The 72,089-nt window shown below is 32.8% G+C and overlaps 5 protein-coding genes across 5 annotated transcripts; 3 read left to right on the top strand and 2 right to left on the bottom strand.

Moving 5' to 3' along the window:
* The first annotated feature begins 27,096 nt into the window (after positions 1-27,096).
* LOC120201769 lies at positions 27,097-29,683 on the top strand. The gene is made up of 3 exons (XM_039202307.1): positions 27,097-28,506; positions 28,661-28,790; positions 28,889-29,683. Exons 1-3 carry the CDS (start codon positions 27,148-27,150, stop codon positions 29,539-29,541), a joined length of 2,142 nt encoding a protein of 713 aa, XP_039058238.1. The 5' UTR covers positions 27,097-27,147; the 3' UTR covers positions 29,542-29,683.
* A 1,641-nt stretch (positions 29,684-31,324) lies between these two features.
* Positions 31,325-32,637, bottom strand: LOC120201837. Its single transcript, XM_039202371.1, has 3 exons — positions 32,403-32,637; positions 32,101-32,326; positions 31,325-31,734 (listed from the first exon to the last, which is right to left on the bottom strand). Exons 1-3 carry the CDS (start codon positions 32,592-32,594, stop codon positions 31,619-31,621), a joined length of 534 nt encoding a protein of 177 aa, XP_039058302.1. The 5' UTR covers positions 32,595-32,637; the 3' UTR covers positions 31,325-31,618.
* Positions 31,417-44,541, bottom strand: LOC120201836 (probable polygalacturonase). The gene is made up of 7 exons (XM_039202370.1): positions 44,368-44,541; positions 43,529-43,846; positions 43,332-43,452; positions 43,077-43,251; positions 42,911-42,981; positions 41,931-42,826; positions 31,417-31,428 (listed from the first exon to the last, which is right to left on the bottom strand). The coding sequence occupies exons 1-6, from the start codon at positions 44,371-44,373 to the stop codon at positions 42,159-42,161; spliced, it is 1,359 nt and encodes a 452-aa protein (XP_039058301.1). The 5' UTR covers positions 44,374-44,541; the 3' UTR covers positions 31,417-31,428; positions 41,931-42,158.
* On the top strand, positions 37,028-38,730 carry LOC120201838 (eukaryotic translation initiation factor 3 subunit J-like). Its single transcript, XM_039202372.1, has 4 exons — positions 37,028-37,224; positions 37,506-37,653; positions 37,738-37,877; positions 38,326-38,730. Exons 1-4 carry the CDS (start codon positions 37,028-37,030, stop codon positions 38,351-38,353), a joined length of 513 nt encoding a protein of 170 aa, XP_039058303.1. The 3' UTR covers positions 38,354-38,730.
* Positions 39,817-40,462, top strand: LOC120201839 (major allergen Pru ar 1-like). The gene is made up of 2 exons (XM_039202373.1): positions 39,817-40,072; positions 40,158-40,462. The coding sequence occupies exons 1-2, from the start codon at positions 39,892-39,894 to the stop codon at positions 40,454-40,456; spliced, it is 480 nt and encodes a 159-aa protein (XP_039058304.1). The 5' UTR covers positions 39,817-39,891; the 3' UTR covers positions 40,457-40,462.
* Positions 44,542-72,089: the final 27,548 nt, after the last annotated feature.

Raw genomic sequence — 72,089 nt, 5'->3', positions numbered from 1 at the left:
CACCGTAATTTTCAAGATGAACTCTTCATCTTCTTCCATGGTGGCCATGAGTTCATTTGGAGGTTTGGGAGGATTTGAGTTTCCAGGGCTTCCTCACATGGGTTTCATTAAATTATCTTATAGTTTAATTGTTGTTAAACAATCTTCGTTGTCATTTTCATGTTGGAATCATTTGGTGGTGAAAGAATGTTTCAAGAAAACCGCTAAAGAACAAAAGCTTGATAAGTTTGGTTCTTGAAGGATCTAGAAAAGTATTTAGATTGCTAGGAGTTAAGGTAACACACTCAAACTCTTCTTTACTTCTTATGTCATTTACATGAATTTGGCTTATTTGTATGAGGTGGAGAAGCATTAGGGACTTGGAGGCTTGATCTGTTCTTATGGACATTTTTTACTTATCTTGGTTTAAAAATGATGTACGATGATTCCTAATGATTTTTAAAAGTTTTAATAATCAACTTAGGCCTTAAAACAAGTGTTTGGAGTGAGTTTGTGAGTATTTTCCGAGTAAAACAATGTATTTATGGGTTATAGTATTGAAATTATATGAATAATATGGATATTGTTCATATTTCGAATGAAATTGAGCTATCTTATAAGGATAGTGCTAACACTGCGAAGGTTAGTATCGATACCACTCATTTGAAAATTACAAAGGGTGATTTCTAAGTCATTTTGAAGTTAAATTAGTATCGGTACTCGAAAGATTATCAATACTACATGTATGGTTTTGATACAAAGAGTGTTTTGGAAGACTTTTGAGGCTATTTTTGTATCGATACTCAAAGAGAGTATCGATACCCTAAGGTGGTTGTCGATTCTCATATAAAGGTATTGATGCCATCGAAGATGATTGTTTAATGGACTTCAAGATGTTGAATAGAGTCAAGAGTGAGGAGTTCAAAAATGATTTGGATAAATCAATTAACTTGAGTGTGAGAAATTACTAAAATACCCTTAAGAGTTGAAATTATTAAATTGTCCTTGCTGGTCTAAATGAATGAAATGGCCTATGCTAGTAAGAGTTAAGTTACAAAGTGAGTGAATAATGATATGAGACTCAAGTGAGAAGTCTAGAAATGTTGTAAATGTCTAATAACGAGAAGATAATTATATTCGATTAATAATACGAATAATTATTAATATAATAGTAAATAATATATGATGAGATGTTTAACTCTATGGCGAGAGCTTAATAATGACGACTCAATAATAGAAATTGTTGAGTTAATCGATCGACGAATCGACCAAGAGGGGCTGAATTGGCAATAAAATTTTCGGTGGAAGCTTTTGCAGAAAATTGAAAAAGATTGCACAACGATTTAGAGTGGTTCGACTTCTCAACCAAGTCTACGTCGACTACCTTAGCTATCCACACCAAGGATTTTCCACATATTCACTAATTTGTCTTTCTTTTGAGGACAAAGAGTAACCTTACAACTCCCTCAAGAATTATACTCCAAATTCTTGAGAACACTCTCTCCCAAAGAGAAAATTACAAATTTCGCAAACTTACAGAAAACCTCACAAGGCAAGATGTTTGCACAATTCTAGAATGAAGAAAGAACACTCAAGAATGAATACAATTGAGCACAAATGGTGTTCTTGAAATAAAAATGAATATTGAATGAAAATACGCTTGAAAATGCTCAAACGATAAATTCAAGGCATTCTCTTTGATTCTCTCTCAATTCTTGTTTCTTGTTATTGATCAATGGCTCCTGAACTTGTTTAAAGACACCTTGGATCACTTCTGAACGTTGGGGATCATTGATGAATTCAATAGAGTTGTTATGGTGTAATTATCATTTAAAAATTCTGTTAAGAGCGTGGGTGTATCGGTACACTCTCAAGGTGTATCGGTTTCAAATATTTGGATCGTTAGTTGACCTAGTGTATCGGTACACTAATTACATTCGATGTTTTCCTGAGCCAAGGGTGTATCAGTACATCAAGCAGTGTATCGATACACAAAATGCATTCGATGTTGGGGGTGTATCGATACATCAAATAGTGTATTGGTACCTCCCTTTATAAAAGTCATTTTTGGCTCGATTAAGGTTCGAAATACTTTGTCAAAATTGGTTCAAAAATATTTCCCAATACTTTGTCATAGATTGATAGATCAAGGGATGTGTTGAACCATGTTTTATAATGTTTTGATATAACAAATTAAGGCAAAATGTTTTTTTGACTTGATTGAATTTGTTCAAAGTTTTCAAAAATAATTCAAAGGCAATTAAACTAGAATTTGAGCACAAAACAGTTTTTCTGGATACGTAGTACCAATATTGTTCTTACAATATCAATATTGTTCATGTGGTACCAATACCAAAGGTAAGTGAAGTATCGATACTCTTTAGGTAGTATCGATACTACCAGTTGTTTTCCAAATTGCTCAAATTCCAAAATGCAAAATAGGTATCATATCCAAGGGGGTACTGATACTGCTTTACACAGTAGTATCGATACCATGAAGCATAGTATCGATACTGGTCAAGCCCAGCGGTGTTTAACGACTAGTTTATTTAAAAATTACAAAGGTAGTACCTGTAACATCCTCAATACCGGGTTAGTGACCAAATTGAAATATTTCAGAATTTGGTGATTAAAGTAGAATAATTGAATAGTTCAATTATTTATCTGGAAATATTTCTAGAAAGTTGTTAGTAATTATTAAAGGAATTAAAGGGCAAAATGGTCATTTGACAAGGAAAATTTTTATATTCCTTTTATAAGATAAGGGAACCACGTGGGAAATGAGAGAATTCTCCAAAGTTTTCTTTCTTCTTCTTCCTCCTCCCGTATCTCCATGCTCAAAGGTGAGTTTCTTTGTTTGTTGATTAATTATTGATTTGAAGGTTGGGTTATGATCATTAGATGATAATTAAGCTTAAGGAAAGCTTAATTTGTTCTAAAACAACAAGATGAAAGATATAAAAGAGATTAAAGAAAATGAGTTTTTAGATAAATTTATGGAAAAGAGTTAATAAGTAAAATTTGAAAAGGAATTTGACTTGTCATCACTAAGAATAAGATATTTATGAAGTTAGAAAGTATTAATAACAAAGTTGAAAGTTTAGTAAGATTCTTAATTTTAAGAATCATGATGAGATATGGAAGATAGAGATGGTTTATATGAATACAAGTTGGTTTAAGTAATGGTAGTTGAGTTTAATGACATAATAGGGGCTTAAAATAGAAGAATTGAAGGTAGAGTTTAGGATTTTCGGGTGTAAAATACAAATTCTGGGCAAAGTGTATTGATGCACATTCAATGTGTATTGATGCACTTTCAAATAAATGAATATCGAATGCAATTAGTGCATCAATGCATAAGGAGTGCATCAATACATCCTCTTAAGAATAAAACATCGAAGGTGAATTGTGTACCGATGCACAGGTAGTGCATCGATGCACACGTTAAGGAATGCATTGATACACTGTAGAGTGCATCGATGCATACCTTTATTAAAAGATGAAAATAGCTTTCTTTTAGCCTAAGAAATGATAGATTAGAATACATCAATTGGATACTGATATGTATCAATGTATGATTATATAGATATCGAGCACGAACAAGTTTCAGAACGATTATCAAGTTAAGATTCGATCGAAAGAGAGGAAAATCATAAAAGTGGATTGGAACGTAGTGAGGCCAAGGTGAGTACATACAAGTTAGTTTATGATGTTTAATGGAAATAAGACTTGCAACGAGTCTATTTCCTATATTAGAATGCATAAATTTATGATCATATGCATATGTTTGATTTGGGTATATGTGATATATATTATTGTATGTATTAAATGATTTGTGTGAATACATATAGTATGATAAGTTATAGGAATTAATATGAATGATATATATGATTACATGGGAATGTGAAATAGGTTATATGATAGGTGATCATACATGTTACATAGTAAATGTGATCAATTATAAGAATCAATATAATATATTTATATGACTACATGAGAAGGGTGATGAGTTAAATAAGATTATACTATAGAGTAATATGAGAATAATATATTAGTGAAGGGATTTGAGTATAAATGATGATGCCAAACTATAAGATAAGTGTTATAGAGAAGAAATATACTTAAAGAGAATTATGGTATAAGAGTTATGTAAAAAGAAATATACTTAAAGAGAATTATGGTATAGGAGTTATGTAAAATTTAACTAAATAAATAGATTAACTTATTATACAAATAATATTAGATATGTGATATAAATTATATGTTATGGTATAAATAATTATGAGAATAAATAGAAAAATGAGACAAGATAAGTATTTACTTATAGGATAATATGAGATTATATGAATATAGAGTATAACTTTATGAGGAATAATCGGGTGTTCTATTATTTAGGTATGGAAATGATCTATGTGTAAGTAAATTATGTGATTATGTGACTATGTGTGAAATGGAGTAAACTAGGTAATTAAAAGGTATGTGAATATAGGTATATAAAATAAGCCACATGACTATGAATTAGGTGAAATTAAGTGGTGAGAATTATATGACAGAAAGCTACCAGAGAATATGTTATGAGAATATATAAGAACAATTATAAGCTATGTGATATGTGAGTTTATGAAAATATTCTACGTGCAAGTGATCTACGTGTATGTGTGATTTATATGGAAATGAACTATTTGACTACGTGTGATCTTATAAAAATGTAATAATGAGACTATGTGTATATGTGAATGTGTGATAACATAAATATTAATGCCCATGTTATGTGTTATAAGAGATAGAAGTATAGTTGGCATGCCAAGAGTCGAGAGTCTACGCGTTCCTTCGGGATATATATGTATTCTTTGGAACATGTATGAAGTCTTTTGAGATACATATTTGGTCCTTAGCATATGTATATGATTCTTAAGGAATTTTCTACGTGGTCCTTAGGGACATTTTATATGGCACTTCGGTGCAATTCTACGCGGCACTTCAGTGCAATTCTACGTGGCACTTCGGTGCATTTATACGAGTTGTGGTGACAGAATTAGTGCACAACCTCTAGAGACTCACATATCAATAGTTCTCACATTTGTACATGGGCTAATCAAGAAATGATAACAAATATATAGTGATATGATAAATTTTATAGCAATGACATGATGAGGTATAGTATATGATTAAGAAGGTTAGGTATATGTGATATGTGATTAAATGATAAATGACTAATGATGATTTATATGCATGGATGTACTTCTTATTAGATAATCTGATATGATTTATATGTTGATGTCTGTATTGCTTGGTTAATTGAATAATATGTTGAGTAAGAAAAAAAATAGATATAAGAGGATATAATTATAAGATATAAATGATAATAATATTGATAGTGGAATAAGGTTAGAGATTTAAGATAATGTGTGATATGTATATGCGTATAGTATATTATATATAATGTTATACTGTTTTGATGTGTCATTATAAGATGATATGTTCATACATGTTTAAGCATTTAGAGTTTCCTTTATAAGTTTAATGCCTCACTAAGTCATATACTTAGCGTGTGATTGCTTCATACGTAGGTTACAGAAGCGAGAAGAGAAGCGAAGAAGAGTAAGACATGTCAGCATCTCCCTTACAAAATTTCAGATAAGAAAATAGATGATTTAAATGTGTTTGGTTATTTTGAATATAGTTGGCATTTACTAATTGATTGAGTTAAATATGCTCTGATCGATTTTGGTTATTGTGGTCAATTTATGTAAATAAACCGTTTTTACTTTAATGAAAGTTTTAAATTTTCTTTGAATTTTGTCAAGAGTCAAAGTTTGAAAAGTCAATATGACACCTCAGACTCGTATTCGGGTTGGGTATGGGACTGAGGGTGTTACATTTAATGGTATCAGAGCTAATGTTTAGCCGATTCTCGGCATAAACCGAAGTCCAAAGTGTCATAAAATGTGTACATGCCAACACATAGTGAAAAAATTCTGATCTGATAGTGTAAGGAGTATGTTGTCTTGCTAATAGAATAAGATTAGTTTAATATAGTAGAAATCTGATTATGAGATTTTTAAAGAAATTGAGGGATGAACCTGATGGTAGTAGCAATTCACTTGCCCTGGCCAGGCAGGAGGAAGAGCGGACACCTCAGGAAGTGCCTCATAAGATCAAAGACTGATTTCAGAAAGTTGAAATCATATTAGAATAGTGATAGAAAGTTTTAACAGGTTTGAACTAGAAAAGTGATATGAAGTATTCTTATTATTTCATGGATACGATAGAATATGGTGAACAAGTGTCACCATAATAAAGTTAAAAGATCTAAGGATTTGGTTAGAATTTGTAGAGAGTTCGAGAGTAAGTGCATCAGTGACAAGCGTATAAGATATATACAACAAGAGTTTATGAGTTTGAAATAAATGAATAGTATCGTGTATAAGCAAGAATGTAAATAGAATAAGGGTTTGTATTTTAGATAGAAAGAGTTAGCGTTGGCTAACCAGATTATGTGATGGAAAATATATAGAAATATAAAATTTTGAGATGTTGTCAGGATAAGACAACCAAAGATGAGGTGGATCAGGATACAGTTGTATATTTTGATCATAATAATGTGACATAGTGAAGAAGATGAGGATTCGTATGTTTGAGTAAAGCTAAGGATTGATAAGAAGAGTTTAAGAATGGGTACATCAGTGATCAGTTTATAAAACAAAGGAAGTTAGAATGTTGAGTTGGAACAACGAAAATTACATGGTGTATGAGAATAAATGTGGATTTGATAAGTTAAGTAAACTATCGTTGAGATAATTCCAACTGAAAGGAATGTATATGAATAGTTCGATTAAGGTTTATGTTTTAGATTGGAATAATTGGTGTTGACTAACATAATTATGTGATGATAAGAGTATTAAGTTAAAGGATTAGAAGATGTTGTCAGGGTAAATTAACTAAGTATGGTGTGAATTGAGACATGATTATGTATTTTGATCACAGAAATGTAAGGTAATGGAAGAGACAAGAGAATAGTAATGTATATGAATAAGAGTGTGGGTTGGATAAGTGAGTAAATTGCACTTGTTGGATTTCAACTGAGAAGATGAATATGAGTAGTCTGATTAGGGCTTATGCCCTAAATTGAAACATTGTTATTGATTAATTGTAATAGTATGGATAATAAAGTTATAAGATTTGAAGAAAAGATTAAGTTAAGTTAATCAATTATGATGTGGATTTGGATATGGTTTTGATCATATAGATATGATGTAGGCAAGGAAATAAGTATTTGTATGTTTAAAAAGGGGACTTTGAGGAAGGAAATACAAGTACAAGAAATGGTAAAGAATGAGGTTCTATATAAGTGAAGTGGATTATCAAAGTTATGAAGATGTGATAAAGATCGCTAATCATAGATGAGTATAAATGATAAGAAAAGAGTATGTAAACATTAAAGAAAAATATATGATATGTATAAGAAGATTTTGATTTTGAAGGAAAGAAAGAATAAAGGGATAGGAAAAGATTGTGTGTATAGTAATACAGACAAGGATTAAGAAATGAGCAAAAGCTTGATTTATGTACAAAGCAAATAGAGAATGATGGAAAAGATCAATTGATCCATAATATTGAGGAATAAGGATTTGGGGTTGATATCCATATAATGAATGATATTATATGGACTTATAAAGATGTGAACGTATATAAAGAATTGAGTATGGGAAAATGGTAAGTTTGCTAGTGGTAACAGGAAAGTTTAAGGGAAACAACATGAAAATATTAGAAGTCAGGATATTATAAAGGTATGCAGTGAAAATTCGAGGATGAATTTTCTTTAAAGGAGGGGAGATTTGTAACATCCTCAATACCGGGTTAGTGACCAAATTGAAATATTTCAGAATTTGGTGATTAAAGTAGAATAATTGAATAGTTCAATGATTTATCTGGAAATATTTCCAGAAAGTTGTTAGTAATTATTAAAGGAATTAAAGGGCAAAATGGTCATTTGATAAGGAAATTTTTTTATATTCCTTTTATAAGATAAGGGAACCACGTGGGAAAGGAGAGAATTCTCTAGAGTTTCTTTCTTCTTCTTCATCATCCTGTATCTCCAAGCTCAAAGGTGAGTTTATTTGCTTGTTGATTAATTATTGATTTTAAGGTTGGGTTATGATCATTAGATGATAATTAAGCTTAAGGAAAGTTTAATTTGTTCTAAAACAACAAGATGAAAGATATAAAAGAGATTAAAGAAAATGAGTTTTTAGATGAATTTCTGGAAAATAGTTAATAAGTGAAATTTGAGAAGGAATTTGACTTGTCATCACTAAGAATAAGAGATTTATGAAGTTAGAATGGATTAATAACAAAGTTGAAAGTTTAGTAAGATTCTTAATTTTAAGAATCATGATGAGATATGAAAGATAGAGATGGTTTATATGAATACAAGTTGGTTTAAATAATGGTAGTTGAGTTTAATGACATGATAGAGGCTTAAAATAGAAGAATTGAAGGAAGAGTTAAGGATTTTCGGGTGTAAAATACAAATTATGGGCAAAGTGTATCGATACACATTCAATGTGTATCGATGCATAAGGAGTGCATCGATGCATCCTCTTAAGAATAAAACATCGAAGGTGAATTATGTACTGATGCACAGGTAGTGCATCGATGCACACATTAAGGAATGAATCGATACACTATAGAGTGCATCGATGCATACCTTTATTAAAAGATGAAAATAGCTTTCTTTTAGCCTAAGAAATGATATATTAGAATACATCAATTGGATATTGATATGTATCAATGTATGATTATATAGATATCGAGCACGAACAAGTTCTGGAACGATTATCAAGTTAAGATTCGATCGAAAGAGAGGAAAATCATAAAAGTGGATTGGAACGTAGTGAGGCCAAGGTGAGTGCATACAAGTTAGTTTATTATGTTTAATAGAAATAAGACTTGCGACGAGTCTATTTCCTATATTAGAATGCATGAATTTATGATCATATGTGATAACTCCGTAAAAAGGACACATTTTGGGACCTTTTCACTGAAGTTATTGAATGTCTAAGAGCACATTTAGGACCATTTAGATGCATTTAGGAGCATATAGTTGCATGTGGTGGAATTATGTTTGCCGTGACATTTTAATTTGTCATCAGTGCTACCTTATAGGGAAGGTGTTTGTCTAATGATGTGCAGGATTTGAGAGCAAGGAAAAGAAAAAGGAAAATGCCGTGGCATAAGGAGACTGCTGAGCAGAATGAAAATACCGAGTTGGAATGGCATTTCAAGAGCACACAAAGTGAAAGAAGATATTTTCGAAGCCAGTTGTTCCCTATTTGCACGTGATCTCTGCCACGCCACCCTGTTGCAGATCTTGTCTGCTGCGGCAGGATCCTGTCGGGTGCCTAGATCAGTGTTGCCACGCCGCCCTACTGTAGATCTTGTCTGCTGCAGTAGGATCCTGTCGGGTGCTCAGTTAACCACCCAGGCTGGACCATTGCCAGCTGCCCAGCAGGATCACTGTCAGCTTTGCCTGATCATCACGTGAATCAAGCATGATTTGGGGTATCTTTGGAATTTTTACACAAACCTTTAGGGTTTTTCTCCCCCTATAAATATTTGATGAAGCCACAATGTTAAAAGACTTTAGTTTCAGCCACATTTAATCTTAAAAAGTTAGAGAGAGAAAGTCTCATCTTTCTCCGTCAATCCCACTTGCCGTGGCATTTTTCCTTGACTAGCAGAAGGGAGTGGCGTTCTGAGCATCCGAGAGGAGCTAGTCCGCTGGGAGCAGTCCTTGGTGGCCGAGGAAGGCATTTGGCAGTGCACGTTAAAGGCTTTCTCTCCTCCCCTTAGTCCTTGCTTTTATATTTTATTGTTGGGTTGTAAGGAACGAATGACTCTTGCTTTGTGCTTGTTGATTTCGAACCCCACCATGAACTAATCCTATTTGGTGGGAGTTCGCATGGTTATTTATGTTGTTATTTTAATGAATGGTTGTTGTTTCATGCTCTATTCTATTTTGTTTATGATGCTTAAAGCCTTGAGGTTGTAGGAGCTACGAGAGTAGCCTTTCCTTAGGAGGGTTCATGAGGTTCGAGAGAATGCCTTGGCAATTTATCTTTAGTCTTCGAGAGAAGCTAGGGAGGAACTACATAAACAACGGGTTCTAGATAGTAACTAGGCCTAATCCACCTTAGAGATAAGAATAGGATTTCATTCGACTAAAAGGAGTTGTGTATAAACGATAGGTTAGATGTTAATGCTGCCGCAAAAAGGTATTGCCGAGACATATTCTATTAGCTGAGTCAATAGGATCACTACTTGGGCTTACACCAATCAGTTTTTCCAGGGCATCTTTAGTCTGTCGAGTCCCTTACTAAAGATAGCATAGGGCACATCAGTAGACTCTGTCGGGCAGGGTAAGCATAGAAGAATCACCATTCAGAGAAATAGACTTAAGTTTTCCTTGTGTCTCCCATCACTCATTTCCATTGCTGCTTGTCTTGTGAGAAAGCTAATGTCCTACATATATTAAATCTAGTATTTGCATTTTTATTTTGCCTTGACATTTCCATTTGTTTTCACGTATCACAATTTAATTTGCCACGACATATCCATCTGCTACCACACTATCACCACTCCATTTCCACTACGTCCATTCCATTTTGCCACTGTATTCTCATCTGTATATACCATAACTAACTTTACTTAGGTGACAAAGTAAAGTGCCTTGACAAACCTATTTGATTTCCCCAATTCCCTGTGGAGACGATACTCTACTTTTCACTTTATTACTTGTTCGATTGTGTATACTTGCACACATATCCGCATCATATTTTAGTACTCACAAACAACGGACAAGTTTTTGGCGCCGTTGCCGGGGAATTGCAACTGGAAGTTAAATTGATTTGTCATAGCATTTTTATATTACTTGTGTAAATTTTTTTTTCTTTTAGTTATCTTTACTTTATATTTTCTTTAATTTTTCATATTTTTTCGAGTTTATGACCAGAAGCAACCCTGAAGAGCCATTGGAACCTATTGATCCTGAAATTGAAAGGCTCTTTAGACAAAGAAGATGAGCACAACGTGTCAATATGTACCAACTCGGAAATCAGGGCATTGGCCATGAGGGTGATCAAAATACCGAGGCAAATCCAAATGCTGGGAATACAGCTAGGCCTCGGGCTATTCATGATCATTTAAATCCAATCTTAGAGGACCTCAACCCTGGAATTGTGGCACCCGATATTCAGGCAGCCCATTTCGAGCTGAAACCTATTATGTTCAACATGTTAAACTCTATAGGACAGTTTGGGGGCATGCCAAATGAAGATGCCAGGCAGCATATTCGTAACTTCTTGGAAGTGTGCTATTCTTTTCGCCAACAAGGGGTGCACGAAGATGTTCTGAAATTAAAGCTATTCCCATATTCCCTACGAGACAGAGCAAGGGCATGGTTGAGTGCAGTTCCAGCGGGTTCTATGGAGTCGTGGACAGATCTGTGCAAATATTTTTTGCTGCGGTATAATCCTCCGAACATGAACACCCAACTTATTGCTTCATTCCGTCAAGCTGATGACGAGTCGATGCATGAGTGCTGGGATAGATACAAAGCATTGCTTCGCAAGTGTTCAAACCATGGTTTTCAAGATTGGACACAAGTAGTGATGTTCTATAATGGAGTAAACGCACCCACGAGGATGATGTTAGATGCCTCGGCAAATGGGACGTTACTGGATAAATCACCAGCAGAGGCATTTGACATCTTGGATAGGATTGCTACCAATGATTATCAGTTTCCCTCAACTAAGCATGGGTTTGGGCGTAAGACACATGGAGCTCTCGAGCTAGATTCTAATGATGTCGTGTCAGCCCAACTTGCTGCCATTACCAACATGCTAAAGAATTTACAAAGGCCAAGTGAGGTAAGGGAAGCGAAGGCAGTCTGTTCAGTTTGTTTATTATGCCAAGACAATCACAATGAGAGTAATTGCCCAACCAATCAAGAATCTATCAACTTTGTTGGCAATTTTAATCGAGGCAATAACAACCCCTATTCAAACACCTATAATCCTGGATGGCGTCAGTATCCAAATTTTTCTTGGGGAAATCAAGGAAACAGCACTGCTCAACAGCCAGCTCGTCAGTAGAATTTTAATGATTCCCAGGGCTATCAATCGAATATGCCATGGCATAATCAAAACAAGGGAGGGCCATCTTCATCAAATACTAGTTCTTTGGAGGCCACAATGCAAGAATTCATTGCAACAACAAAAACAATGCTGCAAGACCACTCGACCTCTATAAAAAATCAAGGAGCTCTACTCCAGAGCTATAGTTCATCGTTAAGGGCACTAGAGAGTCAAGTAGGTCAGATTGTCGCGGCATTACAAGAACGCAAACCCGAACATTTGCCAAGTGACACTGAATTCACCAAACCTTATAGCAAAGAACAATGCAATGTGTTAACTCTCCGAAGCGATACACAAATTAATATAGAAGATAAGTCTGGGGGAAAACCGAAAGAAGATTCACCCCCCACAACCAGTCAAGCTGATAAAGAACTACAGGAGGAAGCACCGAAGGAAGAAGATAAATCTGAGGGTTCATCAAGTAACAAAGCTGAAGGGGCAAATAGAAATGCCATGGCAACTTCTGTTCGCACCCCATCATTACAAGAAGCCAGACCCCCGCCTCCTTTTTCGCAAAGACTGAAGAAACATAACGAGGACATTCAGTTTAAAAATATTGTTGATATTCTGGGTCAACTGCAGATCAATGTTCCTTTTCTTGAAGCAATGGAACAAATGCCCACATATGCTAAATTTCTAAAAGAAATCGTCACCAAGAAGAGAAAGGTTGAGCAGTACGAAACAATTGCCACGCAAAAGAATTTTGCTCTTCCTTAAGCAACCTAACACCAAAAAGACGTGACCCGGGCAGCTTTATCATTCCATGTTCGATTGGAAACAAATTTTTTGGGAAAGCACTGTGTGACCTTGGCTCAAGTGTAAACTTGATGCCTAAGTCGATTTTCGTAAAACTGGGGATAGGAAATGCGAGACCTACTTCAGTCATCTTGCAACTTGCAGATCGTTCACATGTGCGTCCAGAAGGGTGAATTGAAGATGTCATCGTGCGGGTTGACAAGTTCGTTTTCCCTATCGATTTTCTGATTATGGACTGTGAGGTCGACACCACAGCGCCCATTATATTGGGGAGACCCTTCCTAGCCACCGGTCGTATTCTCATCGATTGCGAGAAGGGCGAGCTAACTATGCGAGTGGTCAATCAACAGATCACTGTTAATGTTTTCCGATCTCTCAAACACATGGATGATTATGAAGAATGTCAGAGAATTTTTGAGGTAGACACTGAAATTACAAAAGAGGCAGATCAATTTTGCCACGACAATTTCATTCAGCTAGATATTGATGAGAGGCTCCTTGAAGATCCGAATGACTTTTCATCCGAGGAACAACAGGCTAGCTTCCTTAAAGCTAGCCCAGGTACGCGCTTTGAACCTTTGAATTTCGAAGAGTTTGTTCCTCCTAAACCCTCATTACAGCATGCACCTACCCTTGAACTTAAAAATTTGCCACAACATCTTAAATATGCTTATCTGGGTAGTAATGACACTTTGCCTGTGATTATTTCCTCTGCCCTTACTCCTAACCAAGAATCTAGTTTGCTAAGTGTTTTGTCACAGCATAAGAAAGCGTTAGGGTGGACGATGGCAGATCTCAAGGGAATAAGTCCAACAATCTGCATACACAAAATTTTACTGGAAGAATGCCACGGAAAATCCATAGAGCCACAGCGAAGATTAAATCCAATCATGAAGCACGTTGTGATGAAAGAGGTTCTCAAATGGCTCGATGCTGGAGTGATATACCCTATTTCGGATAGTTCGTGGGTCAGTCCCGTCCAATGCGTGCCTAAAAAGGGATGCATGATCGTGGTAACGAGCGAAGGAAATGACTTAATACCTACTCGCACTGTCACTGGATGGCACATCTGCATGAACTACCGCAGGCTTAACAAGGCCACCAAGAAGGATCATTTTCCTTTGCCATTCATCGATCAAATACTGGATCGACTTGCGGGCAAGGCATACTATTGTTTCTTGAATGGTTATTCAAGGTATAATCAGATTGCCATAGCACCAGAGGACCAAGAGAAGACGACATTCACGTGCCCGTATGGCACATACGCTTTTCGAAGAATGCCTTTTGGACTCTGTAATGCCCCGGTAACTTTTCAGCGTTGCATGCAAGCCATCTTTTCTGACATGGTGGAGGATTTTTTGGAAATTTTTATGGATGATTTTTCTGTTTCCGGAGACGATTTTCAAAAATGCCTCGGCAATTTCGCAAAGGTACTGAAGCGATGCGAGGAGGCTGATCTCGTGCTAAACTGGGAAAAATGCCACTTCATGGTGACTGAAGGCATTGTTCTAGGACATAAAATTTCTGCAAAGGGCATTGAGGTCGACAAGGCTAAGATCGAGGTGATCGAGAAGCTTCCCCCACCAAATTCTGTCAAGGGAATTCGGAGTTTCCTTGGCTACGCTGGTTTTTACAGACGATTCATCAAGGATTTTTCCACACTATCCAAGCCTTTGTGCACCTTGCTGCAATAGAACCAACCCTTTGTGTTCGATCAGAAATGCCATGGCGCATTCAAAGAGCTGAAGCAGAAACTTATCTCTGCACCAATTGTAGTTCCCCCAGATTGGACGGCCCCATTTGAATTAATGTGTGATGCAAGTGATTTTGCCGTGGGAGTTGTGCTTGGGCAGCGTAAAGGTAAAATCTTTCATGTCATATATTATGCTAGCCGTACCTTAAATGATGCACAATTAAATTACACAACCACTGAGAAAGAATTACTTGCCGTGGTATTTGCATTTGACAAATTTAGGCCATACTTGATAGGCACCAAGGTTATAGTTCACACTGATCATTCAGCTATAAAATATTTAGTGAACAAGAAAGATGCCAAGCCTAGACTGATCAGGTGGATATTACTTCTGCAATAATTCGACTTAGAGGTAATTGATAGGAAAGGTACTGAAAATCAGGTTGCAGACCACTTATCTAGGCTAGAAAATATTTCAGAATGCCATGACATTTTTTATATTAAAGAAGAATTCCCTGACGAGAAAATTTTATATGCCACGGCAATTCCGTGGTACGCTGACCTGGTTAACTTTCTTGTTAGTGGTGTTTTTCCTTATGAACTGAACAGCCAGGGCAAAAAGAGGTTTCTTCATGATACCAAGTTCTACTTTTGGGACGAGCCGTACTTATTCAAGCAATGTGCTGATCAAATGATTCGACGGTGTGTCCCCGAAGAAGAACAAAGCGATATCTTACACCATTGCCACACATCAACTTGTGGAGGGCATTTTGGAGGTTCGAGGACTGCTGCAAAGGTCATCCAGTCAGGTTTTTATTAGCCATCATTATTTAAAGATGCCCACATATTTTGCAAGGCGTGCGACAGATGCCAGCGCACTGGAAATATTTCCATACGACACGAAATGCCGCTGCAAAATATTCTGGAGATTGAGCTCTTTGATGTTTGGGGCATCAATTTCATGGGACCATTCTCATCTTCCTTTGGAGATTTATACATCTTGCTAGCGGTGGATTACGTTTCAAAGTGGGTTCAAGCAATTGCTACGCCGAGAAACGACTCCAAGACTGTGCTCAAGTTCCTTCATAAGAACATCTTCACTCGTTTTGGAGTCCCAAGAGCTATTATCAGCGATGAGGGCACTCACTTTGACAACAAGTTGATTTCCAAGGCATTACAGAAATATGGAGTGCGACATAAGATTGCCACGACATATCATCCGCAGACGAATGGACAGGCTAAAATCTCCAATCGAAAAGTTAAGCAAATCCTGGAGAAGATGGTTAACCCCCGAAGGAAAGACTGGTCCCCAAAGCTTGACGGAACATTATGGGCATATAGGACAGCATTCAAAACACCTTTAGGAATGTCGCCCTTTAAGATGGTATATGGAAAAGCCTGCCACCTCCCTGTTGAACTAGAGCACAAGGCGTACTGGGCAATCAAAAAGTTAAACTTTGATGAGCAAATTGCTGGGGAGAAACGATTACTTGATCTAAATGAAATATAAGAGTTTCGACTGCAAGCATATGAAAATGCCAAGCTCTACAAGGAAAAAACTAAAAAGTGGCACGACAGAATACTTTTGCCACGACAATTTCATATGGGTCAGAAAGTATTGTTGTCCAATTCTAGGCTCAAGCTCTTCCCAGGCAAATTAAAGTCACGATGTTCTGGACCATTTGAAGTTCACCATGTTTACCCTTATGGTGCTGTTGATATCAAAACCTAGACGATGGATCCATCTTTAAAGTCAATGGCCATCGATTAAAGGCTTATCAAGGAGTCCCACCTGCAAGTGACAAGTCGGCGTTGCTCTTGCAAGACGTTGACACTGGTCCGGCATCTTAAGGATTCCGTGGCATTTTTAACTTACATCTGTACATAAATTATTTTTGTTTTGCCTTTATTTTAATATTTCTCATTATTCAGTAATTATTTTCATTTCATATTTTTGCCAGGGAATCCCACGCACTAAGCACGTGAGGTGTGTTGACGAAGTTGAGAACACTTTGGGCGGCAAAATGAAAAGGAAAAAGGAGGGAAATTTTATTTTGACTTTTGACTTAGGAATGAATTTTTTTCATTTTGTTTTCTTTCTCACCCTACCCCACCGCTTATCTATTTCCCCCCCCCCAAAATATTTCCATTTAACTAGCCTACCCTACTTACTTTTCACTTTTCACTTTCTCTTTTTACTTTCACTTTCTAGATTCCTCTTCTCCTTTCCAACTGCCGTTGACCACCATAACAACCGCCTCAAAAAGCTGTCTTCTTTCATTTATTTTTGTAGTCTCACGATGGTGCGCTCACGACCAGCCCCACTATCCTCACCACCACGCTTTGTCGACGAGGCTGCCAAGGAACACTATCAAACCATAAAGAACCGACGAGTCTTTTTCGAGTTGGGCTTTGTCTTCTCCGAGGAGGAGAACGCTGATTTGGGCAGCGAAGTGCTGGACGTGGTCACTAAGCATAAGTGGCAGAAGTTTGCCAAACATCCTACCCCTGTCAATGCCACAATAGTGAAGGAGTTTTATTCTAACATTACCGATCCAAATCAGCATGCCGTGATGGTTCGCGGCATTTCTATTCGTTTTACTCCTATTGCTATTAACCGTTATTTTAAACTGCAGGTTGCTAATGACCACCATGCGAGCTTTGCCCAAGAGGCTGACCATGAAACTTACCAAGGCATCCTGGAAGACTTGTGTCTTCCCGGTACTCAGTGGAACGGTCAGCAACTGAAACGAAAGACCGTGGATAGGGATCGACTACTCCCCCATGTCAAACTGTGGAACCATTTCATGAATCACAAGCTTCAGCCAACCTCTAACTTGCTAATTTTCCGGAGCCTGCCCAATTTGTTGAACCGTTCGCAGAAGAACATCCAGCAATGCCACCACTTGTTGTACCGATGGAAGCAGCCAACCCCGAAGTATCACAACCTACTGAGTCGACCGAGGAGTCACAATCGGAGATGCCACGGCAAGCTCCTTTGCGTAGGAGCAGACGTCGCCTACGAAAGGCATCTCAACATCAGGAGCCCCCGCTCCCAACTGTTCAAGAAGACCCTAGAACTCATCCAGCTGCACCAGCTTCTGACTCCGAGCATTCCAGCCCCGCTAAGCTCCGCAAGCGCACTCGCCATGCGGCTGCTGCACCACCACCATGAAGCCAAGGTACCTTGCATTGCATTGCATTCATAGCATGTAGTTTTCATTTTTCTTAGATTTAGTAAGCATTGGGGACAATGCTTCTCTCAAGTTTGGGGGAAGTAGGGTTCTCGCATCATTGTATGATAGTATTAGTAAAATGAATATGCCATGACATTAGTAAATATAGAATTAGTTTTCTGGAATTAATTGAGGATGCCCGATGATGAAGAATTCTTGATGGCTAGGATAGAATGTATATGACTGGTTGAGGATGATAGAACCAACTCTAGGACTTGCTTCTTTGAAACCCTTGAACACGAGTGTATGTTTTCCATGCTTGAGAAACTTAGAAATTTTTTATAAGAGAATTCTTAAATGTCGTGGCATAAAACTGTGAATGATGAAAACCCCGCATAAAAAAAAGAAAAAAAGAAATATAAATTATAAATAAATGCATTGGCATATCTGTAGAGGAACACTTCGCTATGTCTTGGCATATGAGTGAATGAAAGTAGTCACAGGATGACTCTACCTGACTAGCTCGGGGGTGAAAGGTATGCTCCCTTTCATCTAGAGTGTGGGATGGTAGAGTGATGGGCTGACTCTCCTCGTAGCAGAAGTAATCAAAGAAAACATAGGGGAGTAGTAATTTGAAAATGTCGTGGAAAATTAAGAAAGCTTGCTTTGAAAATTTTTAGGTTTGTTAAGCATGGACTGGATACAAATACGCACACACCCACACAAAGAATCTTGCCCTAGGGGACAGTACTTGATTTCTCAACTAGTCTAGCATGTTGAAGCCAAATGATGAGGGCTGAAATTTTATCCCATAAAACTACTCTGCTTCTGAACTTGCCATGGTATTTTTGTTTTGCTTAATACTATCCATTGCTTGAGCACAAGCAATAGCTTAAGTTTGGGGGTGTGATAACTCCGTAAAAATGACACATTTTGGGACCTTTTCACTTAAGTTATTGAATGTCTAAGAGCACATTTAGGACCATTTAGATACATTTAGGAGCATATAGTTGCATGTGGTGGAATTATGTTTACCGCGACATTTTAATTTGTCATCAGTGCTACCTTATGGGGAAGGTGTTTGTCTAATGATGTGCAGGATTTGAGAGCAAGGAAAAGAAAAAGGAAAATGACGCGGCATAAGGAGACTGCTGAGCAGAATGAAAATACCGAGTTGGAATGTCATTTCAAGAGCACACAAAGTGAAAGAAGATATTTTCGAAGCCAGTTGTTCCCTATTTGTATGTGATCTATGCCACGCCGCCCTGCTGCAGATCTTGTCTGCTGCGGTAGGATCCTGTCGGGTGCCTAGATCAGTGTTGCCACGCCGCCCTGCTGTAGATCTTGTCTGCTGCAGTAGGATCCTGTCGGGTGCTCAGTCAACCACCCAGGCTGGACCATTGCCAGCTGCCCAGCAGGATCACTGTCAGCTCTGCCCGATCATCACGTGAATCAAGCATGATTTGGGGTATCTTTGGAATTTTTACACAAACCTTTAGGGTTTTTCTCCCCCTATAAATATTTGATGAAGCCACAATGTTAAAATACTTTAGTTCCAGTCACATTTGATCTTAAAAAGTTAGAGAGAGAAAGTCTCATCTTTCTCTATCAATCCCACTTGCCGTGGCATTTCTCCTTGACTAGCATAAGGGAGTGGCGTTCTGAGCATCCGAGAGCAGCTAGTCCGCTGGGAGCAGTCATTGGTGGCCGAGGAAGGTATTTGGCAGTGCACGTCGAAGGCTTTCTCTCCTCCCCTTAGTACTTGCTTTTATATTTTGTTGTTGGGTTGTAAGGAACGAATGAATCTTGCTTTGTGCTTGTTGATTTCGAACCCCACCATGAACTAATCCTATTTGGTGGGAGTTCGCATGGTTATTTAAGTTGTTATTTTAATGAATGGTTGTTGTTTCATGCTCTATTCTGTTTTGTTTATGATGCTTAAAGCCTTGAGGTTGTAGGAGCTACGAGAGTAGCCTTTCCTTAGGAGGGTTCATGAGGTTCGAGAGAATGCCTTGGCAATTTATCTTTAGTCTTCGAGAGAAGCTAGGGAGGAATTACATAAACAACGGGTTCTAGATAGTAACTAGGCCTAATCCACCTTAGAGATAAGAATAGGATTTCATTCGACTAAAAGGAGTTGTGTATAAACGATAGGTTAGATGTTAATGCTGCCGCAAAAAGGTATTGCCGAGACATATTCTATTAGCTGAGTCAATAGGATCACTGCTTGGGCTTACGCCAATCGGTTTTTCCAGGACATCTTTAGTCTGTCGAGTCCCTTACTAGAGATAGCATAGGGCACATCAGTAGACTCTGTCGGGCAGGGTAAGCATAGAAGAAGCACCATTCAGAGAAATAGACTTAAGTTTTCCTTGTGTCTCCCATCACTCATTTCCATTGCTGCTTGTCTTGTAAGAAAGCTAAAGTCCTACATATATTAAATCTAGTATTTGCATTTTTATTTTGCCTTGACATTTCCATTTGTTTTCACGTATCACAATTTAATTTGCCACGACATATCCATCTGCTACCACACTATCACCACTCCATTTCCACTACGTCCATTCCATTTTGCCACTGCATTCTCATCTGTATATACCATAACTAACTTTACTTAGGTGACAAAGTAAAGTGCCTTGACAAACCTATTTGATTTCCTCAATTCCCTGTGGAGACAATACTCTACTTATCACTTTATTACTTGTTCGATTGTGTATACTTGCACACATATTTGCATCATATTTTAGTACTCACAAACAGCGGACAATATACATATGTTTGATTTGCGTATATGTGATATATATTATAGTATGTATTAAATGATTTGTGTGAATAAATGTAGTGTGATAAGTTATAGGAATTAATATGAATGATATATATGATTACATGGGAATGTGAAATAGGTTATATGATAGGTGACCATACATGTTACATAGTAAATGTGGTCAATTATAAGAATCAATATAATATATTTATATGACTACATGAGAAGGGTGATGAGTTAAATAAGATTAGACTATAGAGTAATATGAGAATAATATATTAGTGAAGGGAATTGAGTATAAATGATGATGCCAAACTATAAGATAAGTGTTATAGAGAAGAAGTATACTTAAAGAGAATTATGGTATAGGAGTTATGTAAAATTTAACTAAATAAATAGATTAACTTATTATACAAATAATATTATATATGTGATATAAATTATATGTTATGGTATAAATAATTATGAGAATAAATGGAAAAATGAGACAAGTTAAGTATTTACTTATAGGATAATATGAGATTATATGAATATATAGTATAACTTTATGAGGAAGAATCAGGTGTTATATGATTTAGGTATGTGATTATGTGACTATGTGTGAAATGGAGTAAACTAGGTAATTATAAGGTATGTGAATATAGGTATATAAAATAAGCCACATGACTATGAATTAGGTGAAATTAAGTGGTGAAAATGATATGACAGAAAGCTACCAGAGAATATGTTATGAGAAGATATAAGAACAATTATAAGTTATATGATATGTGAGTTTATGAAAATGTTCTACGTGCAAATGATCTACGTGTATGTGTGATTTATATGGAAATGAACTACTTGACTACGTGTGGTCTTATAAAAATGTAATAATGAGACTATGTGTATATGTGAATGTATAATAACATAAATATCAATGCCCATGTTATGTGTTATGAGAGCTAGATGTATAGTTGGCATGCTAATAGTCGAGGGTCTACGCAGTCCTTCGGGATATATATGTATTCTTTGGAACATGTATGAGGTCTTTTGAGACACATATTTGGTCCTTAGCATATGTATATGATTCTTAAGGAATTTTCTACGTGGTCCTTAGGGACATTTTATATGGCAGTTCGGTGCAATTCTACGCGGCACTTCGGTGCAATTCTACTTGGCACTTCGGTGCATTTATACGAGCTGTAGTGATATCATTAGTGCACAACCTCTAGAGACTCACATATCAATAGTTCTCACATATGTACATGGGCTAATCAAGAAATGATAACAAATATATAGTGATATGATAAATTTTATAGCAAGGACATGATGAGGTATAGGTATAGTATATGATTAAGAAGGTTAGGTATATGAGTTATGTGATTAAATGATAAGTGACTAATGATGATTTATATCCATGCATGTACTTCTTATTAGATAATCTGATATGATTTATATGATGATGTCTGCATTACTTGGTTAATTGAATAATATGTTGAGTAAGAAAAAAATAGATATAAGAGGATATAATTATAAGATATAAATGATAAGAATATTGATAGTGGAATAAGGTTAGAGATTTAAAATAATGTGTGATATGTATATGTGTATAGTATATTATATATAATGTTATATTGTTTTGATGTGCCATTATAAGATGATATGTTCATACATGTTTAAGTATTTAGAGTTTTCTTTATAAGTTTAATGCCTCACTAAGTCATAGACTTAGTGTGTGATTGTTTCACACGTAGGTTACAGAAGCGATAAGAGAAGCGAAGAAGAGCAAGACATGTCAGCATCTCCCTTACAAAATTTCAGATAAGAAAATATATGATTTAAATGTGTTTGGTTATTTTGAATATAGTTGGCATGTACTAATTGATTGAGTTAAATATGTTCTGATCGATTTTGGTTATTGTGGTCAATTTATGTAAATAAACCGCTTTTACTTTAATGAAAGTTTTAAATTTTCTTTGAATTTTGTCAAGAGTTAAAGTTTGAAAAGTCAATGTGACACCTCAGACTCGTATTCGGGTCGGGTACGGGTCTGAGGGTGTTATAGTACCGATAATCATGAAAGGAGTACCGATACTCCCTGTCCTGGGCAGCTTTATTTTTGCAAAAAATTAATCCCCAACGGCTAGAAACGGTCAAAAACTCATTCAATCATATAAAAACAAGTTGAGGATACTTAAAGAAGGTTGGACAACACCTATCTAAGCAATCAAACACAAGAGAAGAGCTTTTCATTCTTATTTTCCTTTCTCTTGTAAATATTTGTGTTTTGAGCTCATTGCAAATCTTTTTAATTGTTTTCTTGTGACCTTAAATCTTGTAAACACCTTCCTTTTGAGAGGTTTTTCTTGTTTACGTCTTATTCCTTTTGTAAAGGGGATTGGTTCTAGCGTAGCCTTTGAAAGCTAGGGAGTTGTAAATGTTATCTCTTTATCCTGAAAAAGAAAGAACAAATTAGTGAATTTGTTAGTGGATGTAGACTTGGTTGAGAAGTCGAACCACTATAAATCCTTGTGCAAATTGTTTCATCTTTTTACTTCTTACTCCCTAAACTCAAAAATCCAATTTACCTCCTCTTGAAAAATTATTCAGTTGATCAAATTGAGCTTCATCGAAATTCCAACACGATGTGTAAGCCATCAATAAAGTAGATAGTGTAATTATTACTTTTCAAGTGGAATCATCGAGTAGGTGAAAGTTGGGGAAGGAATAAAAATAATTGTGAACAATGTATCATTGCGGATATATGCTTACCAACGAGATTGTGTATCATACGAATAATGTGATAGAGAAAATATGTACCATGTGAATATTGATATAGCGTGAACGTACAAGTCGTACCTCTAGTTCAAGGGTGAATTGAGGAAAATATGATGAGAACAACTAAAGAACTACTAATGAATAATCAACTTCGAGTCGAATATCAACTAGCAAATAATATACCAAGTGGTTAGTGAAAATAGTAATTATTGTAAGAACATAAAATGCTAAAGACACATTTAGAGGTGAAAATAACTAAAATCCCCTCGGGTGTTAAATAATCAAAATAGAGTGATCTAACAAACGAATAGATGTAGAAAGACTAATAAACCATTGTATAATATTCTAGATGAGAGAACAATAGAGATAGTAGTGAGTGAGGGATGACATCACCTGATTGTTTTATACTATGATAGTAGCACCAAATTGAAACATAAACTAAACATTAGACATAATTTTAAAAAAACAATTTTTAAGTACTAAAACAAAATAAAAGTAATAGTTTAAGTACTAAATGTGTAGTTTACCCTGTTTAGATTCATACCAACATGAGCCAAATAACGTCAATGGTTAAGAGATAGTTGTTATTCTTAGATGTCTCGGATTCTAGCATAATGTTTGCAAGAGTGTTTGAATGTTTATTGTCAAATAGTTAAAAATATTTTGAATAAATATTACTCATCTTATAGTCCCTCCAGACTAATAATCTTTTATATCAACATGATAAATCAAATAAGATATATTATAGATAAATATATACAATTTCAATATTACACTTGACCTAGTTTGTAATTCAACCAAAATCACTATAAATAAGATATCAAAGGAAGATTGGGAACTAAATCTTTTAACTTTTACTGAATTGTTCAATTAACATCATTATTACTAATAAAAACATAATTTCCAATGGGAAAGACAGCTTTTGTCTTTCAATTAATGAAGAATTGTGGGGTATGTCTGGTCGTTCTTTTAACTTTTCAATCTGGATCCGGAAATGCTAAATAAATTAAGCTATGTTTTTCCATCGACTTCAATAATTCATTATTCGATTTTAAGAAAAATTAAACGAGATTCGTAAAATGCTAAAATAATACACTCATAAATTTAATTAGCATTCTTCTAATAATAATTATTTAAGGAAGATTGATTTAATTTAATCTAGGGTACAATATATAAATGATCCTTGATTATAGGAAACTATTTTGTTGAATTTTTAATTATTATAAGTTATAAAATAATCATCATACTATTAATGCGTTTCAAACTCTCATTTTTTTAAAAAAAATCGATTATCATTTGAACTGGTCATTTACATGTTGATTGAGATATGATAAAATCATATTCTAATTATGTCTATAGGCACCATCGTTGCTTTCAAATATTGGCTCGACTACATAATATTTGAAGCATCAATTCAAAGACATAATATAAATAGAGACTCAATCTATAAGATACAGCTCAAACGATTTTGGGATCGAATTTTATCATACCCCAACTACAATAGTAAAGTCTAGCTCAGATGACTTTATATTTTTAACAGAAAATGACAAATGAGGAACATATGAATACTAACATAATCATTTTGTAACTTTTAATAATTGATGTACTCAATAAAGCAGCTGCCTATAGTTAGGGATGATTTGTGTATTTTACCATTTAATCTATTATAAGCCCGTTTGATGTATGACTAGGTATTGAATTACCATGTTGCCCTCAGATTTAAAGGAAAAGGGTTTTTTTGAAACACGTGTTCACCCTCCATCAAGTATCACACAAACTAATCGAAACTCGAGTGTAAGTTTATCAGAATCCCAAACAACAGTCAAAAATCTGTTTGGAATTCGAAATCTCGACCCTCTTAAAAAGAGACGTTATAGGCTTTTTTAATTTGCACTCCATTTTAATAATATGATTAAATTGTGTTTTTAAATTTAAACTATATAATTTGAAAAATATATTAAAAAAAAATCTCATCTTATTAACTCAATCTCCATTTATTTCTTATGAACTACAACACGTTCTCTCTTCTTTCGTCTCTCTGCCATTTTTCTCACACCCCAAAAATCTCAAATTCAAGCTTAACCCATACCAGTGTTCAGTCTTTTTCTCTGTATTTAAACCAAACCCAGAAAATTTTAGCTGCATTTAAGTCGATCCCCTTCATTGTTTTTTCCGGTGAAAGTCCTTTTCTTTGGTTTAAAAGTTTTGTTGTTTTTTTATTTTTGGTATTTTGCATTTGCTTTCCTTTCCAAGTCGCTGCTTGCTGATGAACGTGTTGTCGGTTTTGCTTGGTTTAAGGTTGGCATATAATTGATCTGATTTATGGGTGTCTTTGTTTTTTCCTTCTGAATTTAGTGTTCTTGATATAATGAAATCGACTTACTTGGTACATTATCCTTTTTATTGGAAGATTTGATTAGAATTGGAACCTAGGATATTTGTTTGGTAAAATGAGAGTATGCAATTACTTTCTACAAGTTATTTGTTAATCCCCTTAGTTCCATAGAAACTTCAGGTGTTGAAACTATGGTCAAATGGCATGACATTGTAGAGATATTGATATAGCATGGTCTGGACATTGTAAGTTGCATCTCAGTTTGAAATTGTGAGGATGAGTAGCTTAATTCTTTTTAAGAATGAGTGCATTGTGATTATGTGATATAGATATAAGATAGCGATTATGGCAGCAGGAGAAAGGATATGCTTGTTCATCTACATTAGCAGCCTTCTAACTTCCCTTTTAGGGGATCCTGATATACATTGGCTCTTCCATCATGCTATTTAGAAAATGATGGTAAGAAATTCGATTTACTCCTTACTGAGCTGTTTGTTGTGTCGAATAACGTCTGCAGATGGATTTGATTGGTGGAATGGAGTTTTTGTTTCTCTTGTATCGTTTGCTTGTATAAGTTAAGAAGTCTCGAATCGGGCTTTTATACGATGGGGGTTGACAAAGAAAGTTCGAGAAATGGAGGAGGGTATGTGGGTGGATTTTTTCAGCTGTTTGACTGGAGTGCGAAATCTCGGAAGAAGTTATGCTTAAGCAAGTCAGGTTTGCCAGGTTATAAAACTCTTCCCTTTGCAGATGAGCATGCAACATGTTTCTTGGCATGCATATCCAATTGCAAAGTATACTCTTGTTCTGTAATAGTTTATGTATTTTCATGGTTGCTAATGGGTTTTGTTTCTTCAATCTTGTAGAGCGATCGAAGCAGGGAAAAAGAAGTGATGGGAACTTGCCGATGACACAATTCCATCTGGTGAGAACTGGCAAATCCCAGATGACTTCAGGGTTTATCTTTTCTTTTAACTCTCTTGATTGCCATTATAATCCGTGACATTCCTTTACAAATGTTGCTGTTATTATTGCAGACCGATGAGGATGAAATTGAAGCCACAAACATCAAAGGCAGTACTGATTATAGTTGCGCTTCCTCAATCACTGATGATGATGTGTTTGGAGCTAAGGCCCCTAGTGTTGTTGCCAGGCTTATGGGATTAGATTCCTTACCCACATATACTGAGCCATACTCCACCCCTTTGTTCGACACTCAATCACTTCGAGATGATCATATCCGAAATAGAAAACTTAGTTATCATCATAATCAAATAGTAGTTTATCCTGGAAATCTGTTCAATAAGATTGAGGGCCCTGCAAGGAACTTTGTGGAGTCAAAGCCTCAGAAGACAGTCAGCAAGCCTATAGAAAAATTTCAAATGGAAAGTTTACCCCCGAAATCAGCTAAAACAATTCCCATCACCCGCCATAAACTTCTGTCTCCTATCAAGAGTCCTGGTTTTATTTCGACTAAGAATGCAGCTCACATAATGGAAACTGCTGCGAGCATCATTCGGCCTAGCCCACAAGCTATAACTAAAGCCAAAATGCCTATGATTGGTTCATCCTCAGTGCCGGTGAAAGTTCATGATTTCAAAGAACGAATGGAGGCTGTGCAGAAAATGCCTCCGGTTGGATCTTCTTCCCTGTCTTTGAAAGCTCGAGATTTAAAAGAGAAAGCAGAAGCTACACAAAAAACGTTGAGGCACCCTGAAAGGACTAGAAGGCCAGCTGAGTCAAATGCAGCCAAGTATCTTAAAGGACAATCTTTGAACATGAGCTGGAATGGATCTACAGAGACAACATCTCCCAGGACTTCTGATACCAAAGAAATCTCTTCTGCTTTAAAGAGTAAGGGGAAGTCGGTTTCACTTGCAATCCAAGCTAAGTTCAATGTGCAGAAAAGAGAAGGATTGGCTTCGAGCAGCACCCAAAGTTTGTTAGGGCCGAAAAACCAGAGTGAGGTTGTGTGTAGTCAACCCTTCAAAAGCCAACTGATTACTCAAAAGACTTTTCATAAGAAACCTTCACAACAAAATTCTTCTGGTGTACTCAGGCAGAACAATCAGAAGCAAAACTCTATAGCCGATAAGGAAAAATTACCTTCAAAGCCCACGTGTTCCAACTTGCGAAGCAGAAAAGTGCTCCCTGGGGACTCTGCATTCGGGCAACACAGAATGTCAGGAAAAGCTGTTGGGAACTCCAAAACTGGCTCGAGGAAGTCGAGTTTAGTTACTAGTACAATGGATGGGGGGAAAGGAGGTGCATATTCCTGTACAAAGAATCCGAGGAAGAAAAGATCGATAGATAGCGATATCCATTTTGAGAAAAATCAGGTTGTTGATAGTGTGTTGATTGATAAAAACCAGAAGGAAGATCATCCTGTTAACGGAAGGAGCTTCAGCTGGGTTAAAGATAGCAAGAAGAAAGGCATGGATGTTGTCTCATTCACATTCACTGCCCCACTTACCCGTCCAATGGAAACATCTGCTCAGGTTGCTCAGAAAAATAGCGGCTTTTGCATGGATAATCAACGTAAGAGATTCTTGCTTGACACCGACGGTATGAAGTTGTCTTCATCAGGATATAATGTGATCGGGGGAGATGCTTTAAGTATCCTTCTGGAACAAAAGCTAAAGGAATTAACTATTGCTATCGAATCATCTAGCCAAAAGTCTCTCAATTCAGGATCGGCTTCTGGTTCTATATCGTTTTCACAAGATATGGGGCATAGCACTCCTAATGCTTTTACTAGCTTGCCCAGGTTACAAGATAAACTGGGTAGTTGTTACAGTTCCAACCTGTCCTCCGCTGATCTTCAACTGCTTCGATTGAAACAAAAACTTCAGGTAAAAGAATTAGCATTTCAATTTTCTTAGGAAAAAGAACTTCTCTTTTTAACGCCTACTCATTTTTCATCTCAATCATGAGTAGGTGTTGCTATGGAATTGATCAAAACTATTTCTACGAAAATGATATTTAACAGTAATATGGTACATTCAGGGAGGAGCTGATGAATGCAGTAGTAGCTCTCTTGATGCGTTGCGACCTAGTCCTGTTTCTATCCTCGAGCCTTCTTTTTCAATTGAAAGCTGCAACTCTTCAGATAGCACAGACAGTTTCAGCATAGAAGGTAAAGCTTGTGGCTTACCCTTTATGTTTGTTATAAAATCTACACTCTTTAAGCTTTCCTTTTGGTAGACTAATGTGTACTTCGGATATAAATTTCAGGAAGTAAGCTGTGTTCATCTGTTCAACCTCAGGAAGTTCTTGGGCTAAGCGCTTTAAAGAAGTTGCGGCCGGTAGAAGCTGATACAGAGTTATCAGATTCAGCGTCTTCCATGTATTCAAAAACAGTGGCGAAAAGTAATGAAAATTTTGTCTCCGTGAAATCAGTCAACTGGGAACTAGAATATGTGAAGCTAATATTGTGTAATGTGGAGTTAATGTTCAAGGACTTTGCCTTGAACCGTGCTCGTGAGACTATAAATCCTCATCTTTTTGATCAATTGGAGAGCCGAAGAGGTGGATTCAGATGTGATGGTGGTGGGGAGTCGAGGCTAGAACGGAAGGTACTATTTGATTCAGTCACTGAATGCATAGATTTGAGATGCAGACAGTTTGTGGGTGGAGGATACAAAATGTGGACGAAAGGGATGACGATCCTGAGAAGAAACGAGCTGCTAGCTGAAGAAGTGTACAAGGAGATATGCGGGTGGAGAGGCATGGGAGACTGCATGGTGGATGAGCTTGTGGACAAAGACATGAGCAGCCAACATGGAAAATGGCTGGACTTCGAAGTCGATGCATTCGTACTCGGAGTCAACATCGAGGATCAAATACTGAATGCTTTGGTTGATGAGATGATTACTGAGTTCTCTTGAGGTTTTAAAAGCTTTTTGTCAGTGATGTCCGGTCGATGATTGGCAGAATTTGATTATCAATGGCTGCCAAATATTGAAAGCTTTTTTGGTGGTAGAATTTGATAATCATGGCAGCCAAATATTGAAAGCCTTTTTGGTGGTAGAATTTGATCATCAATGGCAGCCTTGCACTCGTTCAAGCATTAGTTTTGTTTTGTCACTGCAAAATTTCCAATGCATGTTGTGTTTCCTTGGGGATCTAATCCTTGTATCATGAAAAGATTCTTAAGTTCATTCTTCAGATTATTTTGAATCAACATTTTTTTCTCTCTTCTTTTTTCAGTAAAACACACTATAAAATATATCATATATAATAATACCCCCATAATGTCCAGTATACATTTTTATTGAATTTGATTCGGTAATAATTGTTTGTGTGCGGTTGGTTGTTTGTAAGTTAAAAACTAGGGTAAACTACAGCAATGGTCATTAGTATTTGAGTAAGTTTTCATTTCCCAAATAAAGTTTCAAAAGTAACAAATTAGTTATTAATATTATCGATTTGTGATAAAATAGTCACTCCTCGTTATTCATGTTAAATTGATTATGTAGCAACTTTAAAAAGGGTTAATATTTAGTTTTACCCAACATCAAATAGATTCTTAAACAATGATTTTATATTATCCCAAAAGCTTTCTAATTTCTATTTTTTTTCCAAACACTTCACCACCTCCACTATATTCGAATCACCTTCTTTGTAAAACGAAAATCACACTTACTAGTCCCAAATCAACCATAAAAATCCTCAATGGATTAATTTCACTCTTATTCCCTCAATCTACACTTTCTTATAAAAAAATACTCTTTTTCTAGGCTTAAATGAGCCTAATTGAGGTTAAGGATGGCAACAGGTCCGGTTAGGGTCGGGTTTTTGGTCAACCCAACCCGACTCAAAAATTTTGTATCCTCCACTCGACTCGACCCAAAAAATATATATTTTCACCCGATTCTGACCCGACCTGATATAAAATAAGAATTTAATTTAAAAATAATATTTTTTAAGGAAACTACATTATTATCATCGGGTCCAGTTGGGTCGGAGATTTTTCATCCTCTACCCGAACCCGACCATACCTCGCCCCTTAAGAAATTCAACCCAACCCGACCCAAACACGAATTTTTTTATAAAAAAAATATGACCATGTCGGATTGAGTCAGAACCAATCAGATTTGGGTTAGATTACCATCCCTTTGTGGCTGGTAAATCCAATTATCGTTTGGCTATTTTATAATCCGCACTGCATTCGTATCATATTTAATGTTGTATAATTATATTATGTCTGAATTTATTTTATGTCGTCTGACCAACGTTAAAGGACATTAAACTTTTAAATTTATGTTATGTTGCACTTTCGCTTATTCTTCTATCGGACTATATTTTCTAGCTGGCCCTCGCTTCTGTCTTTTCTTTTCAAATTTCTTGAGATGGAAGGCCAATTCGGTTTTTGAAGGTGTAGTCTCATTTTCAAAACTAAAGTATGGAAATATAGTCTTTTCAAATTATATTTGATTGTAACATGTATATTATTTCAGTAATAAGTTTATTAAAGATTTAAACAAACTAAAATACTTTATATATTTTTAAGGATCATTTCGGTGACCAATATGACATTCATAATTCAGTCTTAATGTCTAAATCGAGTCTAAAAAGTTATAAATAGAGACAACTCCATCAACTATGTTCAGTAACAACAAATAGTGTTATCAATAAGTATATACTCATAATAATATTATAAAAGTAGGTATCAAACTTCGCCAAATTACAACGGAGAGACTAAATTCTAAATTTCAACGTATTATAGGGAGTAAACCCATAATTAGACCGGTATTTTTGTCCACTCAACAGTACTCTGTCTCTAGATTCCGGTCAACCACATCTGGATAAAATGATAAAAAGAAGAAGAAAAACAAACGACTTACAACAATATTGTATCTCGGAGTGAGAACAGAAAACAAACATATGCATGACGATGAAGCTGACCAAAACTACTGTTATTGTGTCACTTTGAAACAGAGTAATTCCACATAGAGAATGAAGTCAAAGCAATGGGGTGAGCCCTAGAATCATCCACCCCATCCCAAACAAAATGCTCTTAGCTGCCCTGCTTGAACTGTTCTCCTCAGCTTCAAGGTGCTCCTCAACGTCGAAATGACCTACATAATGGCATGTTATCAAAAGAAACAATGTTTTCGACCGCCCATAATGTAAAAATTTGCCCCAATGTTTATTAAAATAGTTATTTTGACATTCCGACATTTTATTTTAGGGTAAAAATACACCTAACGTTTGATCAAGTAATTATTTTGGTTCTTATTCTTATTTTTTTTAGAGTATTTTAACCCTCAACGTTTTATTTTAGGATAAAAAAATTCATATTTTAGAATTTTCATCTATTGAGAGGTCTTTTTACCCCAAAATAAAACTTTGAGGACCAAAATACTTAAAAAAAAGAAAAAGAAACCAAAATGATTATTTAGTAAAGGGTTAGAAGCATTTTTTTCTTTTTGGGAATTTCCCACCTCTTTCAGGACCATAGCCACAGCCTGCTTGGATGGTGTCTCTGATATCCCCAATCGTTGCCTTGTTATAGAACAAAAAGTGTTTCATTATGTTCTCTAAACAGTTGAGAACAAGGTGTGTCTCCGAAAGGCAAGGTCCACTGCAGTATTCATCGGTGAACCCAAGTGGAACGTCTATATTTCCACTTGCTGTCAATCTGTAAGATTCTTCACAGCTGCTATAAATCTGTACGATTCATCACTTTAACCACAAAACAAATACTTTCATGAATAGATAGGTCCTTAAGAAGTGAAAATCTTACATGTTTGTCATTGAAACATAGCAATGCCTTGGCCACAATTTGAGCTGGATCATGATCACCAACTACACTGCCTCTGCCTGTTTCAGGCAAATCTTCATATTCATCGGCTTTACCTAATTGGAACGCGAAAATAGACAGGCATACGATGGTTACTGCAAAAACCCATGATTTGATTGTAAACGAGGACGCCATTGTTGAAGCTTCAAGATCAGTTTGAAGAAAAAGGAAGGATGAATATATAAGAGTGATTGTCCAATGTAAAAGACGATGTCGTCGTATGCACTATCTAATTTCCACCATTGGTAAGTTTGGTAGATTTGATAGGAAAAACATGAACCATTTTGTTGTTTTTTCCATTGATTTCAGTAAAGATTTCGAGGAAGGCAAAAGACTTCATAGGAACGGAGCAGATGAGTGCAAGCCACCAACTTTTACTAGTTCCAGAAATCAAACCTAAAAATCATGCAACGTTTCTCATACTTTTAGTGCAAGTCTAGGTTTCTTTTGGTTATAGAGAAAATTAATGCTGATGTTTATATCCTTGGACAAATCCTACAAAGATCATTGTCACGTCCTTACGAACTTTTTCATTTTTTAAAGTATCTCAACATAAATATATATATACATTGGTGTTAACTTCTCGATTTTAATCGAATTAATAGACTGAACTAAATTAATTTAGTTAAAATGTCAGTCACCGAATTTAGTTCGGTCGGAGAATGATTAATGTTTTTAACATTCGATTGACAGTTAATTAGATTTAAAACCAGTTAATTAATCAAAAATATTAAATATTAAATTTTAAGCTAAAACCCATTAAAAATTAAGGTAAATTATGCGTCTAATATCTAAACTATCAGTTTTGGCATATTTTAGTACCTAAACTTTCATTTTTTTTAATCATACTTACCGTTTAGTTTTTGTTTCATTTTAGTGTCTCGCCATTAAATACTTAACGGACGGACTTGCTAACTATTGTGTCTACAGTCTCCAACCATCACATCCGACAGTCGATGAATCTCAAACTTTCTAGTCTGCTCTTTTTCGACCCCCTAAAAGCGATTCCAGACTCTATTTCACCGGGAAATGTCTCAATCTCTCTAAATCAACGATGAACTCTTTGATTTCTTCATCATCTGATCTTCATTATCCACCATCTGATGGGTCTGAAACTAGATTATGTTGGTCGACTCGTCATTCTTTTGTCGTTCACCATTCAAATTGGTCATCCATCCACCGGAGCTATGCCATGTTAGCCCGCCCATAAAGTTTTAAAGGCGGAGTACTAAAATGAAACAAAAATTAAACATTAAGTATGATTTTTTTTAAAAAATTTAAGTACTAAACTCGTAGTTTAACCTAAAAATTAAGACTCAACTATTTTTAATCACTCTAGACCCATTAAATTGTCAACACCTAATTAAATTTTAACCCAAATTAAAATATATCTATTAAACTCAAATTAATCTAACTAAAAAATTATAAAAAAAAATCATGTTAATCCGTTCAATGATGCATTGTTAGATGTCACTTATTATTTGTAATATTAAAATTGTTCTAGATATTACTGCTAATATTATATGAACTTGCAAGGGTCACACTCTATGATTATAACGAACAATTATTAACTAGATTACATGTGTACAAACTTATTATGCACAAATAAAATATTTAATTAAAGTTAATACATGTATTTGAAACGTGTATTATTTTAACTAAAATGAAATTGTTATAATTATTGTAATAATAAATAATTGTTTATATATATATTTAAAAAGAGAGACAAATGTTGTAATTATATATGAATAATAGAATCTAATAATTGAAGTAAGTTATTTATATTTAGAGGTGATTATTGTAATTGTCGTACTCTTTTTAAATATAATATATATTTGATAACGTCTTGAATTAGATTTTTTTTTAATTATATAAAGGCATAAGGATTAGCAACTAAATTACGATTTGTATCTTTAGTTCTCCATGGGTCAAAGAATTAAAAGTGTTTGATTCAATCAGGTGGATTACATAGAGGTTGAGAGGTAATTGTATCAATTTCGGATCTTATTCACCTCGTACATGAATATCTAAAGGAGATGAGCAGATTAATTTTTTTTGTTGCATCATACGGTATACGGACGATTCAACATTATAAATATTATTTTTTAATAGTTTATAATATGTCATTTTATAGATTATGGTTTTTTAATTTCAATAGTATTTTAGTTTTACTAGTTTTTAATTTTAATATTTTTAAAATTTTAACAATTTATTTATCTTTAATGTTTTCTTAAAGATTAAAAAGTATTGATTGTCCCTGAAAACAATTAAATTTTTTTATTTTTTAAAAAAATAAAAATAAAGTATAACAATAATCATTAAACTATATTCTTTGAACATATACTCTTTGTAATTACTCCATATTAATTAAAAAACTATACTCCTATAATGTTTTTATGTGGATTTTTAAAAATTATAAATAATAATTAAATTGATTAAATAATTATAAAATAGTTATAATATTTAAAAAATTAATAATAAAAAATCATTTAAACATAATTAGGTAAACATTCAAAATATAAAAGCCCTAACAAAATTCATCTTCTCTAAGTCGGTATTTTGACGTCTGAACGCTGAATTGAACACAAAAGGGGGGAGAATACCAGTCTGATTAAACTTAATCCCGCAACTATAATTATATCAAGGCAAGTAATTTCTTCATGTGATTTTTTTTTTAATTTCTTATTCTTGAACTTCTATTGTTATCTAAAGTATATATTTTTGGTTTAGTTTCCTGGTATTGAGGATTGTTCTTGGATTCGTGGAGTATCGATAAGTTAAGACTAGATGGAGGACGGGGTAATTTTTTCTCTGTCAGTTTTGATTACTTATTTATTTTTCTGGAGAGGCTTTGACTGATAACTCGTTCAATTTCATTTTGTGTTTTTTATTATGTAGAACTTGTATTTGGAATCTTTAATTTGACTAGAGTTCAAATTAATGGGGCTTTTATTTATTTATTTTTGTTTTTTATGGGTTGAGGTTTGTCAAAGCTGACTACTTTGAGTAAGGGTTTATTGGGCAATCGATTAGATTACAGAGAAATCTGAGTGGGTTTTCTTTATTCCGTTTGAAAAAGAAAAAAAAGGGAAGATTAGTGATTCTGGCTGGGAATATAGACAGGGCTTCAATTGTAGGGATTCACAGGTGCTGGTGCTCAAATTGAGCTCAAGCTATTGGCTGACAGTTTCCCCATAGCAGGTTTAAGGCGGAAAGTGTTCCGCATTACCTTTAAACGGCTTCAATTCAATGTGCTTTTCATCTGCATTTGTTAATTAGTAGTCAAATTATGATATATTTTAGTAATTTCAGATCCTCCATTGAAGTGCCTATCTTACTATATCCCTTTTTTGTCTGCTGTTTTGCCTCTTTTAAAATTCCCCCTGCTCATGAATGCCATTGTTGCAGAGGATGAGATTTCACCTAAACATAAGCTAGAAGATATAGTTACAAGTGTCAATTTCTGGTGTATTGGTCTGCTAGTGTAACTTTGGAAGTTATAAGCTCTTTCTGATTACAAGTTATATTCTAAATTTAGTTTTCATGAATATATCGCAGGGGATTGTTGGATGGATAAATATTAGGATAATTTCTACAGTGGTATGCAGCCTTGAATTACCAACCCAATTTGAATCTCGGATTTGCACAAATTTTATCAAGATGAATGTCTTTTCATGATCTCGTAAGAATTTCTTCTTGTGACTCATTGTTTTCTTGCCTGCATCAATTAAGTAATCCGATTGATGGAACTCGTCACATTATGCAGTTGGATTCTTGAATCGCTTGATTATGTTTATGTTCCAGTCTGTCGGCGATCCCTGTTATCATGTCATCTTGTGTTTCTGTTCTTCTAGCTAGCCTAGCTAGAGGCATATATAGATTGAAAGAATTACATAAATAAAGTTTTAATCCTTCACATATAGGTGTATAAGATTTTTCCTGCGATGACCGAGGGAGTTTTGGATCTAGAACTCTTTGCAGAAAACTAACTAGCAAAGCGAGAATATGTTCAACTGAAAGAGCGAGTGATGGCCATCAAATTAATCAATTTTATTTCTTGCCAATTTCACCGTGTGATAAAAAATTTCTTTTATTGTTTGGATTCGGTAAGAAATAAAGTGTTTTCTTGATCACCTGAGAGCATTAAAACAAAAAGAAAAAACTGATACTGCCCACAAAGCTTACCACTTGGAGCTAAAATAAAGTAGATAAGAGTGTTTCTTAGAGCTGTTAGCATGCTGAACATCTATGCTTTTGAACAATTGCATATAAAATTCTGGGAGACTAATTTGAGTGTTACCTTCAGCATGGCTAGTTACCTTTTCCACTGAATAAACTAACAGAGAAAAAGTATGAACTGAACCTTTTCCACAGAATAAACTAACAGAGAAAAAGTATGAACTGAATTATGGACATAAACAGTACGGTAGCATTCTTTCAGACTTGCTTTGTTTTCGGTAACAAAATTTCTTGTTAATACCTAAGTTGTTACATAGCTCTCATTCCATGCAAAGAATGTTATTGAAACAAGTTATTTGTGTTACATATACATATATATATATATATATATGATAATAGAGAAAAACTATTTGCTTGTGTTGATGTGTTGTTTCCTTGATTGTTATCAGCAACCTGTAGCAAAAGATCCTGAAGAGAAGGCTCCCAAAAAACATGCATCAAAAGCTACTGAAAAGAAAGGGAAAGCTGTTGAAATCGCTAAAAAAGAACCCCTTGATCCTGTTGCCGAGAAACTTCGCCAACAAAGGTAGAGCTTAGTATATTTAGCTTCTAGAGGTGATGACACTAAGAAACTTCCTTAGTTATTTAAAGTGGCTGTTACTGCATTTATACTTGCTAGAACTAAGCTCATCTAAGTTGAGAACTAATAGTCTAATACTTAATAGGTCCTCTAAGTAACATTTTTTCTCTTGCCCATCTGCATACTTAGATCTCAGAAATTTTTAGGCTTTCTTTGCTTTTATACATCTTCAAAGTTGACATGTTCCTAATATTTGGCGAGTTATTCTGGCATTTGCTCTATCACAGGCTTGTGGAAGAAGCTGATTACAAGTCCACTGCTGAACTTTTTGCCAAGAAAGGGGATGACAAGACCCTTGATAATTTTATTCCCAAATCTGAAAGTAACTTTTTGGAATACGCCGAGCTTGTTTCTCATAAGCTTCGCCCATATGAGGTGAGTTTAATCATCTTATTTTCAAAATTTGGTTTCTATATTGAGAAAGTTCTTTAAGTTGCCCAAATACATACTTTGATGCAGAAAAGTTACCATTACATTGTACTACTCAAGGCATTGATTAGACTATCAGTGAGTTCCTTGAAAGCTGCTGATACTAAAGATATAGTGTCTTCAATCACGGCAATTGCAAATGAAAAATTAAAAGCAGAGAAAGAAGACAGGTAAAATACATGCAGTTCTTTTTCTCATTCTTCTGCACCATAGTATATACCAGAAAGGAAAACATAAAATATCTGCCGGTTCGTTCTTCTCTTTATTGACAATTTTAAATCAAGTAAGGGAAGAAAGTAGCTTTAATACAACTTATTATATTGTTAAAGTCCCTCTGAATGATGCCAGCGACCCCCTCCAGCAGGCATAAATCTTTTAGGAATTTACAGGGTAAAGTCTTTAACTCTTGTATTCCTTTGGTTTGACATATCATGGTTCCTCATATCAACCTTGTTTCACAGTCGATTTTGTATCTGCTACAGTTGCGGACTTTAAATAAGAGGAAGAATTAGATCTCATCTTTAGTTTTCACTGCTGTTTCAGCATTTGACTTGCCAGTCAGCCTACCTGTCATACTCTTAGCCGCCATTTTCTAACTGACTTTTGGACATTTTTTAGGTGGCAAGAAAAAGCAGCTCCATGTTGATAAACCAGATGATGATTTGGTTGTTAATGCTTATGATGATATAGACGAGTATGACTTCATGTGATCCATTTGGGGGCATATATCCCCTTGATCTAGTGTTTGCATAGGGATCTTGTGTTCACCGCAGCATCATGTAGAGGCTGATCCAACGGCTCTGTTTTTTTGGGTTTTTGATTCTTGGAAAAATTTAATTGTCCTATGGACACATCCATAATGTGAAGATACTGGAACTATTAGATAAAAACCTTCAGAAGGAAAGTCTTGTCTATGGTTTTGGGCAGTTTTGGTGTTCTATTGCCTTAAAATTCATATGATGTTTTTGCCGAAGGCTATTGTAAGAATATACAATAATACAATTTGTCTGTGCATTATGAGAATCAGTTGTTTCACATGATTTGAATAAGATTGAATAATCATTATTATTGAGGGGCAACTTTTGAGTTTACAACCTTGAAGCTGTAAAAGAACCGAAAGTTCAACGAATTATTTGTGAACCATTTGATGGAAAATTCTTTTTATGTTCATTTATTTATTAAAGGAAAGAACATCAACAAGATTTTTGTTCATTTAATTAAATGAACAAACATGATCAAATGGCTCATTCGTTTATTTATGTTTGTAAATATTTGATAATATATTTGTTTTGATCTCATTCGTTCATTTATGTTCGTGAATATTTGATAATATATTTGTTTATGCTCATTTAAATTTATTCACATATGTATTTCCTACCTAATGGCTCACTATCCCTTTCATTTCACGTTAGATTGAAGAAAATCATAAATTGTTTTAATTTATGTTTGTTTTTGTTCGTTTGTGTTAGTTTATCATTTAATTGAACGAACACGATCAAGTTATATTCCCTAGCAAACGAACACAAACAAGAAATTATGTTTGTTTAGTTGTTCGTGTTTGTTTGTTTGTTCGGCTAAACTTAAACAAATATGAACACTCCCTCGTTTATTTTTGTTCGGTTTACAGGCTTATGCAATACTGAAATCAATGGATAAGAAGATATTGTTTCTTTCACTGCCAAATGAAAAAGGACATTGGGAAGGCAGATTATTGCCGTCTGTTATGATATTTTTAACAAGCGAATGGCTTGAAAAGTGTACAAAACCGTATGAAAAATGTTGAAACAAAAAGCTGAATACAAATGCCATTGAATGACCAAGTTGTTGAAAAAATGAGGGAATTTTGAGATCCTTAAATGTGCTTGAGAGAAGCAGACAGGATAGTATATTTGTTTTGGATCATTGATTCTGCATTTCAGCAGTTGGCATTTGTAGCAATTGAATGTACGTTTTAGACAGATATCCATAATTTTGTTCTTTGCATTTGTAATAACATAAGTCCTGGATGCCTTGGTTCATTCATAAACTCATGTCTTTGGAAACTGCACCATAAAAATGACAAACACAGAACAATTTCAAGGCCAAGCATCATTAAGCTTCAATCTATATAAACAACCCCTGCACCTCTACAAATTTCACAAAACAGAGCCTTAGCCATCTCCATTTCTCTGATATATACATACAATGGGTGTCACCAGTTACAGTGATGAATACACTTCCACAATCTCTCCAGCCAGGCTATTCAAAGCCTTGATTGTCGACTCACATAATCTCATCCCAAAACTCATGCCATTGGATATTAAAAGCATCGAAATTACCGGTGACGGAGGAGCCGGCAGCATCAGGCAGATCAACTTTGCCGAAGGTGAACTTGCTACCCTGTATTCATCCGACACGTTCAGGCTTGATTAACCAAAGTCTATATACACTGATCAAATATACTAATGCAGGTAGCAAGGTGAAGTACATCAAGAACCGGGTCGATGAGCTCGACGAGAAGAACTTTTCATTCAAGTATAGCTTGATTGAAGGTGATGGACTATTGGGGAAGCTTGAGAAAATCACATATGAGGTTAAATTTGAGAGCACAGCAGATGGTGGGAGCAAAAACAAGATGACAAGCACTTCCTACACCAAGGGTGAGTTTGAGCTAAGTGAAGAGGAAGTTAAGGCTGGCAAAGAAAAGGCTTTGGCTATGCATAAAGTTGTGGAAGCCTATCTTCTTCAGAATCCGGATGCTTATGCTTAATTAAACATCCATGTCTTGGAGGTGAGAGTTGTCAAGAATTTATCTCTGTTTCGGTGTGTTAAAAAGACACTAGCTTTTAGCATGTGTTTTGGTATTGTTGTGTTAACAAGGATTGGGATCCATTACTTGTAACGTATTTTCTTCCTTGAATGTATCTGTAAAACAGACAAAAATAATTGATGAAAATGATTTGGTTGCAGATACAAAGCAGTGTTATGTTTCATTCCAAGCTCTCTTTTTTTTCCATTCAAATCATGGTGTGATCATGGATGGATCGAGGGGATGAGTGTGACAATCGTCGTCCTTGAAAATTTAAAATTATAATATATTTTAAATTTTTCTATGTATTTTTTATTGAAAATATTTCTGGCCCCTAGAAATTTATAAGTTGATCCCCTTCTAAAATTTTAGAAGTTCACTCGCCTAAAATAAAACTTTATGTCTATCCCTGTTTGTCATCAATTAGCCCTGCAATATGGGTGAACATTCGATTGAATCGAGTCGAGTTAATTCAAATAATTTTGAGTTAGTTGAGTTGAAGAGTCTTATTTTATAATTCAAACTTTATTTAAAATTTTTCCGAGTAGGCTCGAGTCGAGTTTATAAAATATGAGTTGAGTTGTTCGAGGTTACATTTATAATATTATGATACTATTTGATTATGACTTAAATGATTTTCTATAAACATATACTATACACATATTTCTTCATATTATTTTATATGTGATATACAATAAATCATAAATAATTCATAGATTTAACTCAACTTGTAAATTAATCAACTAATTACTAAAAGTTTCGAGTTATTCGGGTTCTATTTTATACGTAGACTTGAAATTGAAATTCTTTTAAGTTGAATTGATTTTTAAATTTACGAGCCGAGTAAACCCAAATCGAGTTTTACTCCCTGTTTATCTGGCCTGAAAGGAAAAAAAACTATGCCAACCCATCCAATTAATAGTAAAATATTTCATTTTATTTTAAGCTATCTTCAAATATATACTAACATATCACTGAATATATATTAAATATAAGCGCTAACATAAAATATTTTTAACCATTTCTACATTTAAATTACTTGAAATTCTAACCTCTAAGATTTAACCTTCAGGCCAACAACTCTCTTATTATAAGGATTTAGATTTTTTTTTTTCATTTGTCGTTGTCCTTTGCTCTAAGGAATCCAAGGCCAAAGCAATCGAAAATTTAAATACTTTATTTAATATATTAAAAATGCAGGAAAATATAAAATATAGAGGTGACAAATATGTATTCGTATATAATAAAACATCAAAGCTGTCTCCAATGGAACGAGTAAAAACAATTTATTCAGACAAAATGACCCTTTTAAGTATCTACCATTTCACTTAGCAATTCAAACCAAATGATGGTAAAAGATTTTACAGTGAGACTCTTGCCTGGAACAATACTACAAAAAAAAAAAAAAAACAGAAGAAAAGAATTCAATGAACACCCCCCCGGGTAACCTTTTTGCTTTTGTACCAGCCAGCACTACCAAAAATTTGTTTACACAAGAATGAAGAAATGGAGCTGTACAAACAATTTGCAGGCTTTGCAACATGCCCAAAATGACATCACGAATCGACGAATAAACAGGTGTATTCTAGGCATGTGTTTTTATTCAAAAGAATCAGAACTTTTCTCGAGATGGTAAGGCGTAGGAATCTCTCAAAAGATGGCATCATAATATTGCAGCTCTACCATTCGGCTTCATGAGGGAAAAGCATGATGAAGATGTGTTCAAGTTCTCTAGTTCGGGACATGGTTTGGGTGAAATGGACTCCGAAAAGCCCGAGACGTATGAACATTGCCAAGAGTCGGAAGAGGTAGAATCGATTGATAAGGAGATATTGGATAGACATATAGAAGTGAAGGGAGATTCTTGGATTCCAATAAAATTTCCAGCCATATTGATGTTTGTGCCAACGATATTCTGCAAGGTGATTTTCTCCAATACTGGAAGAGCATCAGGATCGAACTTGTCATCCGGATGGGATCCGCAATTACCGACAGCACTAAAAGCTGTTTCAACAGTTTGCATGTTCACATCTGATATGATAATCTCTTTAATATGACCACCCCTACCTTTTGTTGTTCTAAACTCGATACCCATTAACGAGTCATGGAGGTAGAGCTGCTGCACTTGGATTCCTGAAATGCCACCGGACATTTCGCTACCAAAGGCAAGGGAAGAGCCTGAGGATGATTGAAGTTGGACCCTTCTGATATGGACATTTGTTGTAGGTCTGCCATAAGCAATGCCATACTCATCCCAGCCACTCTTGAGAGCAATTGCATCATGTCCCATACTAATGCTGCAGTCCTCGATGCAAATGTTATCCGAAGAATCTGAAAATGGAATGTTAAGAACAATTCTGAAAAGAGATAGTGAAATCTAACATATGAAGAAAATAGATGTTAGTTGTCACAAACCCGGGACTATGCCAACAGTATATGGTGATCCTGGTGGCGCATAGACGGATATGTCATGAATGTGCACATTGCTGGATACCATCCAAGTAAACATAATTTAACTTTCGGGAATGGTCGACGGATAGCATAAATGTTTAAAAGCAATCAAAAAGGTATTCAAACCAACCTGCAATAGACTGGATGAATGTTGTATGCAGGGGCATTAAGAAAAGTAATGTTCGAAACAAGTACATATTCAGAAGACACGAATTCCACGAGGTGAGGGCGGGTATAGTTTAAAGAATGAGATATGAACCAGTCCCACCAAATCGAGCCCTGTCCATCTATGGTTCCGTTATAGCCTATCGCAACAAGCAAGTGCCGGTTCATTATAGATTCAATCAAGATTTTCAATGAGCAGAGTAGAGAGAGACAAAGTTACCGGTTATTACGACATCACGCAACATGTATCCGTTTATCAAACTTCGATATCTTTTTCCAGGAAGTTCGATTCCTCGACCATAGGAGGGTAAAGGTTCAACAATGCCCCAGTGAGATGGATCCTTAACAAAGCATGAAAGTTCAAAAATGGTTCCTAGTACTAAATTTGATTGTAATGGAAAAACAGAAGACAAATACCTGAGATCCAAGAATGACTGCACCCTTTTCCAAGAAAAGAGTGAGGTGGCTCGTAAGATTGAAACTTCCAGTAAGCCATCTTCCGGGCGGCACATACAATTGAGCGCCACCTTTGTCGGCAAATGACTTGAGATAGAAAATGGCATTCTGAAAGGCAATGGTATTCAGAGTTTTGCCGTCGCCGACAGCACCGAATTCCGAGATGGATACACTATGTGGTCTCGAGTCCAACGTCGGCTTAAGGTCGCATCGTCCATTGCTCTCCTCTCCATTAACTCTGACTGCATTGCACAATGCCAGCAGAAACAGCAAAGCCACCTGAGTTGAACACTTCATATTCAGACACTAATGGAAAAAAAGATCAAGAGTTTCACATCAAAGAAACAAGACAAGAACAAAAAGAATCAAACCCCTAGTACCTTAAAAATGCTTGACAACATATCAAACAAATAAGTGGTAGACAGTATCAAAACTATGTACAAACCTCTAGAAAAAGAACACACAAATGTAGCAGCAAAAGTAGATATGCCTTGTAATGCTAAAAGGCCAAAAGGAAAAAAACCGCTAACCAGTTTGTCCAAACAAAGGAAAACACAAACTTTGGACATATTATACAAATATGATGAATTAATAATGATGGGTGATTGTCCCGATCCATGGTAATTTACCAGGAAATTAAGCAGGCATTGAATCAAACACGTAAACTGCAGAAACTACTGAACCGTTTTAAATTCCAAAAAAGATTTTTAACAAATCCAAAAATCAAAGCTTCAATACTCTTTGATTCGACAAACTAAAGAAAAAAAGAGAACAAATCCAGTTAAAAGAAACGTACTTACTGACATCTTTCATATGTCAATGGCCTTAGCAAAAACTAAGTACTGAGACAAAGAAGTGAAGAAGAAGAGGAAGAAGAAGAGTTGATGTGGTTCAAACACTTAACAAAGAAACAAACAGCAGAAATAAAACAAAAATAATGAAAGGGAAGGAAGAAGAAAAGAAGCACCGCAAAAAAAGGTAGCTTTCTGGGAGCATGTGAATTATTGTGATAATTAATTCTATATAGAAGACACAAAAATTCTTTTATTTGGACACTAAACAGTTTCAAGTAAAAAAAAAACATGAAAGCTTTTTCATTAATGCATATGAGCAGTGTAACAAAGGGAATAATTGTAATAAATTAGGCATTAGTGGGTATGATCAAATAACGTCTCTTGCCGACAAATTTGTTTTTTCAAGTAATTATAAAATAATATTTATTTTAGATATTTTTAATTATTTAATGATAAATGTTCAATCATTTTTTCTATAGTTATTAGTGTTTAAATTTGAAATATCTTAAAATAATAATTATTCTTTTAATCATTAATATAATTTAATTCATACGATTAAACCGACTCCAATAACGATTACACTAATAAAAGGTGTATATCTATTGAAAAATATTAGTAAATCACAATTGATTGATTACATTATAAATTAATCGAGTTTATTTTTATTAAAGTTTGATTAACATTTAAATTAAATAAATTTGAATTGAATTCTTAAAATTAAAATGAATTTTTTTATATTTAACTTGAAAAATTAACGAGTAATTTTAAAAAATTAATATATTAAATTTATAATTTTTGAAATTAAATTATTTGATAATATTTATATTTATATATTATTTTTAAATATAATATAAAGTTTTCATATACATATTTAAAGTTTGATCCCGAATCTAATTTGGATTTGAGCTTCAATTGAACTAAATCTGATAATATTTCGAGTTTAATTTTTCTTCAAATTTGAGTTAATTTTAAATTTTGAGTCAAACTTAAAAAATTTAAACTCACAAGCTTTCGAGTTATATTTAAATTCAATTTTTATTTTAAATTTGAATCAAATTTAATAATTTTAATCTGAACGAGTCAAACTTAATTAGAAGATAAGCGTGACACGTAAGAAGGAAGGATGGAAAAGGAGTGCAACGGGAGGTGCATGTGGGATAACAGGGTGAAGTAGGTCCCATGATCAATCATGGCATAAATGCTAGCCTGGACTCAATCACTTGACAGAGCATACCACAACAGCTAAATAGGAGAATTTTATTTTTTAAGAAAAAATAAATTAAAACTTAAAAACCCACTTTTGAGCGTCAGTCATGAGGGCCAGTTTTGCCAATTAGGGCAACTCTGACAGCGTTGCCAGCTTTCATTTATTCCAAACAAAAAGAAATTTTGTTTTTTTTATGTGGATTGTAGTTCAGGTTTTTTTAGTGGGATGAAGAGGTGATAATCAATCGGCAAAATGGAATCTTTTGTTTTTTGGGTGAACTTGAGTTTTCCTAGTCTTTGAATTTGATATTAATTTTAAGACAAATTACATGTTTAATACTCAACTGGTATCATTCTTATTCTATTTTAGTTATTCGATTATTTTTTAATAATTTAATATGATTATAATATAATATATGTTTAAAAAAATTAACTATTGATAATACATACCTACATATACAACTGTTTGAATCTATGATCTTTAAAGAGAACAATCCCCTTTAATCATTGAACACACTTGATGGATTCTTTAATTATTTTTTTAAATAATACCTAACGTTATATTTTTAATTTTTTTTATCATCATCAGTTGAAAAAATAATAGAAATGTTGATGTAACATTTTAAAAATAATAATAATGATTTGATATTATGATATGGATAAATTAATATCATCGTTAATTAAAAATTAATTAAGTGAAAATATAAAATTATAAAATATAGAAATAATTCGTGTGAAGATTCTTCGAGGCAATTTTTTCCCAGTAACAATGTCTAATTTTTTTTTGCCAAAATCAATGTTTTACTCAACATTTTTATTTAAAAGACATTTTAATTTTTCCAAAAGATTGATAATTAAATTTAATTTAAAAAAGGAATAAAAATAAATTTTAATAAAATAATATAAACTATAGAGAATTGAATTTACAATTATACCAAATGTAAAAAAAATCAGTAAACGAGTACATGTTTTTGAGTGAAGTAATGGCAGCCAAATAAGGGCAAAATTTAATTGTCAGCTTGCTTATATTATATTTAGATTGTGATGTGTCAAAATGAGGATGTGCTTATATTATCATGTTCTTTTGATGAAGTTTTAAATATGTATATACGGAATGATATTACAGCTCATGATTCATGTTTGTGAATAAAACCATTGGAATTTAATGAAACAGACAAAGTGGGAACTTCGCCTTCCCATTTGAGCAATACGAAGATGATTATATTTTTTAATAATCTGAATTGATTATAATATAATATTTATTTATATTTTTTTATTATTAATAATATATATATTTTGTAGACACAATTATTCGAACTCAGAACCTTTAAAGAGAATAATTGTCTCTTTAACTACTGAAACCATCCAATGATTTTTTCTCTTTGAGCAGTATAGGGTGATCTTTCTTAATAATTAACAATATATATTTTGTAGACACAACTACTAAAATTCAAGACATTTAGAGAGAATAATTTTTCTTTAACTATTGATATCAATTAATGAATTTTTTTTAATAGTCTGAACTGATTACAAGAGTAGTTTTTTTTTAAAATCTTTTTAAATTATTGATAATACACAAACTTTGTATATATAATTTTTAAATTTACGACCTTGAAAAAAAAAGAACTTATCTTAACTACTGAATGAATTCGGAGAGATGGATTGTAATTGACCCATGGACTGAAACATCATCGTGCATGGGGATGTCGGTCGATGCTTCTGCTATGAAAACTCTTTCTTTTATTTAAAAAGGCCATGGGACCAGTTGGCAGGCTGGATTTGGACTGCTAGAAAACCCCCAAATGAATGCTCTAACATTACAACCTCTTCCATTGTCTGTCGGTTGCATCCTCACCTCATTATTACGGAATTAGCACACAACTTTTCTTACTTCTTCTATTTATAATAGATTTAATTTCCCCTTTTCAGATGCAAAATCTGCACTCAAAAGGCCTGTGAAAATGCCTAAAAGTTTGAAAGCAGCAATCTCAAAAGTCAAGGTTGAGGAAATTACGACGCCAACTAATATTTGTATTCAATATTTTTCAACAATTTCACGTTACATACTCCAAAATTTTAAATTATGATATAAACTAAACATAATAATCAAGGGCATCATTATCTACTCCAATATTTCTCAAGGCTTATTTGAGACGATGACGGAGGTTGATAAATGCTAAAGAATTCAAAGTTCAAACCCCTGCAGATACATTTTTAACCAGGTTTTATCTTGGATTGAGCTAAATTAATTATTAGTTGGTTTAATATGATAAGACGTTAAAATTAGGGTTTAAACATTAATAATATTAATAAAATAAAAAGTAAACTACACGCTTAATACATTTACAGTAGATGGGGGAGTAATTAGTAAGGCAATTGATTTGCATCCTCGGTGTTTTCTTTTTCTAGGAGGATTGATTGCAAGGGAGTAATCGAATTAGTAGGGTGTAATTTTGTTTTGAGTTAATCTTATTAGGTTCTCTTTTCTTTTTTCTGTTTTACCAAGTAAAATGTACTTTTTTTCATCCACTTAAAATTTGTTGAAGATGGTACTTAGAGAATCTGCTAGACTGTTACAATTAGTTTGAAAACCAGTTAATTAGTTAGGATGATAGCCTTGTATATATACCCAGTATGTAATCTTATGATTAATAAGAAAAGCAGTACATTTTTAATATCCCATTTCTTAACTAGATTAAGAAAGTTTTTACTAAGACATTTTATTTTGACCTTGACCTTATAATTTATTAATAAAATCATATTTTGCTGAGAAAACAAATATCTAAAGCTCACAAAACTTTTAAAATATAGCTTATTAATATAAAATTGAAAAAAATAAAAATCAGTTTTTATTGAAAATCTTATAAAAGTGTAACTTTTTAGGTATGATATAATAATATTTTAGGTTAAAATTAAAAATGTTACATTATTTATAATATTTTTAGATTGTAAACCTAATCTCTCCACAAATGTATTTTTTTATTGTAATAAAAAATATTATAAATTTATATAATGTTTTTTTTATTGAATATAATAATATTTTAAATTAAAATTTATTTAAATTAATATTACATTAAATTGTTGTAGAACAAAATTATGGCAACTTTATTTAAATATCACCCAAAAAAAACTCCATTATAGTACATTTTTTCAAATATGAACTAAACTAGGACTCTTTCTGATAAAATAAAAAGCGTGTTTCACAAACGCGTATGTCGTAACCGTTTTCCGGGAGGAATAATCGTTTAATTGTTTAAAAACAGTAACAACTTTAATTTTTGGAAAATCCGGTGATTTGGAATTAATTTGGGTAAAACTGAAAAGAGTCGCCATCAACCTTTAGGTTAGGTAGGTCGAATACCTAAAAGCGTATTTTAAAAACAATTTTAAGAAAAATCATTTTTTAAGACAAAAGCTGATCTGCGTTTACTAAAGATTCGATTAAAATGGGTTCGGGAGTCGGTTACGCGTGGGGAAGGATTAGCACCCCCATAGCGCCCAAAATTGGTACTGTGTCACTTACACATTGTCGTAATGGTAGAAATTACAAATCGAATAAAAAATTAAACTATGATCCATTTACTGAAATTTAATTAATTTGTCTCGAATTAGTAATTTAAAGAAAATCCTTTAACTTGATAAAAAATCTTGAAATTTGCTATCTTTTATTGAGAAAGCTATTTCAACTATTTCTCATTGGTAAAAAAAAATATTTCTCCTAAATGATAAAACATGAATCAAATATAAATTGAAAATTGACACTTTGCATAAAAATAAAAATAAATTAATAGAACTGCATTAAATCATTCATATAAAAATATTTAATTAATAAAATAATTTATATATATATATATATATATATATATTTATTAATGAATAAAGAATATGAAATTTTATATTTAAAAATAATGATATGTATAAATAATACTTAGAACCAAAACATATCAAATCAATGTATATAAAATATGAAATATGCTATAACAGATGTAATTACGTGCATAATATATTTATATATACATAAAATGATCACGATAAATAAAATAAAATTATAAATTTGAACTAACATGCACCTTTACAAACATGACAATCTAAAATAAAAAATAAGCATGTTTAATAACATAATAGTGACTGTAAATTAAAAGACATAATAACAAACATGGAAAACATCATGACAGAAATAAAAAAATAACATAATATAGGTACTGATAAGAAAATAAATCATACAGAATATACATGACCAAAATGAAAATAATCAAGAATTAGTACCTCATTCAAAGTAATTAGAAAATATGAGTAAAAAGACTCAGGACCAAAATGCAACACTCACAACTTTAACAGTTAAATGTATAAAACAGTAAAGATTAAATACAATAATTCTTAGGACTGAAATTAAATGCGCAAAAACATATAAAGACCAAATTAAAAGATAAAAGAAACTTGACCAAGGACTAAAATAGGATGTGTAAAATACAAAGGGACCCGAATGAAATTAACCCAACCCTATAGATTAAAGATGATGACTAGAATGAATTTGATGCCAAACATGTGACTTAAAATATAAAATACATGATTTTACACATTAGTAAATATGCAATTAAAAGTCCAAAATATAAATATGAATAAACACTATAACTAAATTATAGGGACTGAAATTAAATACACGTAAAATATGGAAACCAAATTATGACATAAACGACTAGAATTTAGGACTAAAACGAATTACAAACAAAATAAGAATGGCATCGCACACTATTTCCTACTCACCATACACGTGCTACTCACCTCCTAAAATGGCATTGTTTTAGTAAACTAATATATGTAATATATTGAGTGAAATTAAACCCTAGCCTCACTTTTTCCTTTTCAGCCGTTTAGCTCCAATCTCCTTCTTCCCTACTTCTTCTTCGCATCTCCCCTCTATTTCTCAAATGGCCACCACAACTTCCTTCTTTCAAATGGCCACACACTATCCAAACTTTCAGCCGAGGAAAACCAAACGACCACCACGTATGAACCTAAGCTTCTTCGACTGATTCCCCTAAAAGATACCCAAAAATCCGGGTTCGAAACTCCAGAGGAGAAGAATATTTACCCTTTGCGACCTATGACACCTAAATGCATAGAACTACCCCGACAACAGCCCCGACGCTCGGCCAAGGTAAGCTCTCTCTCTTACTAATTTTAATTCAAAGAATTTCATTTATTAAGACTAACATCATATTTTTTTCTCTGGCGACAGGATCCGAACGACGATAACGTGGAGTCACCGAGACTCCACTGTAACTCGTACAACTCAGGTAAATCAACCTCACATCCCTTTTTTTTATTATCTGTATTTTTTACAAAAAAAAATTGAAAATAAAAAATATGAAATTTCTTTAAAAACTATATCGCTGTTAATACCTGTTTGGTTGCTTCGAATAGTTTATGGTTGGACTTTATTCTCTAAAATCGTGATTAGCAAATATTGATATGGTTAGTATTTTGATTCGATGTTTATGCTTATCTATCACCGTTATCTTTTAAAAACAAAAATACTGGAATGGATCAATATAGTATTCACCCTGGAATCATTTCAAATCAAAAAGCAAGAACATGAAATAAAATAAAATTGAAAAGTAAATTGAAAACCTTAAAATGTATATCCTGCTTGGTATTGCTTTCGAATAAAAAAATAGCTGGAGAGTAGAAGCCAATCCCCTGTTACAATTAGTTTCCTTTTTGTTTGTATTTTTCTACTGTTGGTGAACCCTCCTTCGTGTTTTATGTTGCTCCCCCTCCCTTCTCTGTTCAAACACCCTTTAATTTATGCTTGATATTCTCACCAAATCTTCATGGCTGCATCTTGATTTTCTTCGTATTTGGTAAGATACTGACTAATTTAGGTGAAATCATTAATTTGCTTGACTTTAGCTGATTGAAGCAGGTAATATATCACTGTAGATGATTTGTGCAAATCAATACGTCGGTGTTGGCTCAATGGCACGGTCGTGGCTCATCGATGACTCAGCTCATGTCTGGGAGTTGGTCTGCTGCTGATGGATTACTGAGTGGATCCGGTTCTTGGGCTTGAACTGGGTTGTATCTTATAATTGGGCCACATTTGGCCTGCACAAAAATATAAACACACTTAATAATAATAATAATAATAATAATTTAATAATATTTTTTAACCCGGAAAAAAATGGGTGTCTACAGCTGCCCCTCTTTACACATTCTTGTGTTAACAAGAATAGGGCAAAGACAAAAAAGACAACCAGTTTTTTGTCCGGTTCTATTTTTTTTGTTTAGCGTTTGATTTTGATTCGAAATGTCGTGAATCAAGCAATGAAAATGTTGAAAGCATTTTGCCCGAAGGTCTTATGGTTGCCTGAAGGACTTAAAAAATCAAGAAACCCTGAAGGCTTAATTTCTTAAATCTCATTTGAAAACATCCTGCACTGAAGGTCTTATGGATGGTCCGAAGGACTTAAAAATCAAGAAACCCCCGAAGGCTCAGTTTCTTAGATCTCATATGAAAACATCATGCATTGAAGGTCTTATGGATGACCCGAAGGACTTAAAAAATCAAGAAACCACCGAAGGCTCAGTTTCTTAAATCTCATTTGAAAACATCCTGCACTGAAGGTCTTACGGATGGCCCGAAGGACTTAAAAATCAAGAAACCCCCGAAGGCTCAGTTTCTTAGATCTCATTTGAAAACATCATGCATTGAAGGTCTTATGGATGACCCGAAGGACTTAAAAAATCAAGAAACCACCGAAGGCTCAGTTTCTTAAATCTCATTTGAAAACATCCTGCACTGAAGGTCTTACGGATGGCCCGAAGGACTTAAAAATCAAGAAACCCTCGAAGGCTCAGTTTCTTAGATCTCATTTGAAAACATCCTTCACTGAAGGTCTTATGGATGACCCGAAGGACTTAAAAATCAAGAAACTCTTGAAAATCAAGCTCAGTTTCTAAATTGTCACCAAGGAACCCCTACATATCACGTTGGTCCCTCAAGTGTTCATCAAATTTGTCTTCAAGGAACCCCTACATATCACGATGGTCCCTCAAGCTTTTCATCAAGAAACCCCTACATATCACGATGGTTTCTCAAGCTTGTCATCAAGGAACCCCTACATATCACGATGGTCCCTCAAGTTTTTCATCAAGAAACCCCTACATATCACGATGGTTTCTCAAGCTTTTCTTCAAGAAACCCCTAAAAATCAGGCTTAGTTTCTAAAAATATTGTGTTTCGAGCGAAACTATCTCAAGCGAGATAAAATCTTTTGTTTCAAGTGAAATTGTCTCAAGGGAGACTGTCTCAAGGGAGACAAAATTTGTTTCAAGGGAAACTGTCTCAAGGGAGACAAAATTTGTTTCAAGGGAAACCATCTCAAGGGAGATAAAATTTATTTCAAGGGAAACTATCTCAAGAGAGACAAAATTTTCTTTAAAAACAATCTTGAGTAAAATGAAATGTCTTATTTCAAGTAAAACAGTCTCAAGTGACACAAATCTTGTTTTAAATGAAACATACTCAGATTTTTTTTTAAAAAGAAATTGTCTCAAGAGATACAAAATTTGTTTCAAAAGAAACGATCTTTCAGATGGGTGTTTCAAAAGAAACTGACTCAAAGATTATAAAATTTGTTTCAAGTGAAACAAACTCGAAATTTATATCTCAGAGAAAAATTGTCTCAAGCGAGACGAAATTTGTTTTGAGAAATTGTCTCAAGCGAGACGAAATTTGTTTTGAGAAATGGTCTCAAGCGAGACCAAATTTGTTTTGAGAAATTGTCTCAACTAAGACAAAATTTATTTTGAGAAAATTGTCTCGAGTGAGACAAAAAAAATTAAGAGAAACAACATCAGAGGATAATGATAATTTGCTTGTTCCTGCTGGTGGAGTAAATGCCTTCAGAAGATCTGATCGTTCGCATCAGGATATTGAATGCCACAATATTCGATATTGAATCTCCAAAGATGCCCCAACATTTTGATGTTGAATCTCCAAAGATGCCCCAACATTTAATGTTGAATCTCTAAAGATGCCTCAACATTTGATGTTGAATCTCCAAAGATGCCCCAACATTTGATGTTGAATCTTCAAAGATTCCCTCTATTGCTTCAGCATTGATTCTAAGCATGAGCTTTGTGTCTGAGAGTCACGTGTCAAATACCAAGATCCACTCTAGAGAGATTGTCTTGTTTGAAAAGCGTTTTTTTTTCAAAAATTTTGAAAATATCAATTAGAAGAGTTTTAAAAAATGTTTAATCAAAAGTTTTAAAAATATTGCCACTCTCTAAGTTTTATAATTGTGACAAATCATAAAACTAGAGTTGATTGGATATCAAAGAATTAATTACACTATTAATCCTTCAATAAATTATAGCTTTTTGATAAGTGTCAAGATCAAAGTTATCTTTGGGAAATGGTTAGGTAAGGAAGGGGTAAAATGAAACTTAGGTTATTGTGTTTGGTCAATGGTTTGGCCTTCTTATTTATTTGATGTTCACTGATTTGATGGGGTAGCTTGTATGCTCATCTACTAGAAGTGTTCGCCGGCTCCCAGCTCTCATGGTCACGTATTGTACAATGCCTTATCAAGGAATTTGTGCGATCGCCTCAGCTACACAATTTTTATATTCGAGCCGCCTTTTCAGGTTTTCAACTCGAATCCTCCTTTGGTTTCAAAACGTCATTCAAAATTTACATCTTGAACCCCCCTTTGTCATTTTTCTTATCATGCATTAAAGATTTTAGAAAACTTTTTACAAATAAAGATTAATCCTGATGGGCGGGATGAAATCTGAAGATAGCCTCTTCTGTCTATAAATCCATGTATGATTAGAAGGGACTTTTAAAGGTACGTAATGTAGGCCATGGTTTATGGTTATGAAATAAAAGGATAAGTAGGCCCAAACAAGTGTTTCAGGGTATTGAACCAAGGATCAATTCATTCCGATGGCTTCAATCATGTCTTGCTCAATTTGAATTTGTCCGTATATGTCCCTCTCTTGATGCTTTCTGGATACTCCATGTTCTATTGGAATGATTGTGCTTGATCAATCTCATAGTTTGAAGTTTGATGCACCATTTGAGTTGATTCTCTTCCCTTTTTCTTTATTTTTTTCTTTCTTTCTTTGTTTTTTTTCTTTATTATCCGTGCTTTAATTTTTTTATTTTTTTCCTCTTTTTGCTCTGATTGAATCTTCTTACTTGACATTCGGTTCACCTTTTGGTATCTCATCTGGATTGATGTCTACACTCATGTGAGCAGATCTCCGCCTTGCCCCCCAGTGTGGGGGTGATCCTTAGTTAGGGTTAAGTCAAAGAAAAATGCTATAGGCTTAAAAGGGGACAACAAAGGATATATATATACATATATGGATACATGAAACAAAGTCGTTCATCATCTCATACATAAAATTCCTTGCCGAAGAGATATCCCCAGGGGGATAGATTTTCAGAATTAATTTTATTCACATGAAAAAATGTAATTAATGCATGATAGAGTTATTTCGAATTAATTCTCCTTTATGCTTCTTGCTCCCAATATGTCTTAATTGTTTAGGCTCAACTTCAGAAAATTGATACGAAATTCCCCAAGTTGTGTCTTCTGGTAGAAAGGTTCATGCTCAAGTGAACATCTTGAACTCAATGTCTGCAAGTTTTATTGGTAGAAAAATGTTGTTTTGCGTCTAAAAAGAAGATGGTGTGACTTTATTAACTCAAAGGTATCGATATGACTCTTTGTATCTCCATGAATTATTCTGGGTAAAAATCGAGGGACTTTTTTTTTGGGACAGGATAAGAAATGTTTGATCTTGCCATATTTCAAAAATCTATAATTCTTGAAGAATTAAAAGAATCCTTAATTCATTCGATATTCGCAGAGCTAAATATTAAAATTTGCTCAATTATTCAACCTTAGAAGGTAGCATAAGTTCAGTTACTTAAAAGATTAATCAAGTATAAAAGGTAGAACAAAAATGATTTCAAACAAAACAATGTTCTCAATGCAATGGTAGATGCAATGCCCCCATCATTTTCCAATTACACATGCCCCTGAATCAATCAGGTTTTGGATCTTGCGTTTCAGTGCCTCACAATTCTCGGAGGAATGTCATGAGCTTCTTATGTGGTAATTGTGCACAATATCAATATCGTATCCCTCGGGATATGGGGACTTTTTTCTCAGATCATTCTGGAAGGCTCAGTCCTATAATCAGTTAAACATGCTCCAACTGTACTGATTTCAGCTTCTTGATTTTATGTAGTGTCACGTGGTAGGATCACTTTATAGAATCCTCTATGAATTAACTCTATGTTTTTTTATGAATTATGCATTTAAAAATGGTTAAATGAATGTTATGCAAAATGTAAATGCAATGCCAAATGCAAATGCAAAAGGTGTCATTCCAGAGTGACCATCTTAAAACAACTTTCATTGAACACAAAGGTCTCTGTACATCAAACAAACTTTATAGATAATGGACAACTTTTACTCCTAGCTTTTCTATCTCCTTCAGAAGCTAGGTTATCTTCCAAGCATGATCCGGTGATGAGCCATCAATCTACTTTAAATCTCTTGCAAAGACAGCTAACTCGACCAACTTATGAGCCACTTTGCTTGCTTGAGTAACCGCCTCATTCATATCATTGTCTTTTTTCTCCACTTTACATTTCAACCTTTGAAGTTGTAAGCAATATTGACCATTCTCTCTAGTAAGAGACTCGATGCGGCCATGATGTTCTCGTGCAAGATTTCTATAATCATGTACCAACTCTGTCATTGTTTTATTGATGGCTCTACTTGTTTCAAGTTCAATATCTTTCTTACAATTGTGGTTTTAAAATGAGGCTTCTGCGTCAGTAAGGGTTGTTCTCAACATTTCGTTCTTTGTTTTCCATATCCCTAACTCTTGTAAAGCTATTTTACGTTCATTTTCTACAATATACAGATCATGATAGCACCTTTTAGCTCGTTCTTTATGTATTTTACAAAATTTTTTTCCATTGTTCGATATCACTCTTCAATTTAGAGGCTTCTTTTGCCCACTCTTCTGGAGTATTGCCTAACCCAATACTTTGAAAGGTTTGATTGATTCTTTGAAAACCATCTTGCATGGCTTCCAATTCTCTGTTCAGAATGTCCTTTTCATTTTGCAATTGAAGTATTTGAGCTTCATATTTCAATATATGCTCTTCGTTTTGGATACCCTTACTGATGCTTTTATCCTTGGACTCACTCAGTTTCGCCTCAACCAGATGTTCAACTATTGAACCCGATTGACCCTCATTCTCAAATTCCAATACTCCATATTCTAGCAAGCAATTAATTCGACGCTTGAATGCAACACAAGTCTCGATATAATGTCCTTGAGCTCCTGCGTGATATTCACAATTGGCATTGACATCATACCACTCAGGATATGGAGGTTGTAAAGGCTTCACATACTGCGGGGACACCTCCTGGGCTTCTAAAAGCTTATCATACAACTCCTTATATGATATAGGGATAGAATCAAAATGAGAGTCACCTCTAGGCTTGGATGGAACTGGAGTCTTCAGGTTTATTTCTCCTGACGATGTAAGTATACTCTCAAATGCCCATGAGTTTTGATTGCATGGTTTCTTTTCATCCTTTTGGACTTCTACAGTTGTCACCATTTCCTTGGGGTCTCCAAACAACTTGTTGATACGAATGGTGACTGTGCGTGGCTTCTCATACTGGCTAGAATCAGCAAGTTTTAAAGTAGTTCCTTGTGTATTTGACACCTCAAGGTTGCTTTCATCGGGCTCATTCTTTTCTGATGTAGAAGTCCCATTTCTTTTGGACAAAACATATATCCTATCCATAATCCTAGACATCTGCTCTTTTATCTCTCTTATCTCCTTTCGCTCTTCCTCAACCATATGATCTTTGGGCGCAGATCTCTCCACTATTCTTGACGCTTTCTTAGGATGCCACTTCTCAGCTGTATTATAGCTTGCTTGATCACGAAACCCCTTGTCCATCATGAAAGTCTTCTACTATACTGACCACTCACAAATCGACACCTTTTGATTATGTCATGATCATGCAATGCAGACAAAGAAAAAAAACCACATAAAAAACAAGGTAATACAAATAGGATAATAAAATAACAAAAAGCAACAATATCAAAATAAATAAGCCAATGAAAAAATAAGAATGCAAATGCAAATGCACGAGGTGTTAACTCTGAAAGTGACCACTTATAGAACAACCTTTATTTAGACGACAATAATTCATTACACCATATAGTCAAAATATAATTACAACTTTTCATTTCCTTGAGTCGTACTCTTCATGGAATCTAACATTGCATCCAAAGTTTTCGGTGTACTTTATCACATTTGACGATGTCTGATGTCCTTAAATTGAATCTTGAAATTTCCATTTTTATTTCCAATACGAAGTAGTCTTCATGTCTTTGTGAAGGGTCTTCTCGTCCTTGGTATGACTGTATATGTCTCCTGAGGGAGCTCTCAACCTTTGCACCTTTAAAGGAAGTCTTCAATCAGCTTTAGATTTCTTCATTCATCGGATGACCTTCTTCATAGATCATTTGAACATTTTTGGATCTCCCAATTTTGACTACATGGTTAAGAATTTCTTGTCTCATTATGACCAGCTTTCTTATTAGTCAATCACTTGCGAATTAACACCTTTGGATGACATGAAGATGCAAATGTAATAAATCCATAAAACCAAAATAGGTTAGTACACATAATATAAACAAAATAATAAAACCTACCCTCACATGCTGACTACCCAATCATGCTTTAATAGATCCTACCCAATATGATATCTACCCCCCATGCTTTGTCATTTACAAAAAAAAAAATCCTAACCGCATGATATTTAATTCGCATACTTTTTGAAAAAAGAAACCTATCCACATGATCTCTAATTCGCATGCATTTATTCGAAAGGAAAAATATATTCTACGAATTTAAAGCAAAAGGGTTTAGAAACACTCCTCCTATATGTACACTTAATTTTGAGTTCCTACTGACAGACAGAGGTTCAATATAGTTATACCTAGAGTGACCGTTCTACGGTTCATTATATGCGTGGTTGCGTTTCTAACAGAAAAAGGTACTCGAATTGTCCTTGATGTTAGTGCCCCCTTGGACTGCCAAACCCTCAATCCTCACCCATTATAGGCTTAAACGTATCGAGTTCAATTCGAGAGGATACATTCCCTTATGTCTATGGGGAGAATAAATTCTCACGAAAACATAAGGTATATGAATCCCGAAGGTTACTTGCTAGGCCTGCACGGAGAATAAATTCTCACGAAGGCGTCGCTTTCGCCCCCACTTAGAAAGGTTCGGAGCTCGGGTATAGAGCTTATGTTATGCAAATGCTCGTGACGTGTGTGAGGAGGAACATTCAACCCTTTGACTCAAAAGGAAAATGACACCATTCGACAAAACTTCGGACAAATCTGAAAACAAAGATAAAATGTTAGTAAGACAATGATAAAATGAAGCAATTAAAAACTTAAATAAAAGGATCATAAGTTAACTAAAGACTCGAACTCATAATTTCTACCAAACGACAATGTGTAAGTGACTTACAGACTGACTCTCTAAAAAATTCTGGTCCCCAGCGGAGTCGCCAAGCTGTCGTAACCGTTTTCCGGGAGGAACAATCGTTTAATTGTTTAAAAACAGTAACAACTTTAATTTTTGGAAAATCCGGTGATTTGGAATTAATTTGGGTAAAACTGAAAAGAGTCGCCATCAACCTTTGGGTTAGGTAGGTCGAATACCTAAAAGCGTCTTTTAAAAACAATTTTAAGAAAAATCATTTTTAAGACAAAAGCTGATCCGCGTTTACCAAAGATTCGATTAAAATGGGTTCAGGAGTCGGTTACGCGTGGGGAAGGATTAGCACCCCCACAGCGCCCAAAATTGGTACTGTGTCACTTACACATTGTCGTAATGGTAGAAATTACAAATCGAATAAAAAAATTAAACTATGATCCATTTACTGAAATTTAATTAATTTGTCTCGAATTAGTAATTTAAAGAAAATCCTTTAACTTGATAAAAAATCTTGAAATTTGCTATCTTTTATTGAGAAAGCTATTTCAACTATTTCTCATTGGTAAAAAAAAATATTTCTCCTAAATGATAAAACATGAATCAAATATAAATTGAAAATTGACACTTTGCATAAAAATAAAAATAAATTAATAGAACTGCATTAAATCATTCATATAAAAATATTTAATTAATAAAATAATTTATATATATATATATATATTTATTAATGAATAAAGAATATGAAATTTTATATTTAAAAATAATGATATGTATAAATAATACTTAGAACCAAAACATATCAAACCAATGTATATAAAATATGAAATATGCTATAACAGATGTAATTACGTGCATAATATATTTTATATATACATAAAATGATCACGATAAATAAAATAAAATTATAAATTTGAACTAACATGCACCTTTACAAACATGACAATCTAAAATAAAAAATAAGCATGTTTAATAACATAATAGTGACTGTAAATTAAAAGACATAATAACAAACATGGAAAACATCATGACAGAAATAAAAAAAATAACATAATATAGGTACTGATAAGAAAATAAATCATACAGAATATACATGACCAAAATGAAAATAATCAAGAATTAGTACCGCATTCAAAGTAATTAGAAAATATGAGTAAAAAGACTCAGGACCAAAATGCAACACTCACAACTTTAACAGTTAAATGTATAAAACAGTAAAGATTAAATACAATAATTCTTAGGACTGAAATTAAATGCGCAAAAACATATAAAGACCAAATTAAAAGATAAAAGAAACTTGACCAAGGACTAAAATAGGATGTGTAAAATACAAAGGGACCCGAATGAAATTAACCCAACCCTATAGATTAAAGATGATGACTAGAATGAATTTGATGCCAAACATGTGACTTAAAATATAAAATACATGATTTTACACATTAGTAAATATGCAATTAAAAGTCCAAAATATAAATATGAATAAACACTATAACTAAATTATAGGGACTGAAATTAAATACACGTAAAATATGGAAACCAAATTATGACATAAACGACTAGAATTTAGGACTAAAACGAATTACAAACAAAATAAGAATGGCATCACACACTATTTCCTACTCACCATACACGTGCTACTCACCTCCTAAAATGGCATTGTTTTAGTAAACTAATATATGTAATATATTGAGTGAAATTAAACCCTAGCCTCACTTTTTCCTTTTCAGCCGTTTAGCTCCAATCTCATTCTCCCCTACTTCTTCTTCGCATCTCCCCTCTATTTCTCAAATGGCCACCACAACTTCCTTCTTTCAAATGGCCACACACTATCCGAACTTTCAGCCGAGGAAAACCAAACGACCACCACGTATGAACCTAAGCTTCTTCGACTGATTCCCCTAAAAGATACCCAAAAATCCGGGTTCGAAACTCCAGAGGAGAAGAATATTTACCCTTTGCGACCTATGACACCTAAATGCAGAGAACTACCCCGACAACAGCCCCGACGCTCGGCCAAGGTAAGCTCTCTCTCTCTTACTAATTTTAATTCAAAGAATTTCATTTATTAAGACTAACATCAGATTTTTTTTCTCTGGCGACAGGATCCGAACGACGATAACATGGAGTCACCGAGACTCCACTGTAACTCGCACAACTCAGGTAAATCAACCTCACATCCCTTTTTTTTATTATCTGTATTTTTTACAAAAAAAATTGAAAATAAAAAATATGAAATTTCTTTAAAAACTATATCGTTGTTAATACCTGTTTGGTTGCTTCGAATAGTTTATGGTTGGACTTTATTCTCTAAAATCGTGATTAGCAAATATTGATATGGTTAGTATTTTGATTCGATGTTTATGCTTATCTATCACCGTTATCTTTTAAAAACAAAAATACTGGAATGGATCAATATAGTATTCACCCTGGAATCATTTCAAATCAAAAAGCAAGAACAGGAAATAAAATAAAATTGAAAAGTAAATTGAAAACCTTAAAATGTATATCCTGCTTGGTATTGCTTTCGAATAAAAAAATAGCTGGAGAGTAGAAGCCAATCCCCTGTTACAATTAGTTTCCTTTTTGTTTGTATTTTTCTACTGTTGGTGAACCCTCCTTCGTGTTTTCTGCTGCTCCCCCTCCCTTCTCTGTTCAAACACCCTTTAATTTATGCTTGATATTCTCACCAAATCTTCATGGCTGCATCTTGATTTTCTTCGTATTTGGTAAGATACTGACTAATTTAGGTGAAATCATTAATTTGCTTGACTTTAGCTGATTGAAGCAGGTAATATATCACTGTAGATGATTTGTGCAAATCAATACGTCGGTGTTGGCTCAATGGCACGGTCATGGCTCATCGATGACTCAGCTCATGTGTGGGAGTTGGTCTGCTGCTGATGGATTACTGAGTGGATCCGGTTATTGGGCTTGAACTGGGTTGTATCTTATAATTGGGCCACATTTGGCCTGCACAAAAATATAAACACACTTAATAATAATAATAATAATTTAATAATATTTTTTTAACCCGGACAAAAACAGATGTCTACAGCGTCATGCTGATGTGAATAAAAGGCGTGTTTCAGGAGGACTCAGGAGGTGAGGTTTCCAGAGATTTTGCTAATTTGATAGAAGGCGCGTTTCAAATGGCGAGTCTTTCTAAGATTTTGACTGTCAGTTGGGAGGAGTGTTGCACAAGTCGCGCCTCTCCTTTTTATGGAAAAAAATATGGGGTTTTAAATATGGTGATGAATAATATTTTTAATGATTTATTTAAAAAAAATAATAATTTAAGTTTATTCTGGAAATAAAAGTTGTATATACTTTGATATGGGAGAAATTTTGGATATCAACACGATGAATAGTAAAATAATTTGGAAATAAATGGAAATAAAAGTTGTATATACTTTGATATGGGAGAAATTTTGGATATCAACACGATGAATAGTAAATTTTTTTTGCAGGAATATAGTAATGTGAAATAATTTTATTAATTGACAGAAAATATTTTTTCTATGAAAATAAAATATATATATAGATATTTAGTGTGTGGATTGAAAAAAATATTATTTTTAATATGATACATTTTTCTAAACCAAGTAAAATTTAAATATGTTAAAGGTATGTTCAATCAAGTGTCTTTTAGTACTATAGTTGATTGAATATATATTTATTTTATAAGGTATACAAATTTTATTTTAAGAAATAATCTGAAATACATATTATTTTGATAATTGATTTTTTAAAATATATATATATATATATATATATTTGAATAATTTAATCATAGAATATAAGATAAAAATCAGATGAATTTAATATTAAGATTGTTACCAAATAAATTTATAATCAGAGAATAAATCACATGTATTTGATAATAATCTAAATATGAAATTCCTCTAGATTTAATTAAAAACTATTTATTGGTTCTCTGATTGTAAATTTATTTAGTAACAATCTAAATATTAAATTCATCTGCATTTTTACCTTGTATTCTATGATTAAACTATTCAAATATATATATTTAAAAAAATAAAATATCAAAATAATATGTATTTCATATTATTTCTTAAAATAATATTTATATAACTTATAAAATAAATATATATTTAATCAACTATAATTTTTAAAAGACACACTTGAATGAACATACCTTTAACATATTTAAATTTTACTTGGTTTTTGAAAAATGTATCATATCAAAAATAATATATATATTTTCACTTCACACACCAGATATCTATATATATTTTTTTATTATCAAAGGGAAAAAAATCTTTTTTTTCAATTAATTAAATTTTTTCACTTTACGATATTATTATAATATTTTTTTACTAAATTCATCGTTTTGATATCCAAAATTTCTACCATATCAAAGTATATACAACTTTTATTTTCAAAAGAAACTTAAATTATTATTTTCTAAAATATAAATTATTAAAACTATTATCATTATCATGTTTAAAATCTTAGAATTTTTTCCATACAAAGGGAATACACGCCACCTGGAACGAGTCTTCTGTTGTGGTGTGTCAAATCAACAAAATCTCTAGAAAGTTCGTCTTTTGAAATGTACTTTTCATCCACATCAGCATAACACGTTTCACAAAACGTGTCTTCCTCTTATTTTATAAGAAATGATGTTAGTTTGATATATATTTGAAAAAAAGATGTTATAATGGTATTTTTTATTTTGATATTTGGCTAAATTTACCCAAAACTATCCTAAATCTCAATTGACAAATTGACATCCATAGGAAACCCTAAAATTTTGATTGAATGACGAATTGGACGTAGAATAAAGTGTTTGTCCCACCGCTGAGCATGAGATGTTGGGAGTTCATTTCATATTAAAAATTGTACTCTAAACAATAATGAGGAGCATGAACCAAACATCATTTCAAATTAGCGATTTGGACACTCCCAACTCCGAATTGACACGATCCGAATCAGGTGTACCATCATCCTGTTCCTATCCTATGCTTTCAACACTGTTTATGAATACATATCCAAAATGGAAAAAGAAAGAGTGCAAAATACAACCGCTAAAAGAAATAGGGTAAATTACATATTTAGTATATAAACTATCAATTTTAGTCTATTTTAGTATTTAAATTTTTTATTTTTAAAAAAATCATATCTAATGTTTAGTTTTTGTTTCATTTTAGTATTTGGTCTTAAAAACTTCACGCGTTTAGTACCTAAACTTTCAGTTTGTATCCATTTTAATACCTAAAATATCAATTTTTTTCCAAAACTTAATGGTAAATTTTGAATGAAATACTAAAATAAAACAAAAACTAAACTTTAGATATTATTTCAAAAAAAATTAAACATTGGAGGAGCATGTTCCAGAGTCTAACCTTCCTGGTGAAAACAATATGGAACTGGACAACTCAGTTGCAACATTAATTAAACACTGAACAGAAAATACAATCAAGAAACTTCGGGGTTCAAGGAGTTCAATATTTCATTTTCGGGATTGTTGCTCACCTAATCTTCACTATGTATTTTCCTTTAGTATTTTCCTTTTCACACTATACTTTAATGTTCATTGGCATTTGTTTATTTTTCCAGAGTTGGATTCTCAGTTAATCATTCATTTAGTTTTTACGAGTAGTTTTGTTGTGCGACAATACAACTTAAAATTAATTTCATAAGATTTTAATCTAAAATGTTATCATGCTCAACATAAAAATTAGTACAAATTTATTATATTTTCGATTGCAATAGAAAAATTACATTACAGGGAGTTTTGAACTTGTTAGAAGAATGTGTTGAATTCATGGATGAATTTGATAATTGAATTCTCCTTAAATATAATATATATATTTTAATATTTTGAACTAAAAAGATATTACGTGAGTTCTTTAAAATTCAAATATTAATAGGGTAATGTTCTACTATTTAAATATTTATATTCAATTAAAATTCGGATATGTTATTTACAAATTTATATTCAATTAAAATGGAAATATATTATTTATTAATTTATATTTGATTAAATATAAATATATTTTTTATGAATTTATATTCAATTAAAATATAAATATATTATTACGAATTTATATTCGATTAAAATATGGTAGTATAATTCCAGAAACTATCTGATATGGGAAAAGGGGCAACAAAAGGGCATTTTACTAATGTAAAAAAGAATAAGAATAATACAAGATGATTGTAACTTTGAACGACTCGATTTTTTTTAAATTGAAATTTATATTATCTATTTTTAAGGATATTTACTTTTTGTCATATTAATATGTGGCATTGAGGAAGAAGATTTTCGTTAAGATGAAATATTGCTAACATTAAGTCAGAGATTTGATCCTTAGACGATCTATTTCCCTAACCTTTATTTGATTATTTTTATTTATATTTCCCTAACAAAAGGGCATTTTCGTTAAGATGAAATATTGCTAACATTAAGTCAGAGATTTGATCCTTAGACGATCTATTTCCCTAACATTAAGTCAACAAGGTAAGTGATCACATCTTAAATAAATAAAAATGAACATAACCATGACCACGTCTTAAATACCTAAAAACGAAAATGATAAAATTATATATTTTTTAATTTATTGGGAAAAAATATATAAAACTTAAGCGAAAGTAACCAAAATTATAGTTTACCCTAAAATTAATTTCTTTCTTTTTAGCACAACACTCGTTGAACATTGATGCATCAAAGTAGTACTATTACACACCACGAAACTAAAACACAAAAGAAAGGGCAAAAGAGTAACATGAAATTTAAAACAAATATGAATAAACAATGATTTTAATATTTAATTATTTTAATCGTATTATTTTAATTATAAGGATAATACTTTTGATCATTTTTTTCTAAACAAAATTTATTCATTTTAATATTTTTAATTATTTTAATAACTTTTTTTGCCTATTAACAATAGAATAAAGAGGAATGTACCACAATTTTCATGAATAAATATGTAACATTTTTTCATACTGAAAAACTAAAATATATTGAAGCCTTTTTCAACACAGTTTCTTTTGTATTAATATCTATTATTTTTTATTAAGCTAAGGTGATTATAAAATAATATATATATTCTAAATACTCTCAATCATTTAACAATGAATGCTTAATCATCTTACTGAAGTCGCTGGTGCTCGAACTCGTGACTTCTAGAAACATCAATGATTCCTTCAACCACTAAGGTGAGTTGGTTCGTATTAAAATATTAGTTTATCTAGTGTCTTATTATGAATATATTAACATCTATTATTTATTTTCTTACTAAGAAATGGTGTGGTTTTACTATAATTAAATTTAGAAACTACGTAAAATGAAGTTTTAATCTCTTTTGTTTCTTAATATGAAGTTTTAATATGATTAAAGTTAGAAACTATGTAAAATGAAGTTTTCATATCTTTTGTTTCTTAATATGAATATAAATAATATATCAATATAATTAAATAAGTTAGCCGAGCAAAAAGCTGAAAGTTTTATTTTGATCTTAATTTTTCAAAAACTAAATTCATGTATTTATGTAATATTCAAGTTTTATATCTAAAGATAATTTAAATATTACCCTTAAATAAAACATAAAAAGTAAAAAATAACAAGAGAATTCAAACAATAATTTAATATATTTTTATTAAATTACAATAATCTAGTTTGATATAAAGTAACTTAAAATTTTAACTTAATATCATGGACTTTTTTAAAGAAAGCATAAGCAATAAAATTTCCATCTTAAAATGATTTCAAAAGATATGAAATATAAATTTAAATCAAATCACAATATTTTTAGATTTACATAACTTTTCAGGCATTCTTTACCTTCCATGAAAAAAGTGTTTCATCACCTAGTCTTATAAATACAAACTTTAATGATCCTGCAAATCTCACCAAAGAAAAGAGAAGAATCACACGAAAAAATATAGAATATTGTTCAAAAAAGTCATGGAAGCAAAGAAAATGAAGGCGATCAACTTGATCGTATTGATGATGATGGTTCTACTACCAGCGCCAGGGAGAGCAATTGATGAATTAGATATCGGTGTAAAAGAAGGAACAGGTGCATGTGCTAAAAAATGCATTTTTCCATGCGTTTCTCTTCTCATTCCTTTTCGCATCGCCGCTTGTATGTCTCTTTGCATTTTATCATGCAAGGCTCTCCCTCCAACTGTTGTCAACTGTACTACCAACTGCACAAACTCCATCATCAACACTTATAGACCCACTGGTATTTATATACATTCCTATAAGCACACTAAAATCTTTCATTATATTTACTTAAGGTAAAAATCATTTCATATTATGTTTTAATTTTCCTTCTTATTGATTCTTTTATGGTACAGATGTTGGAAAAGTTAACAATATTATCGATTCCTGCTATAAGACTTGCGAGGACAACAACTAGCACGTTATGAGCATTTATAATTATAAATATTATTTAGTCACATAGAAGTGACTATATAGATAAAGTACTATTTTATTTTCTTGTGCCTACTGAATAAATAAATTACATCCTTTTGTTCAATGTTTTTAATGCATTTTTTATTTTTCATATCTTAAGTAATTTTATTAACTTTTCTTTTTCTGATTGTAATTATATTTCTCGATTAATGCCAAAGTATGATTAAAGTACTATAAATTGAAACAAAAATATATTGTGGGTGTAGTGTTTCAAACGACATTATATAATCTTGATTCACCTATAGATATTTTTACCTTTTATAATTTTATTCCAAGAATAATAAAGATTAAATTTTGATTTTTGACATCAATGTTTCTAATATTCAATCAAAAAATTCAGATATGTAAAAAATTAAATATTTGATTTTCTCAAATCAAATACGAATCATAATTTTAATAATAAAAAATATTTGAATATAAAAAAATGCACACCCCTACCGGGTATGCAAGCATTAAGAGGCTTCCTTCTTTTTCCTTTCTGTCGCACGTGAGAGCTGGTAAGGCCACTTGAGAAATTATATCCCACATCGGTCGTTCTTTGAGCAGGAGGAGTAAAGTTGCGCCTATTAATATGATGAGCTCCATCTATCGAATACCAACCCGTCCTGTCAGGTAGAGGATGACTCGTCAATGATCGAATTGAGACGGCGAGTCGTGCCAACACCTAGTACATCGAACACCTCTTCAAGGCGAGTGAGTTGCACCTTACTTCGGTGTGACTTGCCCGTCAATTTTTGGAAGCCGAGCCAATTTGGCTGGGCTTACGCACTCCATGAATCCAAGTATTGGACCTGAAACAGTGTTATTTCACGCCTATAATGTGTGGCTTAAACTATAAATTTTGTAGTTGTCTATTGTTTTCTCCATAGCAAGACCCGATAAATTCTTAAACCCATCCATATAAAATCACCACAAAAAGGATAAAAATGTAGAAAAGCGAGTGGAATTTACCTAACTTAGTTAATAAGGCCCGTTGACTTATCGACTTTAACTTTAAAAGGCTAGGTAGTTCTTTAAAAAAAATGTAAACTATATGAATGAATACTTAATTATTTAATAGTATTCAATCTAGTTAATTATCATTAATATTTGTTAATTCAATCAAGTTAATTATCAATTAATATTTGTTAATCCAATCAAGTTAATTATCATTAATATTTGTTAATTTAATAGTATCCGATCAAGTTAATTATCATTAATAATTTGCTAGAAGTTATGACTAGTCAATTACCGTTAATATTTGTTGCATTTGCTAATAAAATTGGTATAACTATATATTTAGGGTTTGTCGTAAAGCATTTTTCGAAAAAACGTTTTCTTCATTTTTCAGTATTTGATTGGAGAAAAATTGGTTAACGTAAAACATTTTTCTGGTCGACAAAATTTTCTTTGTGTTTTCTGAAAAATAACTTACGGTCTGATTCTCCGTAAGTCATTTTCTGCGAACTTTTCACTTCAAATAATAAATACTCAAAATAATTTTATTTATGAATTTAATATTAATAAAAAATTTAATATCATTTTAATCAAAATATTAATTATTAAAAATTTAAAATATATTTATTAATATTTTTAATAATATATATTATTTTTTTAATAATAAAATACTTAATTATATTATAATAATATAATATATTATATTTTTAATATAATAAATTATTAATAAAATTTATATTATTTATTAATTTCATATAAATACTATTATTAAATTATTAATAATGAATAATATTATTTATATATTTAATATTAATATAATAATATAATGACATTTAAAATATATTATCACTTTTTAAAATATAATATAATATTTTACTTTAATAAATAATTAATATAATTTATAATAATTTTATTTCAATAAAATGTACCAATATTAATTTTTTAATAAAATTATAAAAATAATATTTTAATAATAACTAAATTATTTTAATATTTTAAAAATAATAAAATTAAGTTTTATGATAAATAATATTATTTATTGTATTTAATATTTGTAATAAATATTTTTTTTAAAAATTCATCAACTAGTGGAAAATGGTTTATACAACCTCTTCGGAACACCGTAAAACGTTTTCCAAAAAATGTATTTCATTTTATGAAAAACATTTTCTGAAAATTTTTTCAATAAAACAAACAGACCTTTAATATTCAATATTTATATATTTTATCAATTAATATATTTTTAAATTAATTTAATAAATTTAATCTTCCAATCAAGTAACGAAAGTTGTCATCATTTAATTAGGTTTTATTTTAATTTATTTAATATATTTAAACTCCAATCAAGGATGAAATATGTCCCTTGAGTTGAAAAAGTTTTAATGCTGTTGCAAGAAATCAAACCTACGCTTAAATGAGGGGTTTTAGATAACTTTAATATCACGTTCAAACCCACAATTGGTAAAGTTTACAACATATTTTAATAAAATTTATGAGAAAAAAAACAAAATAAAATGTTATAAACTAAAAAATATATTTTTATTATAATTTTAAATAAGAATAAAATATAAATATTTAAGTTAAAAAAGAATAAAATTTATTTTTAGATACTTTAAATTTAAGATAAAAATAAAATATTTAAAAAATTAAGACAAGAATAGCGTAGTTATCCCAGTGGTTAAAAAAATGATCGTTATCTTTAGATGTTCCAGGTTCAAACATCATAAATTGTAAGAGTATTTGAACGTTCATTGTCAAATGATTGAGAGTATTTAGAATAAATACTACCATTTGTAATCACCATAGTTTAATAAAAAAAAGTGTGCCCGCTCTTCCTTTTTTTGGGTTTGTATCGCTTTCTATATATCATATCAATTTTTTCTTCTTTATTTTTATTTAGCCGACAGTAACATCAGATTATGACACATGCCACTTAACGGATGAAATAATGCTGTTGACAGCCCGAACACTTAAATGGATAAGATTTCTAACATTAAATACTTAGATGAGTCAAAAAATAGTTTATATACCAATTTAAAAAAACGGTATAGTTTGAACATTGATTTTAATATTAAGCCAAATATAAATAGTAAATGTTGTAATATGTTACCAAAAAAGGTTTTGGCTGGGCGGTTTAAATGTTTGCAGAGATTTACTTCTCCTTGTGTCAGGTTTGAATACCGCTTAGCGTACATTTTCTCTTCAATTGATTTTCTCTTTATTAATACGGTGGTGTCACTTATTGGAAGGAAAAATAAACTGAATTAAATAAATAAAAAGTAAGAAAATATCCCCTAGTAAGATATAATAACACATCATTATTTAATTAGAGATTAAATTTATTTTAATTAAATTAAATTATGATTAAATTAATAGAATGTAAAAGTATTAAATACTAAATATGTAATTATACTAAATTTTTTAACTGCCATTAGAGGTGGGTATACGGGCTACCCGCCCGTTTAGCCCGCGGATTTTGACGACGCAGGCTTAAACGGAGCGGGCTAAAAAACTCGCATTCATAAACGGTTTTGAATTTTAAGGCCCGCGGCCCGTCCATTTAACCAGCGGGCTAAACGGGCTTACCCGCTGCCCGTTTAATAAAAATAATTTTAAATATTTTAAATGCAATAAAAAATAATATTTTAACTTAATACACCTTTAAAAATGATCGAGCAACTTGAAAAGGAAGGTAGCACCGTCAAAATAATAAATAATATTTATTTTTTATTTTAAATAGCCGGAAATGATTATAAAATAATATTTTTTTAAATTTTTTTAATCATTAATACATATATATATATATAATGATATAATTACTTAAACTCAAATTAAAAAAAATAATATTCACTTATATCACCAAATTGAAAAACAAATAAAACAATAACCACATTACACTTTTATAAAACACGATTATTTAAGGCTATAATATGAAGACACAGAAGTGTCTGAATTCTGAAAGCATAAATTTAAACATAAAAATTCAACAAAGGCAAACATTATACAAATCTAACAAGAAAGTTGTCAAGTGGTCTTAATAATTGTATTTTATGGATATTTTAGAGAAAGACTAAAATATAATATGAAAATATATAAAATACTTACAGTATAAGAGTAAATTTGAAAGATACAGTTATACTAAAATTGATAAAATATAAGTCATTAATTTATTAAAATATATTTATTTTGTAAAAGTCTTTAAAAGTTGAAAAGTATGTTTTTAATTTTTTCTTTTACTTTTCTTTCTTATTTTTAATCCAAATATTACGTGTCATATGATATATTATTAGAATATCACGTGACTTTTTATAATTAAAGAACAAAATGGATAACATACTTCATGAAAAAAATAAAGGTTAAAATTAAATAAAATAAATCTTTAAATACCAAAATGATAATGGTGTATATTTAAATGAAAAAAATATCAAGCATCGGTAAAATTATGACTAATTTCCTAATAAATTTAAGAACTACAATAGTTATAAGTAACATCATATTTATAGGTAATTTATTTTTTTTTCTATAAAATTCTTTAAGTTTATTTTATCTAAAATTTTATGAATTTTA

This window comes from Hibiscus syriacus, unplaced genomic scaffold (assembly GCF_006381635.1).
Source record: "Hibiscus syriacus cultivar Baekdansim isolate YM2019G1 unplaced genomic scaffold, ASM638163v2 tig00008013_pilon, whole genome shotgun sequence".
Taxonomy (NCBI): domain Eukaryota; kingdom Viridiplantae; phylum Streptophyta; class Magnoliopsida; order Malvales; family Malvaceae; genus Hibiscus; species Hibiscus syriacus.
The sequence above is the reverse complement of the archived record's forward strand: the minus strand, read 5'-3'. Positions and strand labels throughout refer to the sequence as shown.

Coding starts and splice junctions, on each gene's coding strand:
- LOC120201839 (XM_039202373.1), top strand. CDS start 39,892: ATGGGTGTCACCAGTTACAGTGATGAATACACTTCCACAATCTCTCCA. Junction 40,073..40,157: donor GCAGATCAACTTTGCCGAAG/GTGAACTTGCTA, acceptor ATACTAATGCAG/GTAGCAAGGTGAAGTACATC.
- LOC120201769 (XM_039202307.1), top strand. CDS start 27,148: ATGGAAACTGCTGCGAGCATCATTCGGCCTAGCCCACAAGCTATAACT. Junction 28,507..28,660: donor GATTGAAACAAAAACTTCAG/GTAAAAGAATTA, acceptor TGGTACATTCAG/GGAGGAGCTGATGAATGCAG. Junction 28,791..28,888: donor AGACAGTTTCAGCATAGAAG/GTAAAGCTTGTG, acceptor TATAAATTTCAG/GAAGTAAGCTGTGTTCATCT.
- LOC120201836 (XM_039202370.1), bottom strand. Junction 43,453..43,528: donor CAGTCATTCTTGGATCTCAG/GTATTTGTCTTC, acceptor TGCTTTGTTAAG/GATCCATCTCACTGGGGCAT. Junction 42,982..43,076: donor ATTCATCCAGTCTATTGCAG/GTTGGTTTGAAT, acceptor GATGGTATCCAG/CAATGTGCACATTCATGACA.
- LOC120201838 (XM_039202372.1), top strand. CDS start 37,028: ATGATAATAGAGAAAAACTATTTGCTTGTGTTGATGTGTTGTTTCCTT. Junction 37,654..37,737: donor ATAAGCTTCGCCCATATGAG/GTGAGTTTAATC, acceptor ACTTTGATGCAG/AAAAGTTACCATTACATTGT. Junction 37,878..38,325: donor AAAGCAGAGAAAGAAGACAG/GTAAAATACATG, acceptor GACATTTTTTAG/GTGGCAAGAAAAAGCAGCTC.
- LOC120201837 (XM_039202371.1), bottom strand. CDS start 32,594: ATGGCGTCCTCGTTTACAATCAAATCATGGGTTTTTGCAGTAACCATC. Junction 32,327..32,402: donor TATGTTTCAATGACAAACAT/GTAAGATTTTCA, acceptor TGAATCGTACAG/ATTTATAGCAGCTGTGAAGA. Junction 31,735..32,100: donor TGGCTATGGTCCTGAAAGAG/GTGGGAAATTCC, acceptor GCCATTATGTAG/GTCATTTCGACGTTGAGGAG.